General features: G+C 37.9%; 2 protein-coding genes across 3 annotated transcripts in view; both read left to right on the top strand.

Annotated features, from left to right (window-relative positions):
* Positions 1-1,180, top strand: part of LOC143635616 (homeobox protein knotted-1-like 3) — a 4,185-nt gene extending 3,005 nt beyond the window's left edge. Inside the window, exons 5-6 of one of the 2 annotated variants that reach the window (XM_077103402.1) lie at positions 24-160; positions 794-1,180. In XM_077103402.1, coding sequence (XP_076959517.1) covers positions 24-160; positions 794-797 — 141 coding nt within the window. In that variant the 3' untranslated portion in view covers positions 798-1,180. Of the gene's footprint in view, positions 1-23; positions 161-784 lie in introns of both variants that reach the window. The other variant, XM_077103401.1, reaches the window with a different exon arrangement.
* Positions 1,181-39,588: 38,408 nt separating this feature from the next.
* On the top strand, positions 39,589-41,283 carry LOC143635597 (uncharacterized). The gene is made up of 2 exons (XM_077103385.1): positions 39,589-39,697; positions 40,201-41,283. Exon 2 carries the CDS (start codon positions 40,216-40,218, stop codon positions 41,047-41,049), a length of 834 nt encoding a protein of 277 aa, XP_076959500.1. The 5' UTR covers positions 39,589-39,697; positions 40,201-40,215; the 3' UTR covers positions 41,050-41,283.
* Positions 41,284-72,089: the final 30,806 nt, after the last annotated feature.

The following is a 72,089-nucleotide window of genomic DNA, read 5'->3' as shown; positions in this document are numbered from 1 at the left end:
AGCTTATATGTTGACTTCAACAGGAGGAAGACAAAGCAAGATTGGTACAAGAAACAGGTTTACAACTAAAGCAAATTAACAACTGGTTCATCAACCAAAGAAAAAGGAACTGGCATAGTAACCCTTCATCCTCAACCGCGGTTAAAAGCAAACGTAAGAAGTAAGTCACCCCACGTTCCGTGCGCGCACACCTCGCCACCCACACACATGTAGGCTTGTAAACGAACAAGGGGGTATGTTCGTATTCATTCGTTTAACTTTGACTGAACAAACGATCAAACTTAAATAATTAAACAAACCGGGTTTTCTTGTTTGTGTCCGTTAAAAAACATGTTCGTTAAAAATATAACGATTCACGAACTTAAATGAATCAACATAGTTGAACAATCATACCTTAGCGACAATTTGGTTAAAAGTAATGTGAAAAACAATGTTTTGGGCCTAAAAGGTTATTAAAACTATAAAACTGATCAGCTTGTAATGAGACAAAAAAAAATTATTCGATATATTAAGGAACATAAACGAAAGAACTTAACTAACATAAACTAACAAACATAAATGAATGTAAACCAACAAACATAAACAAATGTTCACAAACGTAAATGAAATATGTTGATGTTCATTCATTTAACTAAATGAGCAAACTTTTTGTTTGTGTCCATTAGTTCATTTAATAAACTAACTTCCCGTCGAACCATTCACTTAACCTGTAGTTTGCTTACATGCCTACACACATGTGCACGTGTTTACAATGTAAGAAACCTAATCTTTGTGGTTTTAAAAGCAATGCCAGGTGAGATGATAACCAAACGCTTTGTGTTAATCTGACAAAAGAAAACTTGTCACATGACCATTTCATCTCCACTCAAGAACCGGTTCGTGCTACACGAGAGAAATTGTGTGAAGTGAATTCTATTGCTCATGTGACTTAGTATGCAAGTAAGTGAGGTATGGTTGACCAAATGATTCAAAATTTCAAAGACTTGTTCTTGAAGGTATGAGATACTTAGAACAACTATTGGCACTTGTATTCTATTTTGAAGTTTAGTAATTAAAAAGGTTTTTGGTTGGGTGGCTTAGAATTGTCATAGTTTTTGTATGTATAAAATTAGTAAAACAACAGCATGGTCTTACTTGGATTTACTAACCGGTTGGCCGACATGATGTGTTTGTGTATTGATATATCGACTCTCTTGAACTCACGAAGACCAACTTAAGCGGGTAATTATATCGCTTAAGGATTCCAATAATTACTTATCAACGATACTTTTTTTCTGAAACAACTCCTGGAATCAAATAATAGAACAATTAACTTCACTATATAATACCATAAATATAAATGCAAATTTGTAAATCAATGAATAATGGTTGTAAGTGCTTATAACACACGGAATACATAGATTGAAAAAGTGAGTCAAATATCATCATTGCATTCACTACTTAAATCCTAAAATTCGAAGACCAAAAACTAGCCTCTTTTTAAATTTTGGAACAAGTTAAGATACATCCCAGTGACCACACCCATCCATGCTTCTGATGCTTGCCCCGTTACGGGAAGTGTTATGATAATATAAATGGTTCGACATTTTTTTGTTGTATTTTAAGAGACTGTTAAACAAACATTTAGACCATGCACGTGTTGTGGGCATTAAATCCACCCACACCACCAATCACATAACTGCGCCTTGGGGCGCCAACACGATTATGGATTAACTCGAGAGGGGTGTAGGGTAAGGGGCGGGGAGGGACTGGACGGCATGATGGGATCTCTTTTGATTGTTGGAATGTATGGGGAATCCCCGCCCCCCGTTAAAGTATACGAGGTTCATTTTTTTTCATTAACAAACAAAGAAAGCATTTTTGTTTTCCTATTAAACAAAGACCCTACACTCCGCATTCGAACTCTAAACAGTGTTCTCTTTTCCTCTTGTATTTTTTGTTTGGCCATTATGAATCATAGCCAACATTACAACACATCCATACTTGAAGAGACGAAGGCAAGAGAACTACGCTATGAAATTGCTTGCTATGCAAACAGGGCATCTGAGCCTAGATGATCGTCATATGTTCGAAGAGACAAGAGATGAGGAAATCCATCGCTAGTATTGAAATAGTTACAACACACCCATACTTGAAGAGACGTAAACAAAATAACTTCGATATGAAATTGCTTGCTATGCAGACTGAGCATCTAAGCCTATATGTTCGCCATATGTTCAAAAAGACCAATGAGGAAAGCCACCACTCATACTGAAATAGTTAATTAAGTTGTTTTTTGATTTAAACTTTAGGAATTGTTAATGTTATTTTTTAAGTTGTTTTGTGTATTTTTAATTTAATTCTATAACTGAATTTTCGTTTTTATAATACTGATTGTATTTTAAAATATATTTAACTAGTTGTATCGCGGCGGGGTCAGGTGTTTTCTTTTTCCCGTTGTATACATTTCATGTTTGTTAGATCTAGGCTGCATATAAAGCGCTCGCATATATGTAAAGGATCAGCAAGAAGATTTTGTCAATTGGTTTCCCTTTCACAAACACCAAAGTTTTACTAAATATAAACTGTCACCATACACATGCAATTTCTTTGCCATATATCTTTTAGTTGGTTGACAGCTTTAATCTTTTACAAATTCATCTCAAAGCGTGTTCGACTTTTAAGTTTAAGGATGCCAACTATTATGGTTGATCCCATAAGTCACCTGCTTTATGACTGTATTCTGGGCATTAGAAGGATTGATAGAATTAAGAACGGCTTTGGAATCTTCAAATTTGACCCATTTCAATCTGTGAAAAAAATAGATGCAATAAAAATTTTGTCATCGCCAAACTGCCCCTTTAACAAATTGAAATGCAAGCTGATGTTTTTTGCCTTCTATTTTTACTTGGGTTGACTTTTTAGTCAAAACTGTTTAGATGATAGTGTTTGATTTTGGCGTTGAGAAAATTAATCTGGTAACTATGCTAATGTTCATTAAAGTGGAGCAGGCTTTGCGTTTGTACCTGTTGAAAGGCGTATTTGTTTATTTTTTGAAGCTCCTTTTGGATCTAAGGTGTTCAGGGACAGAGCCTTTGGTTGTGCAGCGTTCTGTTATGCTTCATGGAAACTTTAAAAAAATAATTAAAGTCCTTTTGGATCGAGGTCCGGTACTAGGGGTGTTCAAGAAATCCGAAATCCGAAAAAAACCGAAATCCGAACCGAAATCGAAACCCAAATAAACCGATCCGAATTCTTATTCGGATATTCGGATCGGATCAATCCGAATATCCGAATAACTAATTCGGATTCGGATCGGATTCGGATATAGAAATTTAAAAAATTCGGATTGTTCGGGTTATTCGGATATCCGTTTAATCCGAATAAAAAACATGATTTTAGTGCTATTTTCCGGTTTGGTATATTTATTAGACTATTATTTGAAGTTTAAACTTAAAATTTGTGTTAAGAGTAATTCGTATTTTCCGGTTTATAGGTTTATCGTGATTCTAAACTATTAAATGTTAGGAACGAAAAAATAGGAAAATTTTTTAGGTTTATTTCGGATTATTCGGATAATTTCGGATTATTCGGATATATCCGAATCCGATCCGAATTGAATTCGGATAGATTTGGATCGGATAGGAATATTCCTAATTCGGATCGGATCGGATTTCGGATAGGGTCCAAAAATTTTCAAATCCGAATAACCCGAACCGAATAACCCGAATAATCCGTTATCCGATCCGATGAACACCCCTATCCGGTACCGAGCTCATCCATAAATTAAAGTCCTACTTATTATACAAAAAACTTTAAAAATATAATAATAAATGTTTATATATTACCTCTGGAGTCATCCATCAATAAGTTCCGGTTTCAGCTGCTAGCTAATCCAGTTAATCAAAACAGACCAACAAAAATGCGACGACATGTAAGGATATGAGTATGTAATTACAGTGTGTTCTTCAAAAACCAACGTCAGATGTTAATCCCACAACTGCAGTAGATCAACTTAATTTCTAAAAATAAAATAATGAATGAAATTTACTTACAATCCAAAAAACTATATCAACCGCGAGAGGATTTCTTCACGGTTTGGTCTTTGCTCTGGTGGTGCCTAACATTCTGAAACAAAACATTTGACAACCTTAAAAAATTAGATCCAAATATTTTAAATTTTAATATGAATTGCATACTCGCTATTGAATTTCCCTAGGGACTTTCCGAAATTTCAAGTCGGGTTCCATCATGACCAATTGCACGAACCACCTGTAACAAAAATCATTATTCACAATTAAAAAAGTATATATATTATAATCAGACGTGAAACACAAATCCAAACACACTTACTTATGTCTTATGCAGCCCCTTTGTCAGCACCTTGTAGATGATTAGCCCCTTATTAAACTGCTTGTGGAGCTGTAGCTATGAGAAAGTCAATTTACATATATGAACAACACACATATTCTCCAAATACATGTAATTACAAAATATGAATCCATATTAACCATAATACTATAATTACAAAAGACTCACGAAAATCGAACTGTATGTGCGTGTTGATGAGAGAGAGAGAGAGAGCGCAGCGAACCAACCTCAAAGCCGTCTTCTTCGTAATGCATCGACTTTGCCTATGAATAATCACCTATATTCGGATAGTTTATATGCATCGATAAGAAATCCACACAAAACAAAAGCATTAAATTGACACTACATAAGACATACCATAGATGACGAAGCTCCCAACTACCTTGTTCCAGAACAAACAGAGCACAACACCAACAACAATCGAAGGCTGTACAAAACCATAGTAATCATTAAAAAACAAACAAAATAGACCAGAAATGCAGCTCAAAAAACAACAGACAATTGGTCAAGTAAATAAATAAAAAAAGCAATACGCATTTGCTATGAACATAGTTTGACTCCGAATAATACCAAACCACAGAGACCTCATGTATACTAAATATATAAATTTTACAAACTATTTATTTTCATTTGTGAGTCAGATTGAAAAATACTTCAGTGGCCATCAAAACTTAAACAACCACTTATGTCTATGTGTTATATAGAATAGATAAATACCATAAGTGTATACTATTTGTAGCTTTATGCAATACTGAAACCGCAAAAAAAATGTACAATACAAAAATTTAATAGTGATTTCCTGAACGAATTAACTGACAAAAAAAAATCCTTCCAAGCATTTCATCAAACAATTAACATGCATAACAAACTGTTGGTCACTATTAGGTTCATGCAAAGCACAAAATTGAAAAACAATTAAAAAAAATCAAACATCAATTAAACAGAAAGCGACACTAAACATTGCGTCATACATCTAATATTAGTATATTAAACATCAATTAAGCAGAAAAAAAAAAACTTAAAAAAAGAAAAGTTAGGGCTCAAACCAACAGAAAGAAGCCGGCAACGATGACGAAAGACAGTGATCGATCACTCCATAGCCACACCAGCGATCAACGACCTACATCCATAGACAACGCTAAGCAAAGTAGTAAATCAAAAAGGAATAGGCTACCGATTTTTGACATTAGAGAAGGAATAAGCTACCGAATTCAGTGCTGGGAGCGGCGTCTTTTGTTGATGAAGGAAAAACGCTTTTGAAGCCGTGGAGGAAGGTTTGTGGATTCCAATTAGAAGCTGGTATAGTTTATGTTTCAGATTTAATGGATTGATAGTTGATACTCTTAACATAAATCAGACTGCATGTGGATAACGGGTAAACGAGCAACAAGCTGCGCCGCTATCCTTTTTTGAATCGCAAAGCCTATTCTACAAAATATAAATCTTTGGTTTCTCGGGTTCTGCGAGTCACTGTGGACCACCTTCTGCACCCGCTCCAAGAAGCGAACCGCCTCGGGAGCTAGTGATCCAAAAGTGTCGAAGGCAAATGGAATGAACACGTGCTGATTCTCTAAACACGATGTCTCATGCTTAGCAACCTTCCTAGACTTCGCTCCCCTAGTGAGGTCAACACACGCATGCTTACCCCTTGCACAGCCAAACACAAGAACATCCGCAGGACGCAGGGTAGATCTTTCCTCACGCGGATCAGTTAAAAAGTTAACATGTACCTCTTTCTTGGCTGAGATCCCGGCACGTCTAAGCACATCCCATAAGACATCTCTAACCCAGTCATGACGATACTTGAATCCCGGCAATCCCTTATAGTGGAAGGCATGCTCACCAAATCTATCCAAACAAGCTTTTTTACAAATGAGGCATAATTCATCTGGAGGGAAAAGGGGAATCATAAGCCGGTATTTAAGGATGACTCTGTATTCAACTGCCGACATCCGTTGCCCAAGACCTTCAATGGGCACAACAGTCAAAAAATCCTGGGCATGAGCCTCCTTGAAACAAGCTAAAACTGTCTTTTGTCTCGGGGTCATATCGAATCGCTCCTCCAAATCATGTACGTGTTTACCATAAATAGCACTCGCCAAGGTTTGTTGAGGTTTCTTGGGGGGCGGTCTCCTTATCAGTAAAACCGCATATATCAAGGTCCGGGAGAGTTGTTCCAATATTACCAAGTGCAAAAGAGTAGTCAGGATCTACCCCCGTAACACCAGCGTTCGCAGGACGTGGTCCTGCAATTTCCACGACTGAGACCTGGAAGCCACAAATGCATATGCGGAGACATCCTCAGCCGAGAAAATTCATAAGCCTCTGCAACGCATAGGGAAGGAAGCCAGCCTCCACTGTAGGTCCCCAAAATGCGGTCCTCCACACACAACAATATCTTCAATTGCCCCCCGCAGGCCCGCACCAAAGATGGACACAGCTTCTTTGACATGTTCAGGTTGACAGGTCCGGAGCCCAAACACTAACTTAGCAACCCCCATGCACGAGCGTAACAAAAGGAGCTCACTTTGGGGGTCCCTCAGGTCCGGCAGGCGTTTCATAAGTTCAACCGCTGTAAGTCCCCCCGGGGCGTCGGCGATCGATACGAGATCCGCACGAGGTCTAGGAGTGCGGAATCCTCCTAGACTCGTTTATGGTGTACAGACGAATAACACAAACACGTACACGATCAAATACACAAACAAATACTAGAACGGGATAAACAAATCTGCAGATTCATATATAAAATAATCACGTTACATACCGTAACAAAAACAGAAAACACGACTGACCCGAGGTGAGCTCTACATCGGGTCGTCTCACACGACTCTAGTCTCTTACTCTCTCTCAATAAACAAGCTGCTCAAACACACACTGATTTCTAGATTAATCTAAAACTAAACATGACACAACAATATATAGACCAAACATTCTCGGGCCTGGGCTTCAGTAGGCGAAGTTGTGCAAACTTCGCCTAAGGCGAAGTTGTGATAACTTCGCCTAAGGCAGAAGTTGTTACAACTTCGCCGTTGGCGAAGTTGTTCTAACTTCGCCTAAGGCGAAGTTGTGCTAACTTCGCCTGTGGCGTTCCGCTGGTCAGAATTGCATAGCGACGGTCACAAAATGCACCAACAGTCTCCCCTTTGACCGTTGCTCTCAATTCTAACAAAACACGAAAGATCATCTGTTACAAAACATGCACCAACAGACTCCCTCTTAACTGATGATCTTCTGTTTGCAGTCAACCAGCCGTGTCTGAAACTGTCCTGTAGCTTCACAAATCTACCAATCACCCAGCGTCTTCCATATCAGATCTCCCCTTCAGTGTAAGCTTCTCCGACTATAACGATTGAGGTCTTTGTAATGCATGCATCCCCGTGCCAATAGATCATCTCAACCAATCACGTGAGTCCATCTGACTTCACCAACACGTGAAGTTGGGCTTCCTCCACAACTTCACTAACTCGTCGGCATATGATAAGGTTTTAATCTTCAACTACTCAACATCAAGTGATCAATTTCATCACAAAACCATCCTGACAGAATCTAACACACGACCATTAAAAAATCTGAAGCATCTTCAATCACCAGGGATAACGATCAGGAACATAAACACTTTAATTCCCGGTTAAATCCAACTTGTTCCAGAATCTTCACTCTAATAAATAAGCATCACGTTTCAGGATCCAATTCTCGAACGCCTTGAAGATAACATAAATAATATGCTCTGACCGCAATCCAGTAATGACGAAAAACCTTCAGTTCAATTTGACTTTCTTCGGTTGGTCACCACGAACAACAACAATTTCATTGCCAACAAACACCAGAATATGTGTCAATATCCAGTTACAAACAATAACCCATTCACAACCTCAACTCCAAATCAGAGTTGACACGTATTTGTTCACACGTAAAACCAAAAGATAACAAGATCACTCGTTGACGGAACAACATCTTCGGTCTCACAATAATCGTGTACACCCGGCCATACAGACGAAAACTCCAATTTTTTTTTTTTTTTTTTTTTTTTTTTAACTTCACCTGGCTGCTAACTTCGCCTGGCCATAACTTCGCCTGACCATAACTTCGCCTGGCCATAACTTCGCCTGACCATAACTTCGCCGAGAAGTCAACTTCGCCTAAAGTCAACTTCGCCTGTTCATAACTTCGCCTGACCTTATATCTTCGCTGAAACCCTACGAACAGTGACGGCAACTTCGCCTGATGAACAATAACTTCGCCTGAAGAACTGTTCGGCCAGAAACGCACAGAAACGTGCCAAAAACACCAAAACGCATATCTCGAACCATAGCGTAAGAGCCTAAGGCTCTTATACCACTTGTAAGTCCCCCCGGGGCGTCGGCGATCGATACGAGATCCGCACGAGGTCTAGGAGTGCGGAATCCTCCTAGACTCGTTTATGGTGTACAGACGAATAACACAAACACGTACACGATCAAATACACAAACAAATACTAGAACGGGATAAACAAATCTGCAGATTCATATATAAAATAATCACGTTACATACCGTAACAAAAACAGAAAACACGACTGACCCGAGGTGAGCTCTACCTCGGGTCGTCTCACACGACTCTAGTCTCTTACTCTCTCTCAATAAACAAGCTGCTCAAACACACACTGATTTCTAGATTAATCTAAAACTAAACATGACACAACAATATATAGACCAAACATTCTCGGGCCTGGGCTTCAGTAGGCGAAGTTGTTACAACTTCGCCGTTGGCGAAGTTGTTCTAACTTCGCCTAAGGCGAAGTTGTGCTAACTTCGCCTGTGGCGTTCCGCTGGTCAGAATTGCATAGCGACGGTCACAAAATGCACCAACAACCGCCCTCAAAGCTCTTTTAGTTGCCAAAGGCCGAATAAACCCTGCATCCCGACTAACCGCTCCCCCCAGGAGTTTAACTCCCATCGCAGGCCTGCTAATCTCTCCAGGGAATAAACCCGACACTTTCTTCGAATCATCACATGACGCCCAAAAAATCTCTGTTTTTCGAATATTAAGCCTAAGCCCTAGAGACGTCCCCTCTAAGAGAATAATGTCCAACGCTCTAGCGACCTCCTCAGCCTTAACAATAATAGTGCCATCGTCTAAATACCAAGCATGGAAGGGCAAAGAACAGGTCCCCTGCACCTTAAGGATGAGCGGATGAAGGACCAACGCAAAAAGAAGAGGGCCAAGGGGGTCCACTTGCTGCACCCCAGTAAAAGCCCCAATATGAGTATCCCCCACATATAAACGGGCGGGGCGGGCATATAAAAACTGGACCCATGGGAAGATGGATGGACATATGCAGCTAACTTCCCTGAGAAGGATCGTCCGATCCACCTCGTTGAATGCGTTAGAAAAATCAACAGTGAGCATAGCCAGGGACCCGTCAGAATGAAACGCGCTCAAAAATCTGTTAGCACTATGTAATACCGCTTCTGCCCCATTAGGGATCCCAACCCCGAATTGGAAATCCCCTAGATAAGCAGCCACCTTTTTCCCTATTTTACGCATAGCGACTTTCGACACCAATCTTCTCCAAATGGCCCCCACTGCGATGGGTCTAATTCCATTGTCCGGCTTCAACAGGGGGGTCAACGGTGCTGAAGCAATGAACTCCGCTAGAACTTTTGGACAAAGCCCCCAAGCCACAAGTTGACAACATCAGTGATGGCCTTTAAGAGCCCGGAGGCGGTCGGAGACCCCTGGGCACAGCAAGCGTCTAAAATATGTTGGGCCCGCAAACCATCCCTCCCACAAGATGTACCTTTCGGGAAGGTTTTAATACATTCCAACACTCAATCACCGTCCAATCGGCGGAAGGTTAATCAGGCATCATGTGGTGGCGCTGATAGTCGAAAGACAAGGGTACACGCACCAATCGGCTGATGTCTCGGTGGTTGAGTGTTATGTGCCTTATGTCCAAGGCTTGATGCAAAACTACTATCGAGCCGGGGGTCTCACCGGAAGCAGCCTCTCTATTCCTTCGGGGTAGAGGTAAGGCTGTCTACATCTTACCCTCCTCAAACCCTACCATAGCTTTGCTATCGGTGGGATTTACTGAGTACGATGATGATGATGATGATGATGATGATGATGATGATGAATCACCGTCCACCTGCAAGGCTGGTTCCGATGGCACGACGGAGGGCATGGTCGGGGGGTCCACCACAGGATGTTTATCAATCAATACTCTCAAAATATCCCCCCCCCCGGATGAACACAGGACTTTGATCGCCGCTGTGTAATGGCCGTCCGCTACCTTCCGGAGGCACTGCTTGATATTGCCCCCTCCCTCTTCTTTATGTTGGCAATCCCACATCACTGGAAGTTCAAGGAGCGGTAGCACCAACTCTTCTAAACCTGCCCCATCTTTCCAAACAGCCAAAGCCCGCATAATGGAGCTACATTGAAGCGATTTCCTGTTACCGGACCTTCGTTCTTGCCTAGTAGCCGGTTTGACAACACGTAACGTGCAGCGAGGCAACAACAAAAGTTTAACCCAAGCCTCAATAGACCTCGGGGCATCCACCACTTTACGGAGCCCCCCTGACAAAGCCTGGGCAAAAGCCATGCGACACACGGGTGGGATACTCTTGACAGTGGCAATAGGAATGGCGAGGACGCGCTCAAGGAGAGCGACATCTACCACAAACGTATCAGACTGACCACTCCCAAGTTCCACATGCGAATCGTGGGGTTGAGGGATCCCCACAATAAAATCAAAGTCGCCTCCTGCACGTGGGGTGCATTTAACAACTTCTTTTCCGTGCAGACAAGGCCTATTCAAGGCATGCAGGGCCATGCACTCCCCGCATAACCAGTTCTTAAGCAAGCACAAGGTTTCGACAACGTCATTGTAGAGTTCAAAGTCCGAAGCAAGACGCTCCTTTAACTGATCTCTCCTTTCCTTTACATTGAAGTGATCCCGCTGAAAATGCATGAGTAACCTAGAGTACCCCTTGTATCCCGGGTACCATCTTTGCAAACATGAAAATTTTTAAAGGGGCAACGCCAAATCCCCGTGCCCGAACTAGGACCGGGCTCTCCACCACAGGCCCTCATAAATCACTTAAGAAATTAAAACTTTTTTCGTTTTTGGAAACAAAGGAAATTAAAATAAAATTTGGTGTTGGCATTTAATCAAACACCTGGCGGGCATTACTAGCGAAACCTCCAAACTAATGCCAATCAAAACAAACCGCCCAGAAAATGAAATGCTAGAAGACTAAATAAGCAAAAACCGAGAATGGGTGATGACGGTGGCAAAATAAGGGTGGAGCAGTGAGGTGGAGATGGGGGGTAACGGCAGTGGCGGTGGTGGGTGAGAGGCGGAGACGGAAAGGGAGGGTTATGGTGGAGCTGTGAGGCGGAGATGGAGGTGGTGGGTAATGGAGGTGGTGGCAGGAAGTTCGGTTGGGAGGTGAATTAGTATTATCATTATTATTATTATTAGAACAAAGTATAAGTTTTTGCATCATTGTTTGTAAATCTGTTTACTTGTAATAAAAAAAATATTGATTATGATTTGAAAGTAACACGAAATTTGCGGGTTTGGGTTTAGTGTAAAGGCGAGTTGAACCCGCTAACACGTTTAACTAAATCTGTTTCAGATTGTACAATTGCTAATGCAGATCGTAAAGGATAACTCTAGTTGCAGAATGTACAACCTAAAGATGCACAATTTAGTTAAAATTGTATACTTATATATATTAATTTGCAACATGGTTACTCTATTGTACCTTATGCTTTCTTAATGTTTTGTTTTGCACATGTCCGGTATATCACAGTTGTCTAACATTTCCATACTTCTCACCTTCAAGACAACAATATTCCAATATTCTCTACCCCCACGTGTTTATTTACCATTATATTAAACTGCTGATTCACCCATCTATCTCTCATTGCCCTCCACGTCACCTCATCAGCAATCACCAGTCACCACCCTAAAACCTACATATGTTTTGGTCTTTAAAATCCACGGTGAAGTCCGGTTGTGATGAGCGACTTCAATTTAAGTGGTAATGCAAACGGTAAGGAAAACATAACAAAAATTGAATTTCCATTTTATGGTTGGGTATGGATCTGAGAGTTTAGAGATGGACATACCGCCGCCAATGGTGGTGGCAGTGGCTATAGAAGATAAAGAGGCTCGGGGAGAGAGAGAGAGAGAGGATTACGTGTAGCGCAACGGAAGAGCCTCCATTTTAATTTTTGAAATAAGTATTAGAAAAACAAGAGTTCAAGGGGAACAAAATGTCGTTGAAGGATTTGAGGAACTTCCATGAAAATTATGTTGGGGAAATACGTTCGAATAATGTAAAATTACAAATTGTTTGATTTTGACTCATCCGTTTCATAGTAACCTAGATGATAACCTATTAAAATTATAAAGAATAACAATATTATTCAGTTTTTTTCTAAGCTTTTGAGTTGTAACTTTTATTAATAAATACCATAAACATGTTGGATAGACTCATATAATATAATATAACACTCTTTTGTCTAAAACCGTTAAACTTGGAAATCGTTACACGCAAAGCCAGATAAGTGATTTAGGATATGAAACCTGGCCCTAAAGTCTAACATACTATATAACACTCTTTTGTCTAAAATAGTAAAATATTGTAGAACTGCCTAAAATAATATAGTCTGAAATACTATTTTGTCTAAAATACTATAGAACTGCCTACACAACCACCCACGCTAATATACTATACTATACAACGACCAACATAATACTATACTATACTAGGGATAAGCAACCCCGAAAATACAAATCCCTAATTCTTGGTACCGGCGAAAATCCAAATCCCTAATTCTTGGTACCGATCCCGGTATCGAAATATTCGGTTCGGTACCGGTACCAGGACGGTTATTTCGGTATGGTACCGGTACCGGGATTATACCGGTACCGGAGGTAAAAAATCGGGAAATACCGGTACCGGTACTTTTCCGTAAAAATCGGGAAATACCGGTACCGGTACTTTTCCGATCCCGAAACTTAAAACTTCGGTACCGATTTCGGTACCGGTACCGATTTGGGTACCATACCGGTACCGGTACTGTACCGATCCCGAAACTTAACTTCGGTACCGACGGTACCGATTTCGGTGCCGGTACCGATTTCGGTGCCGATCCCGTTTTTGCTCATCCCTATACTATACAACTACACAACGACCCGAGCGTTATTCAAGATGTAAATTTTATTTTTGGGACCATAATGCAGTTACTTGAAGTAATAACTTGGTTTCTTACAAACATTGTTAGGTGTTTTTGAAACTTTGAATGATGTTTGGAGCAAATGATTGTTAGGTGTTTTTGTAACTTAAGAATGAAGTTGGAGCAAATGAATTAGTATTGTTTGGATTACAGGGGACGTCCAGCTATTACATTGACTAGAAAGAATGAAGCCATGGTTACAAATACCATAACGACTATAGCTTTGTTTGTGTAAAGATTTTTCCATATTTCGTTCATAAATAAATTATAGTCTTCATATATAAGCTGCACCACGCACTGGTCATATTACTAAACCAAAATCGAGAAGATTCGATAAATATCGATCACCAAGATCTAAGCTTCAGCCACTGTTTACAACCCCCCCCCCCCCCAAGCTTTGGCGTTGCGGGGGGTCTAAACACTAGTTTATTTATAAATTACAAATTAAAAACCTAAACAAATAAATTAATAAAAAATTAAAAATTGGTAAAGCCCCTTCCGAGACCGACCACTACACAACACTACACCCCTTTGGTGATTTTGTGGTGTCAAGGGAAGAAAAATAAGCGTGACTTTGCGTCACGTGTTCATGGGCGGATCAAAGTGGGGGCTAGGAGGAGTTATGGCCTCCCTTGGCTTTGGGTTTGGAATAGGGTTGTAAACGAACTGAATGAAAACGAACAAGCTGGCCTTGTTCTTGTTCATTCATTAAGGAAATAAGTTGTTCATGGACGGTTCACGAACACTTACTGAACGAGATTTTATGTTAATGTTCGTTTATTCAGGAAATGCATGTGTTCAAAAACAGTTCACTAACACAAACAAAATTGGCAAAGCCTAGAAATTGAGACCGATATATTCATCAACGTGAATAATGAAAACATGCAAATAAATCGAACGAACATGAACAAGGGTATGCTAGTGTTCGTGATTTTGTGGTGTCAAGGGAAGAAAAATAAGCGTGACTTTGCGTCACGTGTTCATGGGCGGATCAAAGTGGGGGCTAGGAGGAGTTATGGCCTCCCTTGGCTTTGGGTTTGGAATAGGGTTGTAAACGAACTGAATGAAAACGAACAAGCTGGCCTTGTTGTTGTTCATTCATTAAGGAAATAAGTTGTTCATGGACGGTTCACGAACACTTATTGAACGAGATTTTATGTTAATGTTCGTTTATTCAGGAAATGCATGTGTTCAAAAACAGTTCACTAACACAAACAAAATTGGCAAAGCCTAGAAATTGAGACCGATATATTCATCAACGTGAATAATGAAAACATGCAAATAAATCGAACGAACATGAACAAGGGTATGCTAGTGTTCGTTCATTTAACTTTAAACGAACATGAATGCTTAATCGAACAAATATTTAAGTTTTTGTTTGTTTATTTAAAAAATGAACACATGTGTTCCTTTATATTCGTTTAACATAATTGAACAAAGATAAATGAACATAAATGAAAAATGCAAATTGACACAAACAAACATAAATGAACATAAATTAACAAATACAAAACTCTTTAAGTAGATAACTTATCCAAAAAAGTATTTAATTATTTTCTATTAACAAACATAAACGAACGTTCATGAACATAAATGAGCGAACGAAACATGTGTTCATGTTCATTCGTTTAATTAAACGAACACAAATTTTTTGTTCGTGTTCGCTCGTTTATTAAATAAACGGACATAAACGAACTTTGCGTTGAACGTTTCGCGAACAGTTCACCGAACGTTCGGTTCATTTACAGGCATAGTTCGGAAGTAAGGTATTAGGTATATGACCCCTTTTATCCAAAAGCCCATATTTTAAAGCCATATTGTATATGTAAAAACATGTTATTATTTTTGCATGATCTTTGTTTGATAAAAAAAGTTTGGTTGCTTTCTCTGTATAAACTTATGATTAATAAAATTTTTCGACCCCTCTTTATAATTGTTTAAGTTCCGTCATTTCATGTGTCTATACATTTTTCTTGTTAAAGTCGCCTCCTACTAAACCTATGGCACATAAACTTAGTGTGAATCTCCAGGCATTTGTTTTCCAAAAAGGAAGAGTTTGAAAGACATTTCTTTTATTATACTCGAATTCGAATCACGTCTCACTTTCATCCATGGGCGAAACTTATTGAGGGCCAGGGGTGCCCCTGTTTTTTGCGCAGTATTGTAAATTAACCCGTTTTCCGCCTAAAATTTGATTCCGGCCCCTCTTGTTATGAAAATCCCCACACAATTTGAGTCCGCCTCCACCCACCCGACGTTTCCGTCCAAACTTCGCCACTACTTTCATCTTCAACGTTCTCTAATATCTTTAGTTAATCCAACAAATTATATATATGACAATATTAATGTTTTCATATCACAAATCATGCATTAGTATTCTGAAATCTTAGTGATGACTTTATATATTTATTCTTTTAGTAACTTTCACTTTTATTAATGAATTTTAGATTTACACAATTTGAAATATATTCATTTAATTATGTGATAAAATTAATAAAAGTGAGAGTAGACTAAAGCAATTATTGGAGGAAGTTTCGTGTTTGATTGGATCCCGAGCATAAAGATGAAACCGAGTGAGGCATGATGTGATGATAAAAAGTTATAAGCGACAATTTCCTTCTCTTTTTCTCTTTTTTCAGACGACTCAGCAATGTGTTGCCAGCTGAACCTTATAAAAGTAATAAACTAAATGCTAACTGACATTACATTATTACTCCTGCTAAGTGCTAACCTCACAATAACTTCAACTTTAATTGGACTTAAGATAACAATTTCAGAGTTAGTGCAGTTTTGGGTAGCCCACTATGCAGTTTATGTAGGCCCACTATAAACAGTGTGGCTAGTGCAATTATGCAAACTAGAGATGTTAAAAAAACCGGTTCCCCGGAATAAATGATTTGATAAAAAAACCTGTTTCAACCAAGCCGGGTTCCAAGCCGACCCAGCCTGCCGGTTCTATCATCGGTTTCCTTTCTGAACTACCAAACGGGTTTTAAAACCAGATCAGTTTGAGAAAAACTGGTTTTAAACCAAACTAAATCTATTTGACCATTTCGACCTTTCATGCTCCTAAACCGGTTTCTAAACCGAACCGGGTTGTGTCAAAAGGTTTTGACCATGATTTGATTAAACTAGTTCGGTCCGATTCGCTTGGAAAAAAAAATGGTGTTTGTACACCTATAATGCAAACCTATATGCAATGTAAACTAACCACATGCATTCTAGATTAGTGGTAGCCTTGTTGAATTCTCTATAATTAGTCGGTTGAAATCTGGCCTGTAGCAGGTGTACTCGGAAAAAAACGCAAGTAAAAAAAATATTCAAAGTTAAATGCATTGTTATTTTGATTATGATAACTACCTATTATAATAAAGTAAAACAATTATGACATGTGTTAGTTTATGATTAATCTTCACAACTTTTTTCCTACAAAACTAATATCTTAATTGACCCTAATACATGTTCATATTCACTTTCCTTTTACATTTTATTTATACTATATTTATACATTTTTATAAAATTAAATTTTAACATGTTATTTTACTATATATTTCAAAATAATTGGTGAAAATCAAAAATTAACAACAAACCATGTTTTATAAATATTGAAAAGAATATATAATTTCAAATATTATCATTAAATGTTTTACTATGTATATTGTTGAACATTATAAAGAAAAGCAAAACTCGAATATGCTTTCATTTTACAAAGTAATTTTTTTAATTATTAAATCATAAATCTATTCTTAAAAGTTGATCCATTTATCTATCTATCTATTATTATTATCATTGTAAATTGTCATATGAATTTATAAGTTTTAAATATAAGCTTTATATGATCTATCAATTTATTTTTTCGGTTTATTTAGTAAACTATATATTTTTTGGTTAATTTAGTAAATATATACCAATCTGTCACACCCCACCCAGGATGGGGCATTTATAGTGACCAGTTGGCACATACTTACAGCGGAAACGTAATCTTATATAAAAACTACTAAAATATTTGTTACATGTCTAACTATTACACATACTACAAAACATAACCAAACTCTTCCAATACTTAGCCGCTCACTCTGCGCCCTTATTTATCAACCTGAAAAACATGCTCGGGTAAAAATACGTCAGCACAAAGCTGGTGAGTCACATAAATCGACATATTTAAAAAACTAATACTAAAACAATTTTATTGATCAAGTATAAGCTTATTGCATGTCATGCCAAAATTATAACCCGCCCGCTTCACGTTAAAGCCAGGTCAGCATTATATATTCACACATACAGACTTTACGTACGTCTAATGCTGTATTAAGTGCATGTCCCCTCGGGAAAATATAAAAATATAATGATCATTATAATATATATAACACCTTGGGTGCCACACCATATGTGTCATGCAAATACAAGATCAATCACCGTCCAAACAGTTTTATGAGCATGTATTAGAGTTTTGAAAATAGTTTAAGTAACTCACCTGAACAAGCTTTCTTCAACTACTCTGGCTTATCCCACTTTAACTGAAATCTATAATTTAATAAACTAGGTTACTTATTTATATTTATGAAGTAATATTCTAATAGTCGTAGGCCTTTCACATAACAAGTGTCATTATTGTGCACAACCATTCAAGTCCAGACATAGTATGGTTCAACATTCATACCCAGTCATTTACAATTTTTATTAATAATTCATTATCAAAGTGGTCATACCATACCACAATATGGTTGTGCGCATACTAAGCAGGTTATGTCAAGACCATACGCCCTACTCTAAAGGACATAAAACCCGCAAATCTTCAGTTTAACTAAAATATTAAAGAGGGTATATTTTCTATTCTCCGGGTAAACTCTATTTCCAAACTTAGGCCTAATAAAGATGAAATATTATTCATAAATAAAACTAATTGTAATACTTGAAAAAAAAACCTTACGGCTCTAATTCTTCAGACAAGAGAAAGTTAGATTTTTGTTTGTAAGATTTTAAATTGAGCAGTGTAATATAGAGACGTCGTTTGGCCAACTTATGTGTTGATTGAATCAAATCCTCAAAATGAAAATATTAAGTTATTTACTTACAAACGTGTCATGATTTTAACATGCATACTATGCACTCTTACAATCCAAGTCTTATGTTATTATTTAACTATAGTTTTTGTTATTATATTATTTTAGTAATATAATACACGAGCAGTAAAGCCGTAACACATAATAAAAAAAACTTTCATGTTATTATTATATTACTTTTATTAGTTAATTTAGCTCAAATTTCATATTTCTTTTATAACTTTTAAAATATAACTTTTTATAAAAGTACAAATATATCGTTGAAACATACTTAGTTTTCTCTACATTTCAACCTAAGTTTCATTAAAAACGGAACAAGGTCAAATACAATAAATTTTATACGGTGTCTTATAATACTAATTGCTTGGCCTCAATAACTCATACCTCATGTAATCATTTTACTTATTTATCAATATTTAAAACATACGCTTTATATATTTTATTTCTGACCATCAAGATGTTACAAATATCCCCTACCAAATGAGGGTTTCGTCCTCGATACCATTTATGTAGAGAACAAGTGAGGATAATTCTCTCACATTTCTTTTTCAGATTCCCAAGTTACCTCAGATCCTTTTCTATGTTTCCATTGTACTTTAACTTGGACATTTTCTTTATTTATGAGCTTCTTCATCTTTTGATCTAGGATAGCCACAGGCTCTACTATGTAGTTGAGTTTGTTGTCAACCTCAATGTCATTTAGTGGTACATAGGTGCTTTCATCGGTTAAACACTTTCTCAAATGTGACACATGGAAAGTATTATGGATATTTTGCAATTCCTGAGGTAGGTCTAAACGATAAGAAACCTTTCCACCGCGATCGATGATTTTGAAAGGTCCTATATATCGAGGGCTTAATTTTCCACGTTTTCTAAATCGAATAATTCCTTTCCAAGGAGAAACTTTTAACATGACTAAATATCCGACTTCAAATTCAATTGGGCGCCTTCGCTTATCAGCATATGATATTTTTCGATCCTGTGCAGCTTTTAATCGAGCTCTAATTTGATCAAGTTTCTCGGAAGTAAGTTTTACCACTTCAATACTTCCTAGGTCCTTATGACCTATTGCTCCCCAACATATGGGGGTTCGGCATCTCCTTCCATATAACATTTCATACGGAGACATACCAATGCTAGAGTGATAACTGTTGTTATAAGAAAACTCTACTAATGGTAGATATTTATCCCAACTACCTCCAAAATCCAAGACACATGCGCGTAGCATGTCTTCTAAGATCTGGATAGTCCTTTCACTTTGGCCATCCGTTTGTGAGTGGTATGCAGTACTAAGCAATAAACGAGTGCCCATTTCTTCATGAAACTTCTTCGAAAATAGTGAAGTAAATCGGGTGTCTCTATCCGATACAATACTTACAGGTGTCCCGTGACGGGAAACTATTTCTTTAATGAATATTTCGGCTAGCCTTTCTAAAGTGTAACTTTCTCCTATTGGCAGGAAGTGCGCACTTTTTGTTAACCGGTCTACTCTTACCCAGATCCTATAAAAAATTTTAAGTGTACGAGGTAACTTAGTAATGAAATCCATTATCAAGTGTTCCCACTTCCAAGTAGGAATTTCAAGAGGTTGTAACTTGCCATATGGTTTTTGATGTTCGGCCTTAACTTGTAGACAAGTTAAACACTTTTCTATGTACTTAGTGATGTCGTGTTTCATACCAGGCCACCAATAATCTCTCTTTAAATCATAGTACATTTTAGTAGCTCCGGGGTGAATGGAATATCGAGATTTGTGAGCCTCATCAAGAATTCTTTTCCTTACTTCTCCAATTTTTGGAATCCATATTCGATTATACCTTAACTAGATGCCAATTTCATTTTCAGTTAAATCCTTAACTTGTCCAAATATCCTTTCTTTCTTTATATTTCTTCCTTTAAAGCCTCAGTTTGAGTTGCCTTTATTTTTGTCATTAGCTCAGAGCTCAGGATTAACTTATACAATCTGACCTTAAGAGTTGGATATTTTTCTTTTCTGCTAAGAGCATCAGCGACTACATTTGCCTTCCCTGGATGATATAAGATTTCACAATCATAATATTTTATTAACTCCAACCATCTACGTTGCCTCAGATTCAAATCCTTTAGTTCGAAGAAATACTTTAAACTTTTGAGGTCAGAGTAGATGATGCACTTGGTCCCATATAAGTAATGTCTCCATAACTTCAAAGCAAAGACCACTGCTGCAAGCTCTAGATCGTGAGTCTGGTAGTTAGACTCGCTCGGTTTTAATTTCCTTGAGGCATAAGCTATGACCTTACCTCGTTGCATAAGTACATAACCTAATCCTTGATAAGAAGCATCTGAATATATTACCAGATCTTCAATACCTTCTAGTAGGGTCAGTAGTGGAGCTTGAGTTAGGCGTTTCTTCAATCTTTGAAAGCTTTTTCTTGACTATCACCCCATACAAACTTAATATCCTTTCTAGTTAGTTTTGTAAGGGGTGTTGCTATCCTAGAAAAATCTTGGATGAATCGTTAGTGATACCCAGCCAGTCCTAAGAAACTTCTAACTTCAGTAGGTGTCTTGGGTTGTTCCCATTTGGTTATAGCTTCTATCTTTGTGGGATCTACTTGTATCCCTTTGTCTCACCCCTATCTCGGGCCTAGGCGTGTGATCAATAGTTGGTACCATGTTTGTAAATAAATCAGAGTTGCAGTTATTAGCGAAAGACTTTAAAAAACATAAGGATCGGTATTATAAATATTTACATTACAAAAGAACGAGACGAAAGTCTCGTTTAGTATTTACTTGTTTATATGTTCTACAAAATGATTATATTTTAATATTTAAACAAAATTATCCGAGCCATCGGATTCTTGAGCTTCTTCGTCTTCACAAGCTCTAATCTTGATTACCTGCAAAATGTTATAAAAGTGCGTCAGCAACGAATGCTGGTGAATATGCTGACGCTAAAATATTTTCTTTACTTAACTACCCCTCGAGACCACGTAAGTCTCGGCCCATCTTGGCTTAGGAATAATCAAGTTGAACAATCATTATAAACTCGAGTCTCTACACTAGGTCACCTCAGCAAAACACTGCAGCGTTTCGACGTACTTAGGTACCATAAATATACACAAGGTCATTCTCACTCGAACATACTTTGGTTCGGCCCATCGTGGCTGGAGGTCGTGACCAGGCGTGGTGCGATGTGCCCACCGCATACCACATATGTAAGGATCCAGACAAACGTATACCACAGCCTGAGGGCTAGGTTTATACTCTTATTTACAATGTTTTTAGAGACACGTAGCCTCATGTAAAGTTTTACACATAACACGTTTGTTTGTTTGAAAACAAGTTTGTAAAAGTAGGGCGTATTCACCTTTTCAATGGGATCGGCTTCCAACACCGTCCGTGAGTCTTTCTCTTGCTATCTCGCACCTATAGTACGAGTATAACTTTTGTTAGTCGGATACACGATCCTGCTTAAGACCTTTAGTCTTATTTATCTCGATGAACCTTTAGCTCTAATCTTGATTACTTGCAAAATGTTATAAAAATGCGTCAGCAACGAATGCTGGTGAATATGCTGACGCTAAAATATTTTCTTTACTTAACTACCCCTCGAGACCACGTAAGTCTCGGCCCATCTTGGCTTAGGAATAATCAAGTTGAACAATCATTATAAACTCGAGTCTCTACACTAGGTCACCTCAGCAAAACACTGCAGCGTTTCGACGTACTTAGGTACCATAAATATACACAAGGTCATTCTCACTCGAACATACTTTGGTTCGGCCCATCGTGGCTGGAGGTCGTGACCAGGCGTGGTGCGATGTGCCCACCGCATACCACATATGTAAGGATCCAGACAAACGTATACCACAGCCTGAGGGCTAGGTTTATACTCTTATTTACAATGTTTTTAGAGACACGTAGCCTCATGTAAAGTTTTACACATAACACGTTTGTTTGTTTGAAAACAAGTTTGTAAAAGTAGGGCGTATTCACCTTTTCAAAGGGATCAGCTTCCAACACCGTCCGTGAGTCTTTCTCTTGCTATCTCGCACCTATAGTACGAGTATAACTTTTGTTAGTCGGATACACGATCCGGCTTAAGACCTTTAGTCTTATTTATCTCGATGAACCTTTTGTTCATTATTTCTTTTTTACTTTAAAACCTTTAGCTGAAAAGTAATATTAATAACCTTTAGTTTATTTATAAAACCCGACGTTTCTTCTTTATTAAGAAACGTATTTTTCTTTCTTTATTATTTAAGTATACTCATTACACTTAAATAATATATTTCATAACAAAGAATAATCTTATATACTTATATATATTCATATATATATATATATATACATATTATCTTTCTTTTATTTATTTTCTTTGTTATATCTTTCTTTGTTTATCGAGAATAATATGACTTGGGGTATTAAGCCTTTATAATTTATTATTATTTTGGTCAGGTATTATGCCTACCTTGTTTGGCTTAGAAATACCCTAGACACTTGGGCAGCACTTCGACGCCGCTTGTTTTTCAACACTCACTTTAATCAACACTTTCGCTTCGACACGCTTATCGAGACACCAGCACGTACTTCGAGATAGTCGTCGGGACGTCGGGGCATCACCTCCTTCTTGTTTGGAATGTTGTCGGGGAGTGGCACAATTATCGGGGTAATAGGTACGTGGATCGATATTTATCGTGGCACGTTTTACGAGGAATTTTTAGAGAGAGAGAGAGATTATTGTAGAGAGAGAGATGAGAGTTGTGGTTTTGCTGTGCCAAATGAACAACTCGATGGCCGCTATTTATAGACTCGATTTTGGATCCCATCGCGCTATGGGATGGGCTCCTTGGCTAACCTATCGCGTATCGCGATATAGGTTAGCTGAGTCACTGCGTAGACCTGCCACGTGGAGACACGTGGTAGGGAACGCGCCACGTGGCGGCACACGGTGGCACGTGGCAGACGTGTTGCCATGTGGTGACACGTGGCGGCAGACGTTGCCACCGTGTGCCACTTGGTACACTTTGTCCTATGTGTCAGACAACCCCATCGCGGTACGCGATGGGTGTCTCCTTTGACCCTATCGCGTATAGCGATAAGTCAGAAAAATCAGGATTTACATTTTAGTCCCTGGAGTTTGAAAATTGGCAGAATTGGTCCCTTGACTTTGAAAATTTACATTTTTGACCCAAAATTTACATGATGTTACATCCTCTCCACCTTGAAATAAATCTCGTTCTCGAGATTGTTTACGAGAACAAGTGGGGGTATTTCTTTCTCATCTCGGACTCGAGTTCCCATGTATACTCGGGTCCTCGTCGGGAATCCCATTTCACCTTCACAATTTTCAATGTTCGTCTTTTAAGTTTCTTTGTTTTCGAATCTTCTATTTGTATTGGTCTTTCAATGAATTTTAAATTTTAGTTAATTTCTACATCCTTTAGGGGCATTGAAAGAGATACATCGGCTAGACATTTTCGTAGATTCGAGACGTGAAATACATTGTGTATTCCTTGTATTTCCTCGGGTAGTCGCAAACGATATGCGACGGTACCAATTCGTTCGAGTACCTCGAAGGGTCCAACGAATCGAGGACTTAGTTTGCCTTTCTTGCCGAAACAGAGAGACTTTTAAAAGAACTTTATCACCAACATTAAACTCTAACGGCTTACGACGGATATCGGCGTAACTTTTTTGGCGATCACGTGCCGTCTTAAGTTGTTCGCGGATTTGAAGAACTTTGTCGGTGGTTTCTTGGACTATCTCGGGTCTAGACAATTGATTATCTCCAGTTTCAGACCAGCACACGGGCGTTCTACATTTTCGACCATATAACGCCTCAAATGGTGCGGCTTGAATACTAGTGTGATAACTATTGTTATACGAGAATTCCATTAGGGGTAAGTGGTCGTCCCAACTTCCACCTAAGTCTATCACACAAGCGCGGAGCATATCTTCCAACGTTTGAATTTTCCTTTCGCTTTGCCCATCAGTTTGTGGATGATAGGCGGTGCTAAGATTTAGCATTGTACCGAGTGCTTGTTGGAAGCTTTTCCAAAAGTGAGACGTAAAGCGACTGTCTCGATCAGAAATTATAGATAGCGGTACTCCATGCAAAGCATCGATGTTGTTCACATAAATACGTGCTAATCTATTCATTGAGTATGACTCATTTATAGGAATGAAGTGTGCGGATTTTGTTAAACGATCCACAATCACCTATATAGCATTGTGTTGTCGAGTCGTCTTCGGGAGTTTGGTTAAGAAATCCATGGTTATTAACTCCCACTTCCATACGGGAAGTTCTGGTCGCTTAAGCAATCCCGAAGGCTTTTGGTGTTCAGCCTTGACTTTCAAACAAGTTAGACATTTCGCAACGTGCGAAGCGATATCCTTTTTCATTCCATTCCACCAGTAGTTCGACTTAAGGTTTTGATACATTTTGTCGCTACCCGGGGTGCATCATGTACTTAGTTTTATGAGCTTCGTTCATGATTTTCTCACGTAAGTCTCCAATGATCGGTACGCAAATTCGGTTTCCCATTCTAAGGATACCATCGTCACCTTTGACTAACGAGTCAATGGTGCCGTTACGCTTTTCATCGGAGATCTTGTTTTCGTGGATAGATTGAGCTTGAGTAGATTTTATTTGGTCGATAAGATCGATTTGAAGTTCTAGCCTTAACGCTCAGACTCTTTTTGGCTTTTCGTGTTCTTTACGACTTAAGGCGTCGGACACAACATTGGCTTTACCTTCGTGATAAACGATCACACAATCGTAGTTGTTAAGAGTTTCCATCCAGCGTCGTTGGCGCATATTAAGCTATTTTTGCTCAAAGATGTGTTTCAAGCATTTGTGATCAGTGTACACGATAAATCTTACTCCATAGAGATAGTGTCTCCATATCTTTAGTGCAAAGATTATAGTGCTTAACTCTAGATCATGAGTCGTGTAGTTCTTTTTGTGCACCTTTAGTTGACGAGAGGCATAAGCGATTACTTTCTTTCGTTGCATTAGCACACATCCCATACCGGAATGAGATGCGTCACTAAAGACAACAAAGTCTTCGGTACCTTCTGGCAAGGCCAGTATAGGAGCTTGGGTAAGCTTTTGTTTGAGTATATAAAATGCCTCTTGTTGTTTCGTTCCCCATTCATACTTTATATTCTTGCGAGTTAACGAAGTTAGGGGAACAACAATTCGGGAAAAGTTCTCGATGAACCTACGGTAATAGCCGGCCAATCGCAAGAAACTTCGGATCTTGGTTGGCGACTTTGGGATCTCCCACTTTGAGATAGCTTCAATCTTAGCGGGGTCCACTTGAATACCGTTAATGTTTATGATATGGCCAAGAAATTGCACCTCGTGCAACCAGAACTCGCATTTTGAGAACTTGGCGTACAACTTCTCGGTCCTAAGGATTTCAAGTAAAGTTCAAAGATGATGTTCATGATCGTCCTTAGACTTAGAATAAATGAGTATGTCGTCGATGAAAACGATAACAAATTTATCCAAGTAAGACTTACAAATTCGGTTCATCATATCCATGAACGCAGCTAGCGCATTAGTAAGTCCGAATGGCATAACGGTGAACTCGTAATGGCCATACCTTGTTCGAAAGGCGGTTTTCGGGATATCTTCGGATTGAACTTTAAGTTGGTGATAGCCGGAGCAAAGATCGATTTTTGAAAAGAAGCTAGCACCTTGAAGTTGATCTAAAAGGTCATCGATTCAGGGAAGTGGATATCGATTCTTGATTGTAACTTTGTTGAGAGCTCGATAGTCGATACACATGCGCATGGATCCATCCTTATTCTTGATGAATAATATCGGCGCTCCCCATGGTGATGAACTTGGTCGTATAAAGCCTTTCTCGAGAAGCTCGTCCAATTGTTTCTTCAATTCCTTCATCTCGGTTGGCGCAAGACGATATGGAGCTTTAGCGATCGGAGCAATACCAGGAATAAGATCGATTCTAAACTCTACTTCACGATCGGGAGGAATGCCGGGAAGTTCATCGGGAAATACATTGGCATAATCTGAAACAACAGGAACGTCTTTGATTTCTTTGGGTTTTGATTCTTCGATGACGTAGGCCATGAATGCTAAGCATCCTTGATTTAAACATTTGTTAGCCCTTATCATGGAGATTAGGGTAACTCGGCCAACGTCTTTATCCCCTTCAATTCGAATAGTTCGTTTATCCGGGGCTTGAAGTTCAACGGTCTTGCTGTTGCAAAGGATATGAGAATGGTTGTCGGATAACCAATCCATACCCAATACAAAATCAAAACCAGCAATAGTCATGGGTAGCAATTGAATAGGCAAAACATAACTGGCTAATAAGATTTTTCCGTTTTCTAAAGCTTCGGAGATTTTAATTGTTTCGCCACTAGCGGTCTCGACGCTTAGAGTTTTATTGAGTTTGATTAAAGGTTCGTTTAATAGACTACAAAAGTTATAATCTATAAAACTTAAGTTGGCTCCTGAATCAAACAAGACTCTAGCATAAGCGTTGTTAACAAGGAACGTACCGGTGATAGTTTTCGGCGTGTCGGCCGCTTTCTTCGTATCATGGACGAAGACTCTTGCATTGCCCTTTTTGGGCTCGTTCTTTTGACCGCTACCACCCGCACCACTAGTCGCGGGCTTATTCTTGGGGCATTCAAAGCTGAGATATCCCATCTCTTTACAATTATAGCAGGTCATCTTCTTCTTCCAGCAATCGGCCGCAACGTGGCCGGGTTTGTGACATGATTCAAAAAGTCGTGGAGTTAGAAGGCATCTACCCCGATGATACTTTTTACAGATCTTGCATTGTGGAATGCCGGGGCTGAAGCCTAACCTTCGTTGGTCAACTCCCTTACCCTTAAAACGGGTATTCCCTTCTTTCTTGGAGTCTTGTGTCGTCACAACCTTCTTATCTTCTTCTTTATTGCGGATCATTGCGACCATCAGATATCCAGCCAACTCCATCACGGAGTCAGCGGTTTGTGGCAAGTGTGACCTCACCATGTCACAAATTTCTCGTGGTAGTACCCATATATAACGAGTGACTTTGCTGGATTCGGGGGTGACCAGCTGGGAACTAAATGACAATATTAGTGGAATTTCGTATTGTACTCACAAAGGTTCGTTCCAACCACCTTGTGAGTTAAAAACTTGGTTTGAATTTGATCTGTCTCATGCATCGGACAGAACTTCGACATCAACAACTCTTTGAACTCGTTCCAGGTTAAGCTATACATCACATCCCTTCCTCTACTCATCATCAGCGTGTTCCACCACTCTAGTGCCTCGCCTTTGAACATCAGGGCGGAGTATTGGATCTTTTCTTCGTTTGAACACTTGCTTGTAATAACTATCGTCTCCATCTCCTCGAGCCACCTTACGGTTGTTATGGCTCCTTTGTCGCCATGAAATTCTTTTAGCCCATAATACTTAAAGTCTTTAAACGAGCATCCACCAATCTTAAGTTTCTTAAATTCTTTTCTAACGCCCCCATCGGCATTTGACTCATGCTCACTTTCTTCCTCGTGTGAAGGTTGAGTACGGGGTTTAGAGACAGATTTGCGGGAAGGATTTTCAGATTGAGTATGTTTTGTTTGTCTAGATCGGGATCTATTTTCAGATTCTTCCCAAACAGTTTTTCTGATCATTTGTTGGATTTGATTCATATATTTGTCGGGGATTGGTTCCTCTTTATCGAGACCTTTCTCTTTTGCTTCACGTCTCTCGGCTTCCTTTCGGGAAACCTCTCGGCTATCACTTTGTCGAGGCATTCTTTTTATTTTTCAATCTCTTTACTTTTTATCTAAAATTTAACATATTTCTTTTCTTAATATACAAATTTTATTTTTTACACATTCATATACATATCATAAACGATATGTATATTCTTTTACAACATACTTATATATCGTTCAAGCGATATATAAGGTCCTATCCTTATTACATATGATACATATATCACACATAACATACAAACTATCTTACACACATAAACATCATTCTACGCCACCATCATTCTTCTTAATCCCTAATGAACTTCTTCACAACTTTTGTCAATTTGTTGCATTTGCGAAGAAGCTTGTCTCCTATCTTCTTCTTTTTCTTCTCACCCACAACAATCTTCTTCCTAAGGTCATCAGTTTCGTGCAAGGCTCGGTCCAAATGCTCCTCCTGGGACTGAGGCATGTCAGTCGGATACCCGTATCTTGGAGGTGGGTCGCGGTAACCCATCATCACAATGTCATAGTGGTTCTTGGGATCAGGGTATGGAGTTGCAGTCTCATTGGAGGAATTATTGAAGAATGCATCGGCTGCTTCATTTTGTTCACGGATCTCATTGGCCTGTTCTTCAATGGATGGAATCTTACCTTGATATGGTGGGAAACTTGATGACGCATTTCCCTTGAGTTCATGGAGAAATTGCATATACGGATCAACTGATCCATAACTTGGAGCTGAGTGTTGTTCTTCCTCCGGTGTGGTTACTTCATTTGGATTGTCAGGATATTCTTCCTCGGGGTCGGTTTCCTCCTCCGGTTCCTCTTCGGTCATTGCCTGCATGTGGATCTTCTCGTATGGCATCGTCACTCTCATCTTGGGCTTGTGAGATTGCCCTTCCTTGTTGATGCGGGAATCAGCGGAATCCATAGTTGAAGTGCCGGTATGCCACCTTCGTTAATCGGAGTGGCATTGCATCGGATGAAGGAGATTTGGGTTCCTCCTTGATTGGTATATTGGAGAGGAAAGCATACGAAGGATGAGGATTTGGTGGTAAGTGTGTTTGACATCCGGATGGGTAATATGGTGGAATTTCGGTTGGTTGATAAGTCGGGATTTCGGTTGGATGATATGTCGGGACCTCGGACGGTTGATACATTGGTAAACTTGTTGGATGATAGCTGGAATGCCTTGGTGCTTGGTACACTTGATGTGGGGTATTATCTAGGTGGTAGATTGGACTTGGATTGGGGTTTTGGTTATGTTCTTCGTTGGAGTTGAAGAATGATCGAAGTAATCTTTGCTCATGATGCCTCGTGGAAATTTGTAATACTTCCTTGCTCTTCTTGCTTCATTATCATAGTATTCCATTAACTTCTCATAAGACATATTGATAGGTAGTTTAGATTGAGGAGAGGGAAAGAAAAGATTACCAACCAATCTTATCCCTATTCCAATAAACCAATAAATATTTTCTATACGTGGATCGAAGCTTGGGTATTGTTTTATGATACCCAATTCGCTAAGATCGATGGCTCTGATACCAACCTGTCACACCCCTATTTCGGACCTAGGCGTGTGATCAATAGTTGGTACCATGTTTGTAAATAAATCAGAGATTCAGTTATTAGTGGAAGACTTTATAAAACATAAGGATCGATATTATAAATACTTACATTACAAAAGAACGAGACGAAAGTCTCGTTTAGTATTTACTTGTTTATATGTTCTACCAAAAGATTATATTTTAATATTTAAACAAAATTATCCGAGCCATCGGATTCTTGAGCTTCTTCGTCTTCACAAGCTCTAATCTTAATTACCTGCAAAATGTCATAAAAATACGTCAGCAACGAATGCTGGTGAATATGCTGACGCTAAAATATTTTCTTTACTTAACTACCCCTCGAGACCACGTAAGTCTCGGCCCATCTTGGCTTAGGAATAATCAAGTTGAACAATCATTATAAACTCGAGTCTCTACACTAGGTCACCTTAGCAAAACACTGCAGCGTTTCGACGTACTTAGGTACCATAAATATACACAAGGTCATTCTCAATCGAACATACTTTGGTTCGGCCCATCGTGGCTGGAGGTCGTGACCAGGCGTGGTGCGATGTGCCCACCGCATACCACATATGTAAGGATCCAGACAAACGTATACCAAAGCCTGAGGGCTAGGTTTATACTCTTATTTACAATGTTTTTAGAGACACGTAGCCTCATGTAAAGTTTTACACATAACACGTTTGTTTGTTTGAAAACAAGTTTGTAAAAGTAGGGCGTATTCACCTTTTCAATGGGATCGGCTTCCAACACCGTCCGTGAGTCTTTCTCTTGCTATCTCGCACCTATAGTACGAGTATAACTTTTGTTAGTCGGATACACGATCCGGCTTAAGACCTTTAGTCTTATTTATCTCGATGAACCTTTACTTCATTATTTCTTTTTTACTTTAAAACCTTTAGTTGAAAAGTAATATTAATAAACCTTTAGTTTATTTATAAAACCCGACGTTTATTCTTTATTAAGAAATGTATTTTTCTTTCTTTATTATTTAAGTATACTCATTACACTTAAATAATATATTTCATAACAAAGAATAATCTTATATACTTATATATATTCATATATATATATATATATATTATCTTTCTTTTCTTTGTTTTATCTTTCTTTGTTTATCGAGAATAATATTGACTTGGGGTATTAAGCCTTTATAATATTTTATTATTATTTTGGTCGGGCATTATGTCTACCTTGTTTGGCTTAGAAATACCCTAGACACTTGGGCAGCACTTCGACGCTGCTTATTTTTCAACATTCACTTTAATCAACACTTTCCCTTCGACACGCTTATCGAGACACCAACACGTACTTCGAGATAGTCGTCGGGACGTCGGGGCAGCACCTCCCTCTTGTTTGGAATGTTGTCGAGGAGTGGCACAATTATCGGGGTAATAGGTACGGGGATCGATATTTATCGTGGCACGTTTTACGAGGAATTTTTAAAGAGAGAGAGAGTATTGTATAGAGAGAGATGAGAGCTGTAGTGTTTCTGTGCCAAATGAACAACCCCATGGCCGCTATTTATTGACTCAATTTTGGATCCCATCGCGCTACGCGATGGGCTCCTTGGCTAACCTATCGCGTATCGCGATATAGGTTAGCTGAGTCACTGCGTAGACCTGCCACGTGGCAGGAACCGCGCCACGTGGCACACGTGTCCCATGTGTCAGACAACCCCATCGCGGTACGCGATGTGTGTCTCCTCTAACCCTATCGTGTATCGCGATAAGTCAGAAAAATCATAATTTACATTTTAGTCCCTAGAATTTGGAAATTGGCAGAATTGGTCCCTTGACTTTGGAAATTTACATTTTTGGCCCGAATTTACGTGATGTTACACCCTTGATCATTTATTACATGCCCTAGGAACTGCACCTCGTGTAACCAAAATTCACATTTTGAAAATTTGGCATACAACTTATTCTTCCTTAAGGTTTCCAGGACTTCACGTAAGTGATGTGCATGTTCATCTTGAGTTTTGGAGTAAACCAGAATATCAACAATGAAAACGATAACATATTTATCTAACATTGGTTTACATACCCGATTCATCATGTCCATAAAAGTAGATGGTACATTTATTAGCCCAAAGGACATGACTAAGAACTCATAATGTCCATATCTAGCACGGAATGCAATCTTTGGAATGTCTTCATTCTTAATCCTCAATTGATGGTATACTGACCTTAGGTCAATTTTAGAGAACCGACATGCTCCTTGTAACTGATCAAATAAATCATCGATCCTAGGCAAAGGATACTTGTTCTTGATAGTTAACTTATTTCACTCACGATAATCTATACACATTCTAAGACTACCGTCTTTCTTCTTTACAAACAGTATCGACGCGCCCCATGGTGAGATACTTGGTCGAATAAATCCTTTATCAAGTAATTCTTGTATTTGAATCATTAGTTCCTTCATTTCTGAAGGTGTTAGCCGGTAAGGGGATTTAGCTACGGGTTTTGCTCCTGGTACTAGGTCTATTTTAAATTCCACCTCTCGATCTGGTGGAATTCCTGGTAATTCATTTGGTAATACATCGGGAAATTCACATACTATAGAAACTTCTTCCACTTTCTTGGTTTCCTTACGAGTATCGATTGCATATGCTAGAAAAGCAAAACATCCATGGTGAATCATCTTAGTATCTTTCATTATTGAAATTATCTTAATTGGTTGTTTCTCCCGATCTCCGCAAATAGTAACAATACTCCCATCTGGTGCTTGAAGTTTGATGGATTTGGTGACACAGTTAATTTGAGCTTTATAAGCGGCTAACCAGTCCATTCCTATAACTAGGTCAAATTCACCTAATGTCGTAACCATTGTTCTTATAGGAAAACTTTGTCCTTCTAGGTTAAGGAAACAATCATCTATAGCCTCTGTAATTTCTATTTTTTTTTCCATTGGCTATTTCCAATGTAAAGGATTGTTCTAGTTTTCTTAAAAGATTGCTTAGTGCGTGACAAAACTTATATGAAATGAAACTCTTAATTGCACCAAAATCAAATAGCATGGTTGCTGGTAACTTATTAAGGAGAAACGTACCAGTAATCACGCCATCTACTTGCTTAGCTTCTTCTGCAGTCATATGGAACGCTCTTCCCTTAGGCTTATTCTCCGTTGGTTTATTCTTTAGGTTAAGACATGTATTTCGTAGGTGGTCAGTTGGCCCACATTCATAGCAAGCTCTCGGTGGTTCACGGCATTCTGAGATAACATGCCCAGGCTTACGACAACGATAACATACATTTCCTAAAGCACATACTCCAAAATGTCGTTTTCCACATTTTAAACATTGCTTAGGTTCTCGTTTAAAGTTTCCCTTCTGAGGAATTAATCTTTGAGTCTTGTTTTGGTTTTCCGGCTTCTTATACTCTTCCCTTTTTTCTCTTAATGTTCTCTACCTTTTCCCTATCCAGCTCTGCTGATATACCATAGCCAACTTCAATTGCCTCATAAAAAGTCTGAGGGTTGGTAGACTTGATGAAAGTACGGTATTCCATCGCAATCCCCAGATAAATCGATGGATTCTATTATCTTCAGGTGTTACCAAGTGAGGCACAAAGCGATCCATTTCATTAAATTTCGTGACATATTCCCGATATGCCATGTTACCCAGTTCCAATCTCAAAAACTCTGCTTCAATCCTTCTCTTTTCACTTATTGGGCAAAACTGTTGAGTAAACATTTCCAAGAGCCTTTCCTAAGGAATTTGATTTGTAGCTTCTCTTCCCTAGGCCTGAATGATTGATTCCCACCAATGCAGCGCTTCCCTCTTAAAAGTATGTGTAGCCAATTTAACTTTTTCTTGGGAATCACATTCAGATATTGTCAACAATGCCTCCATTTGACTAACCCATTCATGGGCATTGATGGCATCTTGTGTTCCCGTGAACTCGGGTGGTTTGGAAGACTTGAAGATTTTATAGCTACTCTCTTTCTTTTTAATCCCATTTCCATGAGATTCATTGGTGGCTTCCCGATTGGCAAGCATTTGTGCAACTTGTTCAGCTACCATCCGATCTAGTTCAACTTTTATTATGCGGATTTCTCCTCCATCATTTCCAGGATTTTCCCGATCATTAGTTTCATTATGACTTCCACCCTCCATCTACATATTTAAAATTTCTTGTCTTAAGTTTATATTGATAAATAGTCAATATTTAAAATTTTTATTTATCATACAAAAGTATAAAACAAGGCTTATAACAACTGGCATACGCTTAAGTTATTAAACATATTATATACTATGCTACATCCTAACTTATTTTCTTCTAAAAACTACTTTTTTTTCGTCTTCCAAGACTAATAGGTTAAAACCTAAGTACTCCAAATAATACCTAGTTCGCTAAAACCTTGGGCTCTGATACCAACTTGTCACACCCCACCCAGGAAGGGGCATTTATAGTGACTAGTTGGCACATACTTACAACGGAAACGTAATCTTATATAGAAACTACTAAAATATTTGTTACATGTCTAACTATTACACATACTACAAAACGTAACGGTAATAGAGTAAAACGTCTAAATTCTTCCAACACTTAGCGCTAACTCCGCGCTCTTATTCTTCCGTCTAAATTCTTCCAGCACATAGCTGGTGAGTCACATAAACCGACATATTTAATAAACTGATAATAAAACAATTTTATTGATCAAGTATGAGCTCATTGCATGCCATGTCATAATTATAACCCACCCGCTTCACGTTAAAGCCATGTCAACATTATATATTCACACATACAAACTTTACGTACGTCTACTGCTGTATTAAGTGCATGTCCCCTCGGGAAAATATAATGATCATTATAATATATATAACACCTTTTGGGCCACACCATATGTGTCATGCAAATACAAGATCAATCACAGTCCAAACAGTTTTATGAGCATGTATCAGAGTTTTGAAAATAGTTTAAGTAACTCACCTGAACAAGCTTTCTTCAACTACTCTGGCTTATCTCACTTTAACTGAAATCTATAATTTAATAAACTAGGTTACTTATTTATATTTATGAAGTAATATTCTAATAGTCGTAGGTCTTTCACATAACAAGTGTCATTATTGTGCACAACCATTCAAGTCCAGACATAGTATGGTTCAACAATCATACCTGGTCATTTACAATTTATATTAATAATTCATGATCAAAGTGGTCATACCATACCACAATGTGATTGTGCGCATATTAAGCAGGTTATGTCAAGACCATACGCCCTACTCTGAAGGACAACTACCCGCAAATCTTCAGTTTAACTAAAATATTAAAGGGGGTATATTTTCTATTCTCCGGGTAAACTCTATTTCCAAACTTAGGCCTAATAAAGATTAAATATTATTCATAAATAAAACTAATTGTAGTACTTGAAAAAAAAATTACCTTACGGCTCTAATTCTTAAGACAAGAGAAAGTTAGATTTTTGTTTGTTAGATTTTAAAATGAGTGGTAATATAGAGACGTCGTTTGGCCGACTTATGTGTTGATTGAATCAAATCCTCAAAATGAAGATATTAAGTTATTTACTTACAAACGTGTCATGATTTTAACATGCATACTATGCACTCTTGCTATCCAACTCTTATGTAATTATTTAACTATAGTTTTTGTTATCATATTATTTTAGTAATATAATACACGAGCAGTAAAGCAGTAACACATAATAAAAAAACATCATGTTATTATTATTATTACTATTATTATTTAATTTTGCTCAAATTTTATATTTCTTTTTATAACTTTTAAAATATAACTTTTTATAAAAGTACAAATATATCGTTGAAATATACTTATTTTTCTCTACATTTCGACCTAAGTTTCATTAAAAACGGACACGATCAAATACAATAAATTTTATACGGTGTCTTATAATACTAATTGATTGGCCTCAATATCTCATACATCATGTACTCATTTTACTCATTTATCAATATTTAAAACGTACGCTTTATATATTTTATTTCTGACCATAAAACAAGATGTTACACAATCACTTTTATATATAACAAAGTTTATCATATTATATTTCTTGGTTTTTTTATTAATGATTGCTTCAGATTTTGTGGAACTTAAATTTCGTTTTTACAGTAAAAAATTGGTAAACAGATTGTTTGGTATAAGTACATTTGGGTCAAAATTTATTATGGGTTAAAAATGAGAATTCTGAGTTTTTTTAAAAGTTTGAGAATGCAAATAGATTTGTCTTCAAATGTATTACGAGTTCAAAGTGTTACTTGAAATGTCAAACGGATGGAAGTATAATTTTAAACATGATTTGGGTTTCAAATTTATTTTCAACATTTTTGGAAAAAATCAAAAGATTCGGGATTTGATAAATTGATTAATTTTCCCTCGACTATTAAAATTTAAGAATAGATTGTGAACACTTATGACATGTCGCCCCCATGCCTAATAATGCTTCTAACTTGTATCAAATTTGAAGCATTTGTGTCAACATTAACTTTTCCTTCAATGATGATCTAAACGTTGTATGGGAAACATGTCATGCAAAACTATGCTCAAATGAAGCAAAATATTCACAAAATTAAATGGGTTAAGTTAACATGTGATTTTTTATGTTGTCAAACTTATCAAAACATTTTTCATAGTTTATCTCAGAAAAACATAGTTCTTGAAAAACATCCGTCGTCATAATTTAATGTTTTTCTTTCCTTATATGAGTTGTAAAATCATCAATATATCAATAAAAATAACGTTTCTTCAGTATTCAGGCTGAGTGGTCTGAACTACTATTGTATGACTATTGTATGAGAAGTCTTCTTCCTGAATTCTTTCAATTATACATATATGATACTGACAATGAAAATTTCAATAAAAGGAGCGTTCTCGTATACGTTTTTGCACGTGCATTTCTTATTAAGTTTATTTAAAAAAACATTTTATGATATAAATAAAATCAATTTATATACACATAGTATAGACACAAACATAGATGTAATACATTTTTTCATATATGCTATGCAATTATTTTCTTTATTTGTAATATTATAATTTAGATAATCTCGTGTACTACACGGGATCTAAAACTAGTTCATTAATGATGCTAATCAATATTGGTATTATGAATGGCGACACTTCTAGATTTTTTTTGTTTTTTTTCATATCGAAAGGAAATTATACTATTAACTGTCTCTAATTATAATGCTTTAAATTCTACTCTTAGTGAACATTTAACTCATTTTTATCTTTAACTAGAATGCTTTAAATTATTTTGAAATGACGCAAATGAAAATTAGAGCAAAGTTACTTTTCTATTCGAGTTGGATTATAGTTAGCAACTTACATTCAGGTTAGGAGTGCCATTATCACATAATCAATATTGATTTATCGAGTGGTGGATCATAGTTTGAATTATTAATATATGAATATTAATAAATTATACTAAGAAACTAAGTTTACAATCCAAAGTCAACATTAGACGACTAACTAAAGGAAAAAACGGACAAAGATGTACAAAAGGAGGACACGTGACTCAATAAATGTACTTCACTAAAATTAAGGAACAACTGAGATAACGCAGGGTGCTTGAATCCATCATGCATCGAATATAGTGATGCCTAACCCAATAATTGAACTAAAACCAACTGAAATCGAAATAAGTTATTAACCGGTATGGTAGAAACGGTTTGTGACTGGATTTAACCACAGCTTAGTGACTGCTTAGAAATTTTCATATAGGAACCGGTTAATCGAACACATGTTAGGCTGAGGGGTGTGGGGCTTTAACGGGGGCGCGAGAGCCCCTCCGCTCGCGCCCCCAGGCGCGAGCACCACACCACCGGGGCGCGAGAGGGGCGCGAGCACGAAAAACAAAGCAGGCGCAAGGTGGTTCGCGGGACCAGTATGGCGTAAAGGTGCATGGGATTGTGTGAAAGAGCCGTTGGACATTTAAAATGAGCCGTTGGGCTCTTATTTAATAAAAAAAAAAAAAAAAATTTCTTCCTATATATAACCCATTTCACATAAAACAATTACCACAACTTCAAAAAAAACCCAAAATCAACCCATCTTTCAAACTTTTTTTAAAAACATGGCTGGAAATTGGTACCCAAACCTAGATTCAGATTATATTGACGACGATTTATGGTCGTCACCGCACCAACCGATGTTTTATTCGGAGCCGCAACAATCATCCGGCTTTCAACCATCCAACATACAACCGTCTCCTAACTTTGTTGTTCCGGAGACACAAGAATCACACGGTGAAGCTACGGGACAAAGAAGACGCGCCCACCGGAAAAAACAAGTTGCAACGGACGGGTCGGAACCGGCTTCGACTCCGAGGACGAAACGGAAAACCACTCCGTGGTCATTGGATGAGAAGGAAGCCTTGTGTCGGGCTTGGATAGTCATTTCTGAGGATCGGCGTTGCGGTAATTGTTTTAACGTTTTTTAAAAATGATTTTTAATAAAAAAGTTAAATAAAAAAGTTAAATGACTTACAAATTTATTTATTCATTTTGCAGCCGACTACCAAAAGAGCAAGATTTTTTGGACAAAGGTTAGGGAGACGTTCTATACGCTCGCTGGGAGTACAGAGCGGAACCCCGATATGATTTCGGGTCGGTGGTCCGAAATCAGAAAATTTGTCGGCTTGTTTACTAATCTTTTCAACAGGAACAGCGGTCGTATGAGACCAAGTGGCAGTGATGATTTGGCGGTTTACAATTTCACTGTCGAAGAGTGGAAGCAGGAGTGTTTGCGGAGGTATGGGACGGTGAAGACGTGGGACGATGTAAAGTTGTGGGAGAGGTTGAAAAGGTGTTCCAAGTGGGTTGAGCTGGTGGCGCCGGACGTTGATGCGGAAGTACGGCCGAAACGGACTAAAACAAGTTCGTCCGGAGCGTATAGCACTTCAATCGGGTCGGATTGCCGCGTTGGATTCGACCTAAACATTGCGGGGGAGGAAACGTCTTCACCGCCGAGGAGGCGGCCATTGGGACGGGACGCCAAGGGGAAAAAACCGGCTGAGGGGGAAGCCGTAAACATCGCCAATCTTGTTGAACCCCTCAATAAATTCAACAAAACCATGGAGGTGGTCTCTAACAAAAAGGAAAAAAGTCGAATGAGAGATTTGGACTTCCTTACTAGAGACTTCAGTAACCTAAATCCGGTCGATCAAATGCTAATGGAAAAGCAAAAGGAACGTATCCGAAAGAGGTTGATCGAAGAAGACCAAGCCGAAGAATAAGAATAATGTTTTTTTTAGTACTTTTATTTTTATTTTATTTTTAGATATTAATGTGTTTTTTCATTAATGTGTGTTTTTTTAAATAATTTATGAGTTTTTTTAATAATACGTTTTTTGAATATATTTATAAAAAAATAAAAAAAAAATCCGCTGGAGCCCCTGCTGGAGCCCCTCCACACCAGGGCCAGGGGCTCCACCGGGGGCTCCAACACCCCCCTTATCCAGTTTCTCTCTCTGCCACACGTCATAATATTATTGGCTGGAGCCCCCACTCGCACCCCCATTAGAGCCCCCCACACCCCTCAGCCTTAAAGGTTAGTTTCAATAGGTTATTATTGATCAACCGGTTAAAAACAGAAGCGGTTACATAGGTTAGGGATATTTTAATGATTTAAACTAGCCCGTGTGACAAAAAAAGGCCCAATATTTGGGAATGAAAAAGAGAGAAGCATCAAGGGTCGTAACTGTAATTACGTGAAATCAATCGGAAAACCTCCAGTCGTATCTCCGGCCATTACCGTCACCGGCTCATCCGATTGCTTTTTTAAAGGTAAACTTGGAAACCAGCCTGTCAATTAGTGTTTATAATTAGTAATTCACTCTCTTATCCCAATTTCTGTCTATGCTCTACATTTAATTCTTCTTCTTATTATTATTATTGATATAATCAAGTCAACTAGTCAAGTAAGTAATTATTCAGATTTCCTGAAAACGTTTACTTATAAATTTTATTACTGCCTATGCTTTTTTGAGAAATCAGTGGATAAGGCTTCAAACATTAGTTATTAAACCTTATTACTGTTAAACTTAAAATATATAAACAGCTTTCAGATAAGATTATTGGAGTATGCAGGGACATATGAAATAATTTTTTAGATAATATATGTATTGCCAAATTACACCAAGGTGTTACCTTGGCTTTCTTAGTTATTCATGGTTTAGTCAATAATAATATAGATCCCCTTGTATTTCTACATACTTAAATACAGATCTTTACATCAAATGCTATCCAGAACCACTGATTATTTTATGAATCTTTTCTTTTATAACCAGGTTTAGAAACATAAAATGGTGCCGGCCAGCCTTCCAAGAACTGGTGGATTACGCCTGCTTTCATACTGCAATCAAACCTACAATTGCATTCTTGCTTTTCGGCCGCTACTTTCCATCCCCTCAAATTATTATTCTTCACCAAAACGAAAGAATAATAATGTAAACGTTCGGTCTCTTTCACTTTCCGTATCTTCATTCACCCCAAAACAGAAATCATACGCGCCATCAAAATCACTCAAAACATTTTGCACATCACCAAACGTAGCCGCAGATCCTGCTACTCCGACAACAGCTTCCGCAGATGAAGACGTTGTTGATATGATGAAAATAAAGGATATGGCAAATACACTTGACTTAAGGGTCGGGAAGATATTGAAAGCATGGAGACACGAAGAGGCGGATTCGCTTTACGTGGAGGAAATTGATGTTGGTGAACCCGAGCCGAGAATAATATGTAGTGGGCTTGTGAAATACATCCCGCTTGAAGAATTACAAGACAAGAGTGTTGTGGTTTTGGCCAACTTAAAGGCTAGAAACATGCGTGGTGTGAAGTCAAATGGAATGATTATGGCTGCTTCTGATGCTTCACATGAGAATGTTGAGTTGCTTGAGCCACCTGTGGGGTCCGTCCCGGGTGACAGGGTATGGTTTGGGACTGAAGATGAGAAGGAGAAGCTTCCGGAAGTGGCTACGCCAAACCAGATTGCAAAGAAGAAGATATGGGAGCAGGTGCAGCCTCATTTGGTGACCACGGGTTCTTGTGTTGCTACTTTAGGAGGTACACATTTGATGATAAGTTCTGCTGGTTCGGTGGTGAGTAAAAGTTTGGTGAATGCGAATATAGCATGATTGTCAAGAGATGAAACCTTATTGGTTTGTTATTCATAGTTGGTGTCTGATGGCTCAAGTTTTCTTGTTGGATTGCTTGACTCTTTTAAGTAACTGTGAGTGAAATTAAAATTATGTTGTTATTTTATGGTTTTTAAGCATAGCTGGAATGCATGATACTGGAACAAATTTTAAAGGTTTATCAAAGGACTTGTTAATGGATATTAGTGCAATTCTTGGAGATATATGTTGTATTTATATAACATGTTCCAAGTGCAATCTGGCTCGACATCGTTTGTTCTTTTCGGTATTATTAGTTATTTTTTTCTTTAATTTTTAAATATGCCAGTTAGATTTATTAGACCCCTGAAATACCCGTAGTCTTATATTTGAAGTTCAAATGAACCCACTTTCGAGTGTTTGGGTTGAAATCGCCCGGTGGAATTTGCAGGGTTGAAAAATAAATCATATATACTAAAAATTTGGACCACTCCTTTTTTGTTCAGTCTTAAAAAAAAAACAAAAATTAAATCAAAAGAGTACAATTGTGAACATTAAAAGGCTATAACTAAAAGGATCTTTGATTTGTCAAATCTGTGTACAAGCTGGACAAAAAGCTTTCAAATGCTTCTACTGATATGCTCAAACAGAAAATCAGTCCCCTCCTTGATGACCATGTGTTGACGGCCGTCGATTATCTGCAGATGATAATTTCAATTTTGTGGGCTAGTGTGTCCATCGCTGATCTGTCGGTAATTATCAATGGGCAACGTCATCAGCAAGAGTCGTTGATGATGCCCATTTTTCTTGTAATTATATTTATTTATTTAAAATTATATTTAAACATAACTTATATGGTCTCTGTTGTAATAAACTTGGCATATGCTTTTGCATGCCATTATGCCCTCACCTAACAACACAACACCCCTGTTACACTATGCAAGTCCAAACCAAACCAAACAAAACCAAAAAGAATGGTAGACAAAAACAAGGAAATAGCTCATGTTTTGACTACTATATTGTTTGGATGGTTTGAGCACCAAGTGCATACATGACACAAAATGATGTTATCGATCGGCTTCCATCTGAAACAGTGAAACCTAAAGAATTTCATGGTTGACAGATGGACGCATATGTGCTTTCAACAAGTCGAATTTTAATGCAGTTCTTCTGGTGCTGCAAAGCAATTTTTCGTGTATGGACCAGCATAGGTACACGTGTTATCATTTATCAGTAGTTTTTAAGTTTGATTTGACACTGCATCTTATGCTTCTCCATGTACATGTAACATAAATTATAATCAACAGAATTGTTGGACCTGTATATATGCAGAATCTTATAATCTATATCATTTATAAAAATTAATAATTGTTATGCCACGCCAGGTTTAATGCAATATGAGCGGTCCATTAAGATAACTCGTTTGTTACTAACACTAGCGAGTCAGAGTAGATAATGTTGGTTGTTGGATTGTTTGTTTTGAACCTTCGAAGAATGAACCTTTGGTTGGAGAAGGTAGAAGGATGAAGGAAAAAACTAGTACAAAGAAGCTGGTACTTACTCAACTTTAATGTTGAAACTTGAAACTACAACACTGGATAATTAGATGTTACTGACTAATTTTCTACTTTATAAATGAAAGATACTAGCCTGATATTGTATTAGCTAAACATTCAAGAAATCGTTCCAACACTTTAATGACTCGAGCAAGTTTCATTCGGTTCGGGTTGACCAACCCAGAGCAGATTAGCAAATAATTCTGCTCCGGTTCTTAGCTCACAAACTGACAGCATTAGAGAATTTCCAGTTTCTCCTTCTGATGCTGAAGAAGCCGCGAGAGGAGACAGACAAAACCTGGAAGCTCTAATGGATGAGCACTTATTCTCTGAGTTTATGTTTGTAAATGAAACTTTCTTGTGCTTAGAGGTATGACAGGCATCAAAGGATCTGTTGTTTAAGTTGTGCATTTTACAAGTGCAGTTCCAATGGTAGCGTCTTAGCTCAATTTCCGTATCGCATAAGGACATGCTTCCACTGATGGCACACCGCAACACCATGCCAGTGCACATCGTAATCCTTGTATTATGCTTACTTCTTTTTATATGAATGGTGATTCAGTATGATGCTTTATGGACAGGAATATATATACCAAGTAATTAACTTGGCCGGAGTGGAAAGTCCTCAAGAAAGTGGTCTTCTTCTTGTGGAATCTATGAGGAACACTTAGTTGTCTGTTTCTCTGTCTCCTTCGCATGTATTTTAGTGAGGAGTCCTCATTTTGATTTGTTTTGTCTGAGTTAATGCCTTCTCATGCTTTGGTCATGAGTTTACTGTCGCTTGTAAATTTTCTGTCTTAGTAAATTTGTAATTTTGTGAATATTCCTATGAGGATCGCTCATGCCAAACCAATTCCTCGTCCATTACAAATGTTCTTCAAATCCCCATGATTTTTTTGGACGTGTCCTTTATGAAGTAAAGATAAACGGAAAACAGTAAACTATTAACATATTCCCTTTAAGTATTTTTTACTTAATGTTATATATCTACTTGGCCCGTCCCCAAGAATGATAAAAAATATTTAGGCCTCGTACGAGATAAAATTCGGGCCTCCTTCTTAGGTTAATACCCACCCCATTAGGGTATCGGGCGGGTTTGGGATTACCTTTTAATTTTTCACGGATTTGGGACGGGTATGTGATTAGTAATATACCGATTATCCGAATCGATTAGATAGCCCCATTTACCAAATGGGTATACCCAATTGTAACCCACCATAATAATTTTTTAATCTATTTTATATATGTTAATATACAAACTACGGTATACATTTTTATATTCAATATCTATCTATAATCTATAATATATATAAACGAAAACATAAAAATCCTATGTGTCGCGATGTCGTCGCTCCCCCTTTTTTTAAAATCACCAGATTTGCTTGATTTTTAAATGGAGGCTTTTCATGCATTTGACCCGAATTCATGGGTATGGGTCTTACCAAACCCATATATTCCTTAAACGTGTTATAACATCTCATTAAATAAAAAAATTCTTTGGGCCCCTTTTGATCTTTGGGCCTTGTGCCATTGCACGGATGGCACTGCCCCAAAACCGGGCCTAACCTCTACCTATTCTCAGAGTCGTCTCGTGGGTAAGCTAAATGAGACAATGGCTTTAGGCCTCCATCTTAAATTAGAGTTATGTATTATGAGATTTTGAAAGTAGATTTGTTTTAGAATTAGTAACTCAATGATGAACCACAAGCTAAAGATGATTGCTTCATATTCATTATCACGACATATCATCCATATTCTATAATTCTTGTATACTCTCTAGAGCTATACGGATAAAGAAAAGAAAATAAAAAGGCCTCAACATTTTAGTTAGTTTTAGGTCTCCGAGGACGTTGAGACGGGCCCACATATATTATAATAAAAGAAAATAATTATGAACATGTGCCACTTTGTGGATAAATCTCACAATTCCCCCCTCCTAAACTAATAACCATGCCATAAATATAATAATTATTCACTTTACTTTTATAGTTCATTTATATTATATCTATAACATGATTAAATTATTCCATTTCTTTTAAATTCTATCTATATTATATTTAGAAATTTTTATAAAATAAATATTTACATAATATACTACTATACGTTGTTAGAATATATTCCAAAATATACTAGGTGAAATTCGAAAATCAACAACAAACTGTGTTTGTTAAAGATTGAAAATAATATAATTTCAAATGTTATTATTAACATATTATACTGTGTATATTGTCGAAGATTGTAAATAATAAAAAAATCAAAAATGCTTTCATTTTATGAAAGAATTTTTTTAATCATTAAATTAAAAATATATGCTTAATAGTTATTTATCTATTGATTTATTATTATTATTATTATTATTATTGTATTAATTTTCATATAAACTTATAAATTATAAATACACGCTTTAGTAACTATATATATATGTTAAAATGTAAGGATAGTATATACTGTCACACCCCGACCAAACGCGACGGAACATGCTGGGCGCGACTATGATTATTTCAATGCACACGACACTATTAAAGTGACAATATTTAATCAACTCGTTCATTTCATTTAACATCAAACACAACACAACTGGTTCAGTACAAATAAACAAAGTACAGGCTAATAAATAATTCATTTCACTAATAACCTAACAATCTAAAATAAAAATAACGTCTTCGAATTTTCAATCAACCAATAATCAAACCTGTAACGTTGCATAAAATATATTTTTTCAACAAGAATGTTGGTGAGCAATTCCATGATTTTTATATATATATAATATGAGGCAAAATCCACAACTCTTATGTGAAACCATAAATAATAACGACAACAGCGATATATAAATCATAAATAAATGAGGCTCATTTTAATAGGTAAAAACTACCAAATTACAAGGAGGAGCATATCATCATACTTATTGAAGATGAGGCCAACCAACAAAAGCAATAAACATTTAGCAATTAATCATATGAGGCATATAACACACAATCAAGAAATTATTCTAAGTAACACTTAAACTAGAGTTTGCGGGTTGAGGATCCAAGTCTTAAATCATTTTGTTTGAGTAAGTATGCAAGTTATCCCCAAAGTATAAAAGCGAAAATGTGGATGAAATTACTCACTTGGAATAAGTGTCATCGATGAAGAAAACTTAGAATAAAATCCTCAAGAAAGCGAGCCCAACGGTTTAACGTGCGTTTCCTAGATTGAAAGATATTGAATTAATTGAGTCTTGAAAACGGAATATAAATGGTATAATAATTCATAAAAACAAGGCTTGGGTTTTCAGGAGTTTAAGTTATATTTTACGAAATGCGGTTAAATAAAGTATGTATAAAAGAAAATGAGTTTTACATGAAACCGGGCCTTTGATGTTTAGTTTTACTCAACCTTTATTAAGTTTTACATATGGGAGTTGGTTTAGGGCTAGTGTGTACGATCCCGCTAATGTAAGCATCAAGATCTGACTTTTAACGGATTGTTCGGTTTAGTCGGTTCGAGACTTGCTAAAGTACCAAATCCTAATCCAACTTACTAAACAATTTAAATATATGAATTACTTCAATATAATAAGTAGCTTAAACAAATTTGAGAATTTCTATTAATTAAAGTCCCAAACTCGGGTTTATGTAGTGTTAGTCGGTCCGGTCTTAGTATAATACCAAGTTTGGTTCTGACATACCATAATCTTAAGATATAATTAATTTAAAGTAAAACATAAGTTAAAAAGTCTAAAAAAGATTTTTTGTGTTTTGAATGATGACTAGCTCGTTAAGACGAGTAGTTCGACTTTTACTCGTTTTTACCCTAAACTTGATTTAAGTCAACATTTGTTCCGACACTTCCAAAATCTTAAGTAATATGAGAAATATAAAGTAGAACATAACTAAAAAGATATGTTGGACTTTTGGCGATTTGAACATTGACTAACTTGTTAAACAAGTGTTCGGGTTTACTAGGTTTTTACCTGAAACTTGGATTCAAGCCAAGATTTTTTATATACTTCCATATCAACCATATAATAACCAAAATATAAAGAAATTCATATGTAAAGTGTTTGATGCAACATGGTTGCTTAAAGTTAATTTAAGTGCTTAAACGAGTGTTCGGTTTGGTTCGGTCCTTGACTCGAATGCAACCGAGGATGGTTACCACATGTCCAATACCATAGAACTAAAATATAAAGGAAAACTTAGATCTAGAATGTTTCATGCAACATGGTTTCTCAAAAGTTAATTAAAGTGTTTAAACGAGTGTTCGGTTTTGGTTCGGTCCTTGACTCGATGTGAGACCAAGGATGGTTACCACAAGTCCAAACACATAGAACTAAAATAAAGTATATTCCCATATCTAAACTCAAACAAGAAACTTAAGCGAGTAAACTTCCTAAAAACGACTAAACGGGCCTAAAATGCATAAATATGTGTTTGAATGTCCAAAAACCTTAAATAAAGATGAAAACGGTTTTCTTAACTTAAACTCGGATCTAGAATGTTTCATGCAACATGGTTGCTCAAAAGTTAATTAAAGTGTTTAAACGAGTGTTCGATTTTGGTTTGGTCCTTGACTTGGTATGAGACCGAGGATGGTTACCACATGTCCAATACCATAGAACTAAAATAAAGAAAATTTCCATATCTAAACTCAAACAAGAAACTTAAGCGAGTAAACTTTCTAAAAACGACAAAACGGGTCTAAAATGCATAAATATGTGTTTGAATGTCCAAAAACCTTATATAAAGATGAAAATGGTTTTCTTAACTTAAAATAACTTAGAACAACTGAAAATATCAAAAACATATTTCCGAAAAGGATTGAAATGCAAAATTCGGTTTCGCTGACTTTTATAGTCAAACTTTAAGCAAAACTAGCTAAAACAACATGCAATATTAAACAAATTGAGAGAAGAATGTGAAGATGAGCAGGTAAAATGGCTGAGATTGAGGGGATATTTATGGGGAAAGATTATGGTTTGAAGGATTTGATAAAAGCTTTGTCTGGTGGATAAACCGATACACTTTGATGCTTTTTTTTTAAAATGAGTTTTGATTTAAATAAATTATGAATAGGGATAAAAACATGTTGGGAGGGTTCTAGAATAATTATGGGTTGAGTCTTGGTTGGTTTGAATGGTTACAACAAGAGTTCGGGTCTTAAATGAACTAAAAAACTTTCGCACCACGCAGTGGGCTGAGGTAAGCCCTACGCACCACATGAGGTGGGGGTTCTCGGCCAAACTTTGCTTTCTAGAAATTGTAGTCCCTGTAGTTCGTTTTAGGTCGCTTTGAGCACAAAATAAGTATTTTAAACACCGTTAAAGGCTTTGGAACTGAATGACAAGTGTGACACATGATTGCAACATAAAATTCATTAACTTATTATTATCCAAATATCCAAAAAACAAAACGGGTCAGGTTTACAATATGAAAACAAATACAAATCGAACCGAAAATGATAAATGTCACATATACCAATCACTTTCGTATATAATAATGTTTATCATGTTTAGTTTCTTGGATTTTTTATCAGTGATTTTTTGGATTTTTTAGTGGAACTTAAATTTGATTTTTACTAGTCAAAAGTTGGTAAATAAATTGTTTGATACAAATTAACTATATCTGGCTCAAATTTGTTACGAGTCAAAGATGGGTAATATGAGTATTTTTAAAAGTTTGAGAATGCTAATTGATTTATCATCAAATTTGTTACAAGTTCAAAGTTTTGACTTGAAAATATCAAATAAATGAAAGTTAGAATTTTAAAAATGATTTGGGTTTCGAATTTATTTTCAAGTACATTTTTGGAAATAACGATAAGATTCGGGATTCGGAAAATTGATTATATTCCCCCCCACAACTACTAAAATTTAAGAAAAGACGGTGACCACTTCCGACATGCCACCTTCAGCCTATCAATTCTTCGAACTCTAATCAAATTTAAGACATTTGTATCAACATTAACTTTTCCTTAATGTTGATCATAATGTTGTATGTGAAACATGTCATACAAAATCACGCTAAAGTGACGCAAAATATTCACAAAATTTAATGGGTTAACGTGTTATTATTATGTGTTGTCATGTCAAAGTCGAGAAAACCCCTTAAACTTATCAAAATTGTTTTCATGGTGTAGCTCAGAACTATTATTGTATGAGAAGTCTTCTACGAAATTGGCTCATAAACAATTTTTTTTCAAGTATACGTATATGATACCGAGAATGAAATTTTCAATATATGAAGGGTTCTTGGGTATGTTTTTACCCTTGCGTTATTATTATTTTTTTATTAAGTTTATTTTTTTAAAAGATCGTTTTGATATAAACAAAATCAATTCATATACATGCATAGTTTTAATACATTTTTTCATATACATTATTTACTTTTTGTTTTATTTGTAATTTTATTATTTGGATCATCCCGTGTGTTACACGGACTCTAAAGCTAGTGTGTGTGTGTGTATATATATATAAAAGATTGTTCATTTCAGAAGTGTTTTTCTGGTGAGAAGTGCGAGAAGAGATTCTAACCAATCATAAGTTTTCATTTTAATTTTGGATTATTTAATTGTAGAAGTATATTAGCAAAAGTTTAGGAGTTTCTTCTGGTAATTAATAATAATTAATGTTAACTTGCAAAATATTATACATTTATTTTTATTTTTTTAATTTGATTTAATCTTCAAAAAATACATAAAACATGTAAGGCCCCGATCCCGGTGCCCTACTTTGCCGTTGGATTTACTCATAAACACAGTTCTAAATATCAGAGTTAATTAAAACTTTCGCGGAATATTAAAACTTTGTTACGAAACATTCAAACTTGTCTTTAACACATAACATAAAATAGTTTATTGAAACATCATGACAAATCTGCACTGGATGCCAGTCCCTTCAAATCATGCCATATGTCTGCCACTCAAGCCAACTGCTTCAATCTATTCACCTGCGTGCATACTAAAAGTTAGCTATGCTGAGTGAGTTTCAGTTAAAGCAGGCAACATACAATACATTCACATACTTACTTATACGTATCCGAAGATACATATTACTTACTTAACATGTTCATCCCTTCTTCCGTACATACATAAGTATATACCTTCATTCTTACTTTCATTCTTTCTTTCTTTCATACTTTCATAATTTATCTTACTTTATATACATACTTAAACGTTTTAAAGAGCCTTTCGCCCTATAACATCACAGATATTATTATGGTCTGCCACCCTTAAAGAGCCTTTCACCCTTTAAACCTCACAGATATTATTAGGGTCTGTCACCCTCTTTCACAGATATTATTAGGGTCTGCCACCCTCATTCACAGATATTATTAGGGTCTGCCACCCCCATTCACATATATTATTAGGGCCTGCTACCCTCTTACCAATAATTCATACATACCTTCCTTTTCTTTTATATTTATATACTTTCATACATACTCTTAATCTTTTCTACATCATTCACATATCATACATACATCATTCATAGACATTCATATATCATGCATACATTATTCATAAACATTCACATAGCATACAGTTACCACTTAAGGTAAGTGTATTAACTAATCACATCGAGTATTCACACAACCCCGAAAACATAACAAGGAAATGGGGCTAGAAAATCACTTGAGCTCGGTTCCTTTCCGAGTTAATGGTAACTCCTCTCTTTAACTGAGCGCGACTAAATGTATAACAATTACACGTATCAATTAACGAACGGGGGTCCGGGGGCAACGCCCTTGGAAGCGGGGTCTAGGGGTGGCATCCCCTAGCAGGGTCCAAGAAGTAGAGCTCCTGGCTGGGATCGAACTTCCATTAAAGGTCCTTTACTAAACCTTCATCAAAAACCAATTCTCATTAAATATTTAAGTAATAATTTATTCTGGGTAAGCACCATTCGCTATCCCATTCGTTATGACGAATGATTCCATGCGTTATAACAAATGGATTAATCTGAGTCTTAACGAGACGAATGAGTGCATAACGAATGACTAAGGCCATTCGTGCTTTCTTTAAGATGAATGAAAGGTTCATTCGTTACAAGAGCACACGAATGTATCTATAATGAATGTTTCCATTCGCCGTCTCCTCATGGAATGAATGGATAACGGATGAATAAGGTCATTTGTAACTTCTATAGGACTAATGGGAGGCTCATTCGTTACAATAGCATACGAATGTATCTTATTCGCTATGACTGCTTAACGAATGATCAACCATTCATTTATCATAACGAATGGATATCAGATATTTTCCAATCTTTGACTCCAGTTGCCAAAGTCAAAATCAATATGAACAATAACAGTCAACAGACACCAGATTTTCAATTAATCTTCAAATGATGAAACAACACAAATTTGGTATCAATAGGTTCGTATACATAGCGCCTACAAACTCTAATCATCCAAACATTGTGTTTAAATGGTACGTTTGATCTATATATACATACGGCTTAAGATTTGATTAATTATGTTAACTAATTTCAACGAGAATCTTTGTGTTAGATTCGTCTTTATCATTTGTTCAGATCTATGGGTACTAAGCGAGCCGTGCATAAGTTTTCGTTATAGAACATACCTTTAACGAATCGGTTTCGCGAACACGATCTAATCATGGTCGGGGTGGGGGGGGGGGTAGTAGTACCTTATACATATCCCCATCATGAATTATCGTGGGCAGTATGCAAGAGCTTATATGATAGGCAGATGTTCCGTTTATTGTTATGAGTAGTTGTTCTTTTTATGGAGATGATAATGTGTTGTTAAGGACAAGAAAGTACGAGCATGAACACAATAAAAGAATAAAAGCATATAGTGTGTTTAGGGCACGTGTTGTTGTGTTGTATGGTCTAGTTATAGATACAAGGTGTTGATTAATTGAATAATATATGTGAAATATGGTCCAGTTATGGATACTAGTAGAATAGATAGCGTATGTGAACGCTGTGCATGCTCCAGTTTTCGTGAAGAAGGCAACAGTAAGAATGTGTATGGATAGTACACATTGTTCCTTCTATGGATAGTACACGATATTCTTTCTATGGATAGTATATAGTGTTCCTTTTATGGATACTGCACGTTGTTTAACATCTCAGATTTTCTGGACTTATTGTTTTTCGCTTCGATATATCCGAACATTGGCGAAATATGAAAATAATATATCGAGTATATACATTTATATTATTGTTCATGTGAAATTACATGTCAAATGATTATGTGCTTAGTTCGTAGCATGTTTAATTAAATTTCTATCGTTTGCGTGTAATATGTTCGTTTTTGGCTTTCACAAGAATAATATTTATGAAACAACAACGAGGATTTATTTTATAAACTTTACTAAGTATTTTAGTCATAATGATTCGTTATAATTCGGTTTGGTATTATGAAGTTCGTTTAAGCCCGAAGCTCATTCTTAAGAGGCCATTCATGTAAATATGATTATTATTATATTAAATAAAATATCCCAACCCATAAACCGATCGTTGTTGCCTCCTCTCACTCTCATCGATTTCCACACACGCACCCTTCAATTTAATCTTGATTATTGCAATTGGTGTTGTCTCTGAGTGATTCTAACCATTTCTAAGGCTAATTGGTAATTTGTATGTATCAATTTCATATTTTGATGAGTTCTTGAGAAACCCTATATGTCCAGTTAAGTCTTTGAATGTTGTTATGTGTTTAGAGTAATGATTGTACGCTAGTTTGATCATTCTAGTAAGTGCTAAATGTTTGATTGTTGTTTCATGCAAAGCCTATTGTTCTTGATGAAACCCTAGGCCCAAAGTTATGTAATATTGAAGATAAAACATTATTATGATGTTAATTGATTGTATTTATGATGTGCTAAAAGTAGTCAAACAAAAACATGCTAATCTAGACACTAAGTAATACTCTAGACTCTTAAACTACTAACCAGCAAGTGTACTGGTCGACTCTAGTACAACTAATTAAGTCCGAATATCAAACCCTTGAGACTCTTTAAATTACGTAAATAGCTAATTAAACTCGACTAAATGACACACTATTTAAATATTATTATTAAGGGGGGGGGGGGTTAAACTAATTAATATTAAACTAAAACTTAAACCTAAATTATTAAATAATAATAAACTTTAATGATTACTTAAACCCTGATTAATTATTTTATTAATAAACCCTTAAAGCCCTAATTTAATTAAAAGATTAATAAACTAGTAAATTACTGTAGATTAATTCAGATAAGTAACTACCTAGGCTAGAATCCCCTAAGTTATGGCTATCAATTAACTAGGAAAATTAAGTTATGGAACCGGGATCGTAAGATAAACCAGTGAAAGATAACCCGAAAGGACCTTTGACTCTTCTCAAGAAGACACCTATGAGTTTCTAACAAGTTTTAAGACACACCGGTTTTATCTATCAAACTCCCTTACGGTTATTTGATTGTTTATGTTTAAGTATCTTTATAACGAAATCCTACCTTATAATGCGGAAATCAAAGACAGCTAAGTAAACTCAATTGACTTAGTAGACTAAGTTGACAATCAAACCTAGACGGACTCCTTACGAAGAACTAAATCTAACAATACTGACCAAGAAAGATCTATCAATAACCTATCACCTTATAGCTTTCTAGGCTAGCAACTCACTTTTATTTATTTGATTAGTTTGATTGTTTCTATGATTTTAATGCTACCAATCACAAACAAGTCAAGAACACATAATAAATGTCCTAACAAAACCCTACCATATGAAACAATCAACAAGGGTAACGTGAAACAATAAACCTAAGCGAGTAAAACAAAGTAATTATACGCATCAATTAATCAAACTCGGAAATTTACTTAAAACATAAAATCCGTAACGAACATAATCCCAATTAAAATCCAACCAAACAAAGGTTCATCATGACCTAGGTAGTATATAGAGTTTAGCCTAGAATCATGTAATTAAAATCAAACAAAGTAATAAAAATGGAAAACATGGTAAAATAATAAAGAATGGAAAATCAAATGTGATAAAACCCGTAGTCTTCACTCTCAAATGTCTAACTCTTCACCGGATGCTCTCTTACCTTCAAAACCGCCAAGAATCTCGAAATATAGCTCAAATAACCTCCAAATTTGTCTGGTGGTTGTAGGTTATTTTTCAGGTTAAGGTTAGGGATGTTTATATACTGAAACAGGGCCCAACACTGAACAAAAAACAAAAACTATCTGGAATATTTAGGTCTATTTGTGATTGGGGTTTTTCATTCATAACTAGATACCCGCTCCCCAACAACAAAGCCGCTTCCTGGGGCGCGGCCATGGCAGACCCCCATGGCCGCGTGACGCAAAATATGGGGGGGGGGGGGGTTCTGACCGGCTTGGTATGACCGGTTCTCTTTCCAGTTTCTTCCTAACGTGTTCGGACTTCTCGTTTTGGTTCGTTTTAACTCGCTTTTCCCCCTTTTTGATCATGATCAACTTTCGGAATCTACAAAACATAATAATGTTAGTAGTATACAAATCTTAACTAAAAACGAACAAAAACTAACTAAATATTAAATAAAATATACAAGGGAAACATATATATTTAGCATTATATCAAATATCTCCACACTTATTCTTTTTTCATCCCTGAAAAAGTCTAATGCAGTGGAATCAGAATCGGAAAATACAGTCTTTAAAACATATAGATAAATTTAAATTTCAGAAAAAGCAAAACCTCGATCACCGATATTGTTGTCCGCTTAAACCCATGCCTTAATCTTTAATGGGACAAATAAGATCCGGCAGTTATATTACTCAGTGGTTTACACAATTAAGACTTGCTTATTTTCAGCTTTTACCAGACCAAACCACCCCAACTTGACTTAAACCTCAAAATTAGCAGATTTAAAATTTTTGTTTCTCACTTTTATTTTTCATGAATAGTTAACATGATGTAACATCCTGAATATTATAATGATAAATAAAGAAAGTTACGTTTAGTGATTTTGCGTTATTAAGTAAGTAATACCGAGTAAAGAACGGATCATGGACTTAGATTAATTAATATGGATTAAGGGTAATGGGCCTTAGGTCCATGGGCTTTAAGGGATATAAATATCCCCTTAAACCATCCTAAAACCCTAACTATCATTTCCATCTTTCATAAATCTCTACACACTCAAAAACACACACATACACTACACCTCATACGGCCGAGAGAGAGAGAGAGAGAGAGAGAGAGAGAGGGCGGATTCGAGTCCAAAAATCAAGCCGACCATTATTAGATCTTCAATATACGAGATAACCAAGCAAACCGCGACCACACCGAACGTATAAAAGGTATGTTTTGATCCTAAAGATTTCGTTTTTATAAACGTTTAGTCTTGAAACTTAGAACAAGAGTAGATCGGGTATAAACGAAACATAAAGTTGTAAACTTGATGATAAATACGAGTGTAATGAACCCGAAAATGGAAACGGCTCGATTAATGAACCCTTAACATTAGTATTGAACGTTTTACCATAAAGGTCCAAACTTTACGTCATTCCAGGCTAAGTTTTACCCAAACAAGGCCATGGGAATGAACGCGGAGTTAGTTAATGTAATATCCAAGAAATTCTCGATGAAATAAGGGTGATTTTGGTGATTAAGATTGAACAGAGACGGCAGCTGGGCAACTTCGCCTACAAGCCATAACTTCGCCTTCATGCAAGTTCGCTTGCAAGCAAGTTCGCCTAACTGGTAACTTCGCCTAAGGCCAAGTTCGCCTAACTGATAACTTCGCCTGGTGACAAGTTCGCCTAACTGGTAACTTCGCCTAAGGCCAAGTTCGCCTAACTGATAACTTCGCCTGGTGACAAGTTCGCCTAACTGGTAACTTCGCCTGGCATATGTTCGCCTAGGGTTAACTTCGCCGAACACTAATTTCGCCTATGCTTAAGTTCGCTTAATGTTAAGTTCGCTTAATGTTAAGTTCGCTTATTGTTAAGCTCGACCCCAGCCAGGGGCTCTGCCCCTTGGACCCTGCTAGGGGCTGCCGCCCCTAGACCCCGCTGCCATGGGCGCTGCCCCCGCACCCACCGTTCGTTGTGGGTTATATAAAGATAGAAATACAACATGAGTTGTAGTAGTTAATTGATACATGTAAATATTATACAGTTTACCGTGCACAACTCAGGAAGGGAATAACGATTAACGGAGAGCGTAACAGGATTCAGGTGGGTTTCTAGCCCCATTTATGTGTTATGTTTTCGGGGCTGTGTGCATACTCAATATGTTTGTTAATACGCTTATCCTAAGAGATAAGTGTATGCCTTATGTGAACGATGTGATATGTATGAATGATGGCTTGATGGTACGTGAACGATCTTCGGATATTGCACGTACTGTCAGGTTGTAACGCTATATATAAGGTAAGTATGATATGTATGCTTATGTGTATGAATGTGATAAAGTTAATAAAAGAAGGAAAGGATGGTTGTATGGTTGTATGGTTACGAAGAGGGTACCAGGCCCTAATAATACTCGAGGTATGATGTATGGTTGTATGGTAACAAAGAGGGAATCGAACCCTACTAATATTCGAGAACTAGGGAACCGAATCCTACTAATATTCGAGGAAAGAGGGTACCGAGCCCTAATAATACTCGAGGAAAGAGGGTACCGAGCCCTAATAATACTCGAGGAAGGAGGGTACCGAGCCCTAACAATACTCGAGGAAGGAGGGTACCGAGCCCTAATAATACTCGAGGAATGTAGGGCGTAATGCTCTTTATAACGTAAGATATGAAAGTAAGTTAATACAAAAGAAAGTATGAAAGTATGAAAGTATGAATGAAAGAATATAAGTTTGTGTATATGGTATAATGTATGATTAACTAGAACTCACTCAGCGTAGCTGACTTTTAGTATGCACGCAGGTGAGTAGGATGAGGCAGCTCGCTTGAGGAGACACGTGGCACTGAATAAGAGGCTGGCATCGGAAGACTCAAGACGTTTAACTTTAATGATTCGGTTATTTTGAAAGACAAGATGATGTTTTAAGACAAGATGTGTTTTGTTATGAAATGTTTTATGAAAGCTTTTATATTCCGCGAATGTTTTAATTAACTCTGATATTTAGAACTGCGTTTATGAGTAAATCCAACACGAAAGTATGGCTACCGGTAATGGGGCCTTACACATGATCAAGGGTATTGTTTATCCACCTAAGCTTAAGCATCAAAGTCTACCAAGCAGCCATTAGATACAATTAAGGTATAATTAATTAATTAATTAGCTAGTGTTCCCCACAACATGACATACCCCCTTTATCAAGCAATACCCCAAACCCATCACCATAATTGAGTGTGCACGATCTCATCTGTAGGGTTTACATGTGGTGTGTCCCTTGTGGTCCGTTTCTTAATGGTAATAAGACGCGAGCAAGGGGACCCCATATGACTAACAGTGTGGTTGATCAAGTCGGTAGTGTATTTGTATTTCAAGTACGTAGTGATCATACCTTAGGGCTTAGACTTAACTTATTTAGTCCACATACCATAATGGTATTTCCCTTGCATATATTATTATTATTATTATTATTATTATTAGCTTTTATATAGCTGTTAAACTGTGATCTTATTATTAATATTATATAATAATATTAATATTAATATTATTATAATTAGTAGTAGTTTTTTTATAACTGTTAAAATTTGATTTCCTTTATTTTGCTTTATTTTCCTTTATTTTGCTTCATACGCATGTTCTTAGAGCCGAGGGTCTCTCTGGAAGCCACCTCTTTATTCCTTTGGATAGAGGTACGGTGTGCCTACATCCCACCCTCCCCAGACCCTACTTATAGCTTTGCTGTCGGTGGGATTTTACTGGGCATGATTGATTGATTGGATTGATTGAAGTACGTAGTGATCATGTTTAATGACTTATGTGGCAGATAACTGTGGGTTTGCTCTTTTTTAGCTTTATTTAAATATTCACAACCCCACTTAGGAACTGTGAATAACTAGATGAATAAACTGCATACAGACCCATAGTCTCCGGACCCGGGCATCCCATCAATACAAGATTTAAGGTTATAAAATCATACGCCAACGAAATGTAAAACACTAAAGCTAGACAGTTTAAGATTTATATCACCGGCTACTTGGCATACTCTGATGTTAAACCTACCCAAGTATCATATGATAACTTATTTAAATTTATAATACTTTTCACATTTCATAACAAATATTGAGGCTTGAGTATGGCCCAACCTTTCTTTACTTATTTTCCACGGACGAAACGCTTTACCCACAAGAGATCTCCGTTTACCCATTTTATCAAATTGCCCTTTCATTCTCAAGGCTGAGCATACCGACACATCCCAAGTTAAGTGTGTTTTCTTCTATATTTTCTCATATTATTAGTAGTTTGAAAAACCAATTTCCGATAAGTATCATCATCTCCCACTTACACGTTGAAAACTATATTCAAATGACATTTTTAAAACATTTTTTTTCAATTTTTTTAAATCAAACTAAGGTTAGTTAAACACTTGTGTCCGATCCCCACACTTAAATCTTGAATTATCCCTAATGCAGGCACAGAAACACGACTCAATAAAATTAAAACCAAATACCTAAAAATATAAAAGTAAATGCAAAATGTAGGTTCCCAGCCGGATCTACATGAGATATCGCGTTCTACGTAGGTGCGGAATCCCTACGTATGACGTTACGAGCGTAGAAGACAAAACGATTAAACACGTTACAATAAACACAAACACGTTATATTGCAACCGTAAACACGTGATACAAAGATCACCAAATACAGACTCTCTCTGACTCGTTCTCTGACTAATGAACTCGTTCTATTATCTATTCTAAGCCGTAACCTAGTTTATATAATCACGACAACTTCGCCTGGCATGTTCAGGCGAAGTTGTCCCTAACTTCGCTTGTCTAACAAGTTCGCCCATATCAGCGAACTTGTTAGCAACTTTGCTTACATACAAACTCAAATCCAAACGAATCGATTACAGACACTAGACACTGAACTACTGACATCATGTACCAACAGACTCCCCCTTGGCAGTAGCTTCATCTCTTTATCTTCAAGCACGTGTCTTGTAATCTTCAACGACCTTGCATCTTCATCTTCAAGCATGAACTCCTTCGCGTACACAAACTGATACAATTCTTTGATATTTCTTCCCTTCGTCTTTCCAAGCAGGAATATAAAAGATTATCTTCTCATTCAGCACCTGCAGATCAGCTTGCGACAAGTTCACTAGATGCATCGGATCATAAACTCTTAGCAGCTCTTGTTCATCTTCGTCTTCCATCACTGCTTCAGCTGTTTCACAATCAACATACCACCACTTTAGATCTTTGAGCACATCCTTGGGCATCTGTTTCATCGGCACTTCTTTCAAACACCGGATCGGCTTATACTTCATAATCATCCAAGGTTTACCATCAGCTCTCAATCCACGATCTTTGTCTTCAATAAGTTTTCCCTTTTGTGGTTTCAACAGCTCAAACTTCTTCTCTTTTATACTTTCCTTCCAAACAATCTTCCCAATAAATCTAGCCATATTATCATCACTTCGGTTTATCAATCCCAATCTGGCTAAGTCTTTCACTTCACATTCTGGCAGTGTATTCAACAATCTTAAAAGTCTTTTGAAGTACTGAACACCATCATACCTCTTAATAACAAAGAGCCTCAACTGCTCATCGTATATCCAGCAAATAATCCCTTTTCTCGCTTCAGCATAGCCTCTAATGTTGTAACTCTTCTTGAACATTGTAGGGACCGCTGGTTTCTTCGTTTTGACGAACCACTGAGCATAGCCTTCTTTCCATCTGGGCTGCTCTTCCCATTCAGTCTCATCATTCCCAATCTCTTGACTCATATCTACGTTCTCGACTTGCGGTATCTCATGCTCCACATTCTCCTCTACTATCTCTCCCTCTTCAATATCATTATCAATCACTATCTCTGCACCAATCTTCTCTATCTCATCACTCGGTAGTACATCATCATCACCTATATAGTCATCATCCATCTCCTCAACCTCCACTACCACCACATCATCACCACCAGCTGCAGTTGTCGACTCCCCCTGAGTTGTGGAAGTCCCAAGAGCTTGTATAGTTCTTGGCAACTCACCACCTGCACCTTTCGATGCATTGGGATCATCGTCTCTATCATTGCGCTTCTTCGTCCTCAACTCATCGCCTTTGCAGCTCGTCTCCCCCTGAGATGCCAAGAACTCCTTCAGAGCATCTATGATTTTTCCATGTTCTACCAGCAGGGACGACTGCATCTGATTCTCTGCAACAAGGCGTTGAATAGCCTGGGTCTGGATAAGATTAATCCTTGACTGCTCTGCCACGACCCGTTCAAGTGCTGCTATTCGTGCTGAGTCTGATAAGGTTGCATCGAAATCAAACCTCAGATGTGATATATCTTGAGTGTACTGAGGAGGGATTTCCGATGTAACCGGGACCTCAGAAGTAGGCAAAGATGTAACCGCAGGTGGTATCGTCACCGATAACCCTGCAGTGGCCACAACAGTCGACTCAATAAAGTGTGCCACGACCTCCGTTGGAGTAACAGTCGGCGGCGGCAACGAAACAATCTCCGGAGTCGATAGTTGGAATGAAGTTGGTGGGAGGCCAAAGGCAGATGAGGTAGCCACCACGGGAACGTCCGTGGCGCTTGGCCTTGTAACCTGTAATGATGAGGGAACCATTGTCATACCGGATAGTGCGGGTGGAGTGAAACGTACCACCCTCGAGCTCTCACCAGCTCCAGAACCTGCACCTATCCGTTCCCTTCTTGATCTGCGTATTAACTGTTGTACCTCTTCCTCGTAATCTGACTCGCTATCATCATCAGTTCTCTTTCTTTTCCCATGAGTCCGTTCATGTGTTACCATAATCCTTCTTGCCTCATCAGAACCAGCCACCGTAGCAGCTGTCCTAGTAACATTCACAGTCGACACCCTCTCAACCGAGATTTGCACATACTCCTCTAGATCAACCCTCTCCATGTCAAAAAATCCTTGACCGCCAAACTCTGCGTCAAGGTCAACGTTCTCCTCCGGTGACATAACAGGTGCAGCAGGTATAACTTGAGGTGCTCCTGCCTGTTGTGGTGCCAGGTCCCGAAACTCGTCCCCTCGAGCAGGCACATACCCTGGGTTGATTAAGTACCCAAACAGTGGAGTATGGCGAGGACGGAGCTCAGGTTTGCTCCTCGCACTGGAGGATCTACATTGGGCGAAGATCCGTTTATTCACACTTTCAACGTATATTATTGGGCGGCGCTGAGGTAGCGTTGGAGCAACATGATTCAAGATCATCTGTAGGAATCTTGGATACATGATGAATCTCTCACGCGCCATCGCCCTTCTCTGACGATCAATCTCATAGAAGACCATCAGACTAAAGTTGTATCGCTTGTTGTAAGTCAGAGCAGTCATCGCTGACTGCATGGTCGCGCCCATGCCATCAGTGCCCGCCTTTCTCCCTGACATGCATACAATCATGACATGCATGAGAAAGCGCCACTGGTCAAGTAAAAACCCTTTCCTTCTCTGCGTATCCCCCAAGGGACCAGAGTATCCCATCCTCAAAAACGCTCCATCACGGAAAGGAGCCACAAACTCTGTCGGGTCATCCCTCGTCTCATTTCCAAACCGTAAAGCCACCCGGATCTGTTCAGAAGAGAACTGAACAATCTGATTGTTGACTGTTGCGCGCATCACCGGGGGCTCGACTCTACAGTCATATTCCACGGTCTGCCAAAAATCCTCAATGTTGGGCAAGGATATCGGCAGTGTTGTAGTGATCGCGTGGAATATACGCGAGCGTAGTAAGAATGTGATGATTTCGCGGAAATCATCAATTCCGCTCGCCTCCGGGTCTAATGTTATATACATGTCGTGACCCGGGAAGAACTGTCTCTGGTTATCACCACTGTCATCTCCGCATGCACCACCTACAGCAGCCATATCTGCATCAAACAGACTAAGTTAGATACACGTCAACACAAATCACAAGTTCGCCTGTTACCATGAGCGAAGTTGTGATTTATTCTGTATAGGCGAAGTTAGAGGTGGGGCAAAGTTGGGAACAACTTCGCCTCAACTTGAACTTCGTCTGTCAACTATTAAGTAAAAAAGGTCCAGGCGAAGTTAATGATAACTTCGCCTAACCACAACATCGCCTCATAAACTGTTTCAAAATCTATAATCAGGCGAAGTTAAACCTCAGGCGTAGTTACGGATACTTCGCCTAAACTGTAACTTCGCCGAATTCGAATCGGTAACAGTTAGGTTTATCGAACGACGTGTAGATGATGAAATTGGAGATCGAGGACTCCGTAACACATGATTTTATGAAGTTTTAGACGTTCAGGTATATTACGAACACGTAATAACAAGCTTGAAATCGGGTGTTTAAGGTTTCGAAAGACGAGGTCGATAATCGAGTCGAAACGACCGATGATCAACCTCAAAAACAATGAGTATATGAAACTATAAACCCTACACATCTTTAATCGACTTTGAACAGAGAAAGAATGAACACAGAAGATTGAGATCGATAATACGATAAGTTCGCTTAGGTTTCGGAGGATAAGTTCGCTTAGGTTTTTGAAATAATGATACTGTTTGACCTTAAAACTTCTTTATATAGGGTCAAAATTTGACAGGCGAAGTTATGGATAACTTCGCCTATTGCAGGCGAAGTTATGGATAAGTTCGCCTATATATGAAAATTTTCAAAACAAACCCCTATAATTTGAACAATTTGCAATTAAGTTTTAAAACAACCTGTAAAGCGTTAAATGATACGATCAAGACCAAGTAACCAGGTATAAAATCAAACAACTACATAAGCAGAAAAATTTTTAAAAATAAAATACACGGGATCAAATTTCAGTCTTGATAGGGACTACCATGTTTTAGAAAAGATCCGAACAGGAATCATACTAACTACGTGACTGTCACACAGATCCGTGTTTAGCTGTATTATGACATAAAGAAACAGGTTGTAAGCAGGTAAATAACTTAGAATGGTTTTCATCGTTTCTGTGATACGGGTTAGGTTCAATTAAGCTCAAAATTTTAAATGGGCAACAACTCAGAGATTATGATACCTCCTATCTATTCTCAAAGCGTATTTGGCTTTCCCCAAGTCACCCCGAGTTGACCTCGACCCATAGTGTCTGATTAAATAGTAGTAACTCTTCGATCCTTGGACACTTAATCCCGTTCTCTATCTTGCACCTTGATTGAGAAGTATAAATATTACGAACTCTAGAATGTCTCAAATTTTTCCTTTTTTTTATGTATTTACACAACTTCAGATAAACTACTGCAAGTCCCGAATCTGGATCACTGCAGTTTCTTGACACGCTATCTTCACGGGAATCAGAACACTCACGGGCTCGTGTATGACTGGGTAATCGCTTTTCTGCCTATCATTCGGAAAGATATATATGGAGACATGCACAACTCATAAGAAGTTTCAACATAAAATCGAGTAGATTTAGTTAGTATCACTTCTACTTTTACGCACCATAAAAAGCTACCATGACATACAATGACTATTCTAAAGTCTTTTAGGCCTAATAACTTCACTAGTTAAGAACACAGAATCAGTATCTATCACTTTCCATGGTTGGATCAATTTTCTGTTAAACATAGCAAAGGTACTTCTTACGAAGTAGTAGACTTGAAAAATAATTTCATCTCCCTTAGAAAAAAAATTTTTTTAACTTCAATCGCCCCGATCAAATTGAAGTTTTCAGGTAAACGGCTGTCCCGAAGATCCAATGGATCAGCTGGACCGACCACATACAAGTATGTGTCCTTCTAACTAAGTATGATCGACTAATTTTCAGCGAAAGAATGAAAACACATTATAAACCGCCCCGGTCACTTTCAGTCTTCTGGTTAATGGTTATCCTCATATTCTACAAGTAGAAATGAGGACCAAACATATCCGAAGATATGTCCTTCAAAACTGAGGCGACCGACATAATTCTAAGCGATAGTGACGTTTTTTTTTTTAAAAAACAATAAACATAAAGCATGGTTACTCGGGATTGATCATCCCATTCAGCTCAACAAGGTTTTGAAATCTAGTTTTGTCAAACTCTTTCGTAAACAAGTCAGCGAAATTATCTAGCGTATCAACCTTTTCGAGCTCAATCAGTTTCTTCTCAGCACAATCCCGTATAAAATGATGACGTATGTCAATGTGTTTAGTTTTACTGTGCTTAACGGGATTGTTAGTTACTAAGATAGCAGCAGTGTTATCAATGAAATAGGAGTAAGAGTAAAATTCAGACCATAATCGCGCAACTATTGTTGAATCCAAAGAACCTGGGAGCAGCAGTTGGATGCTGCCATGTATTCTGCTTCACAGGTTGAAATTGCGACTGAGGTCTGCTTCTTGCATTGCCAGGACACTAGTCTGCCACCAAGAAACTGACATCCACCAGTTGTAGACTTCCGACTCTGATTGCACCCTCCATAATCAGAATCTGTGTAGGCGACCAACTCCAAGTCTCCTCTTCTCGTGTACCACAACCCCAGCTTAGGCTTGCCTTTGAGATACCGTAGAATCCTCTTCGCACCCTTCAAGTGAGATTCCTTTGGGTTTGCCTGAAAGCGAGCACATAGACAAACAAAAAACATTATATCAGGCCTAGAAGCAGTTAAGTACATTAAAGAACCTATTATAGCCCGATATTGGGTTGGGTCCACGTCTGCATCGTTGTCTGACTCAGCACCCAATTTGTGGTTGACGCAGACTGGAGTACCGTATGGAGTGCTGTCCTCCATCTTGAAACGTTTGAGAACATCATGGACATACTTCGTCTGATGAATGAACATACCATCTTTCTTCTGATCAACCTGCAGTCCTAAAAAGAAAGTTAGTTCACCCATAGCACTCATTTCAAATCTCTTCTTCATGACGGCCTCAAACTCCTGACACATGGCGACCTTTGATGCAGCAAAGATAATGTCGTCCACGTAGACTTGCACCAGTAGAAAGTCGTTCCCTTTTCTCTTGAAGAACAATGTGCTATCAATCTTACCTCTTTCAAACTCATTCTCAAGCAAGTAGTCGGATAACGTTGAGTACCAGGCTCGAGGTGCCTGATGTAGTCCATACAGCGCTTTACTTAGCTTGTACACGTGATCGGGAAAGTCAGGGTCAGGAAAACCCGGAGGTTGCTCAACGTACACAACCTCATCGACTTTACCATTTAGGAACGCACTCTTCACATCTAACTGAAAAACCTTCATCTCCTTATGAGCAGCAAATGCCAAAAACAAACGAATGGCTTCCAATCTTGCCACAGGAGCAAACACCTCATTGTAATCAATCCCCTCTTGCTGATTAAAGCCTTTAACAACCAGCCTCGCCTTGTTCCTGATAACAATCCCTTTCTCATCTCTCTTGCATTTGAAGACCCATTTTGTGCCAATCGCATGCACATTCCTTGGTTTTGCAACCAGGTTTCATACCTCCATCTTCTTAAACTGGGCTAATTCTTCTTGCATGGCTTCGACCCACGAGCTGTCCTTGAGAGCCATTTGATAGTTCTTTGGTTCAATCTGGCTGATAAAGCAGGTGTACAAGCATTCGTTGATTATGCCTGATTCTTTAATGCTTGTGTAAACACAGGTGTGCTCATTCAAGCTTTGTCTTGTTTGTACACCATCGGACAGATCACCTATCACATTTTCCAGAGGATGATTTTTGTGAATTCTCGTAGTCGGAACCGAACTGACATTCAGATTATCTTCCAAGTTCGAAGATAGCTCATCAATGTGTGATTGATGTTGAGAGTGAAATGGATTGATGAATTCCTCTTCAGTAGAGGCAGCAGGGGTATTGACAGCATTTGACGAGGAAGGCTGACATTCATCATACTGTGGTCGTTGCACCAAAGTGTCTTCCTCATCGCATATCATCTTCCTAGCCATTCTTTCCTCAACTTCTGCAAAATCCAAATAAGGCATGTTAAAAGATTTAAAAAGTCTATCATAGTCGAAAACCGCGGCGGGTCCGGTGCTTGGTTTTGGTGATTTGTAACTTGTGATATCAGTGTTACACACCACCTCAACCTTGCTGGTCGATGTAATAAAGACCCGTCTGTTGGGAGTTCCAACAACGTATCCGACTAAGATTCCTTCGTCGGCTACTTCACCAAATTTAGAATTGGTCTTTAATATCGAACATGGTGACCCGAATGGTTCAAGACCACTCAAGTTGGGCTTTCTCCCATGCATAAGTTCATAACAGGTTTTATTTAATCTTTTAACAGTTAACACTCTATTAAGGATATAACAGGCTGTTGCAACTGCTTCAGTCCAGAACACCACGGGAAGTTTCGAATCAGCCAGCATGGTTCTGGCTCCTTCAATTAAAGTTCTGTTCTTCCTCTCAGCCACTCCATTTTGTTGCGGTGTATACGGAGCGCTGTACTGGTGTTCAATCCCCTTCTGTAAGCAGAAGATCTCCATCTCATAGTTCTCGAACTCAGTCCCATTGTCACTTCTGATGTACTTAACCCTTTTTCCCATGATATTCTCAACCTTGGTAATCAAATTCTTTACCATCTGAACAGTTTCATCCTTTGACTTCTAGAAATATACCCAGGAATATCTAGAGAAATCATCAGTGATCACCAAGCAGTAAGATGTTCCTCCTTGACTTTTTACATTCACTGGACCGAAGAGATCCATGTGAAGTAGTTCTAGGGAGCTGACTATAGAATTAATCTTCTTGGTGTGATGGGATTTCTTGTGTTGCTTTCCCTTCTTGCATGATAAGCATTGGTCTTCGAAGTTGAAATTCTTCAAGGGAACACCCAACACCAACCCATTCTTGACAATGTAGTTCATCTTCCGAAGATGAATATGCCCCATTCACCTATGCCATAATTCGGACTCCGATTCAGTCACTTTCGACAAAAGACACGATTCTTCTGTGGCCATTTTAGTCGACCTCATGTCCATGATATACGTATTCTTCTCTCTTGGAGCCCTCATAATAATCCAATCCTCGGGTATCTTAAAACCATGATGCAACACAATCGCCTCATTCTTGGTAAAATGCATGGTGTAATCCTTGTCACAGATCTGCGAAACACTCAGCAGATTGTGCTTCAATTCTTCAACAAAGTTCACTTTCTCTAAAGTCATCTTTCCATTCGTCACAGTCCTAATTCCTGTGATCCTTCCACCGCTCTCTCCAGCGAAACTCACTCTTCCTCCTTGAACAGGTTTCAATTCGTGTAACAAATTCTTGTTACCCGTCATGTGCCGGGAACAGCCGCTATCCACAACCCATAGATTTTTTGCAACCCTGTTCAACTGTTCCTGCACGATTAAAGCAGAGGGTTAAAATCTGGGGACCCAAGACCTCTTGGTCTTCGGTCGATACATCCCGTACCTTGGCTGTCCAAAGTTAGCATCAGAATAATTTCTGTAAGTCCTGAGCGGATACCTTCTTGGAGATTGACTATGAGGCCATCCAAACCATCGTGAATTAAATGAATTATTACTTATGGTTTGGTTGTTAGCAGTGAAAAACTGAGATCTATTTCTTTGAAAACCTGAATTAGACCAATTTCTAAATTTTGATGGGTTTTCATTTTCTCCATTATATTGATTACTGTTTCTTTTCTCAGATTTTGAAGGCCTCACACCTCTGAATTTCTGCTTCAGAGGGCAATCAGCAATTAGGTGTCCTAATCGATTACATCTGAAAAAACTCCTGTGTTCAGTTTTCTTTTCCATAGTTGTTTTAGATGTTGAGGCTGTATTACTGCCCGTTTGTCTCACATAAGGTGGGACATACGGGTTTAGTGGAGATTTCTTTTCAGTTGTTTTATGTTTCTCCCCACTTTTTGGTAACACTGCCTCTTGTTTTGTCTCACTCGAGTCGGAAGACTTGTCCTGGTTAGATGAGACAGGACTAGGCATAGAAATTTTCACATTAGACACAGGCTTACTCGTTTCGCCTTTACTAACTTCTGGATCTTTAATAGTTACCTTAACCGGAACTGTCTGACTATAATCAACATCAACAGATTTCTGATTACTAGGATCATAAGTGTAATTATGATTGTAAGGTGGTGGAACTTCATGACAACCAATTCCTCCCCTTTTAACTGGGGAACCTTGATCACTAACGAGGTGATCAAGTATAGTGGTGGAATTTCTGAATTTCTCAAGTTTCCTGTTTAGTTCCACCACTCTCACCTGATGATCAGCTATCTGTTTATCCCTTTTAGCTATTAGTTTGGTTTTTTCTTCTAACACTTCATAGCTCAGATCAATTACTTTAATTTTTCAGCTAGATTTGCTTTTAGACTTCTAATATCTTTTTCACTAGCTTTTATTTTTACTTTATAACTATTTTCTCTAGCTTTAGTGAAATGATGTTCTTCTTTTAAGGTTTTAAATTGAGCATCCAAACTAACATACTGATCAGTTATAGTTGTCAATTGTTCAGACAGATTTTCACACTTAGTGCAAGGGAGTTTAGTACTTACCTCGGTGAGCTGATCTTTCACATCTGCCATACAAGCTTCATTTTGAGCCTCTGCCATGTAAGCTTCACTTTCACCAGTCACTCCCTCAGTATCTGCAGTTTCGATATTTGCCACATTTGCCTGTTCAAACACTTCTTCAACGTGCAGATTCCAGTTATATTCCCCATTCTGTCTGGAAATCATGGCTCTATTATCGTTACCACCCCCATTCTGGTGTGTCGACCTGTTCTGACTACGTTCAACTCTCTCATTCGTGCACTCCTTCGCAAAGTGGCCATTCTGCTGACAGTTGTAACAGCGCACCTTTGACTTGTCAAAACCTGGTCTCTCACCAACAAACTTCCTTCCTGTCTTCTTCGTAAACCTCTTCACCCTTCTCACAATCATCGCCATCTGCCACTGCAGATCCATCTCTTCCAGATCATCAGCATCGATCTGATCATAATCTTCATCCAAAGTCGCAGGATCAACAATCTTACCCTGAATGTAATTTTCATACGAAGCAATGAAGGATGCATAGAGAGCAAACTGCTGTTCAGCAGATTTAACACTCATGGGCATCCTTGAGTAGTTGTTGTTCGAAACACCTGGGGAAAAACTACTCTTGGTTGCTTGAGGGTTAGAAGCATTTGATCCTCCAGCTACAAAGCATACATCTCCATTCATGTTGAGAGATACATGACCTTCATGTGTTGAGTTAGCGCCCGACTCTCCCTTTGAGTAGTAAGCAGACGAATCAGACTTCGAACTTGCACTTGTATTAACCTTGGCACCATACATTCCTGGATCTTGAACCTGATCAGTAGGTGTCTCTTTTCGAACCATGTTTAGTTCAAAAGTTCGTAGCTTGTTTACTGCCGTTTCCAAATCATAGTCGGCAAAGTCTTTGTCTTCTCTCATCAACACGGTGTACATCTCCCATTTCGGTGGGAGAGCATCAAGAAGCTTTTCAACAATCTCATCTTCTTTGTAAGTAATCGAATAATTGCTGAGTTCTGTCATCAGATGATAATATCTAGTGATGATATCATCAAGTGATTCATTCTTCAGATACTTGAAGACTGAGAACTGGGTTTTAAGTAGTTTAATCTTTGAAGCACGGATTCCCACGTTACCCTCAAAACGGTTTTCAAGCGCTTCCCAAAGCTCTCTGGCAGTTTTGTACTTTCTGAAAGTGTGCAGAATTTCTTGTGGAAAAGCCATTGTAATTGCTGCATGAGCTTTGCTTTCGGCCTCATACATTTTCTTCTCTTCTTCTTCCATCTCTTTGTATTTCTTTATCTGATCACGACCCTCATACTCAGCAGTAGGTGGAATGTAACCATCTTGTATGCATACCCACATCTTAGCATCTTGGTACTTGACATATTGTTCAAAACGATCTTTCCACGCTACATAATCGGTTTTCTTAAGCATCTTCGGTGCCTTTGTAGCCGAACCCACTTCCACTTCCATCTTAACTAGTTCCGTAATGTTGATTGAAGACATCTTTCACGAAACACACAGAAACCCGAAAAATAAAAAATTTTTTTTTAACAGTACTGTAGGCGAAGTTGTGGATAACTTCGCTTAAGTCTGAACTTCGCTGATTCTGAACTTCGCTTCCTTTTTAAATTCGCCTGATTCGGCGAAGTTATGTATAACTTCGCTTAAGGTAAGCGAACTTGTGAAGTAGGCGAAGTTGTGGGTAACTTCGCTTGAGATAAGCGAACTTGAGAAGGTAGGCGAAGTTGTGGGTAACTTCGCTTGAGATAAGCGAACTTGAGAAGGTAGGCGAAGTTGTGGATAACTTCGCTTAACCTTATATCTTCGCTGAAACCCTACGAACAGTGACGGCAACTTCGCCTGATGAACACGATGAATATGCAGGTTTGATTTCTGGACTTTACGAGGTTTGTGAAGGTGTTATGGGTTGTTTAAGATTGTAGGAAGTGAGTAGGACACAAAAACTCAGAAAACTCGTCCCGCGAATAATCGAACGGAACGATTTCTACACCCGCGTGATAATCCCGAACCACACAATCGAGCAAAAGCTCTGATACCAATTGTAGGTTCCCAGCCGGATCTACACGAGATATCGCGTTCTACGTAGGTGCGGAATCCCTACGTAAGACGTTACGAGCGTAGAAGACAAAACGATTAAACACGTTACAATAAACACAAACACGTTATATTGCAACCGTAAACACGTGATACAAAGATCACCAAATACAGACTCTCTCTGACTCGTTCTCTGACTAATGAACTCGTTCTATTATCTATTCTAAGCCGTAACCTAGTTTATATAATCACGAAAACTTCGCCTGGCATGTTCAGGCGAAGTTGTCCCCAACTTCGCATGTCTAACAAGTTCGCCCATATCAGCGAACTTGTTAGCAACTTCGCTTACATACAAACTCAAATCCAAACGACTCGATTACAGACACTAGTGTAACACCCCGACCAAAGGCGGATTATACATCGGGGCGCCACATATTGCTTCATTACTCGCGACACTATTGGTGTCAATATTTATTAATACACATTTTATCGCGCACGCGCAGCGGGGAAAATAAAGAACATAAATCAAACATAAATCAATATATTATAAATTATAACATTCAAACAACATTAACTTGTCTTGATACATTTTAATTCTAGGTCCAAAAGTAAAAACGTCCTACGTGTCCACAAGCTCCAAAACAGCTACTGCAAACCTGAACATGTGTTAAAATAAACGTCAAACACTTGCGTGTTGGTGAGAAATCAAGTTTAGTACAATACATAGATAACAATAAATCTGCGCGCAACATGTGTATGTCTGGTTTTCAACAAGGGTGTAATCTGATCGGGACCAACTCTAAGAGACAAGACTGCCAGTGCTCACAATTGAGCTCACAAACAAGACTAACTGTGCAAGTGTAACAAAAGAGAAAATCATAAACGATAGTTCTCCCGTGTTCATCTAATGGTACCATGAAAACTGCGGAATAGACCGTCCATACGGTTAATGATCCACACATACAAATAAACAGCCAAGTCTACGTCCTCAACACATGGGATACTGCGCGACTAAAGTTCATAAACAAGTTTAAGACTCTAAGTTGTATGAACACATGAACATCCCAAAACATTAAAAGCAAAAAGGGATTAGATACGAGATAACTCACATGAAAAACGATGCGGTGAAAGATATGCAAGAATCAACTCTTAAACAAGCAAAGTTAACCTATAATTAAGATTATTGTTTTAACGATCTGTTTTAAGTCTTGATAATAAGTTAGCATAATTAATAAGTAAATTATTATATAATATATATATATTACCGGAAAAGCAGGGCAGAACAGGGAGGAAGACGGAGGCAGAGAGGAAGACGGCAGAGAGAGCAAGGAGCAAGAGAACAGGAGAGATTAAGTGTTTGTGTGTGATGTGTTATGAAAATATTATTATTATATATAGGAAGACCCTAGGAGACACAAACCCTAGAAAAAGGGGAAAAGATCTCAAAAAGCAAAAGATTCCAAAAGCAAAAGATATCAAAAGATATGGCAGCTGCAGGGGCAAGATAAAGCTGACAGCGAACAGTAAAAAGCATGGGCGGATCAGATAAAGGTACTGGTCAAGCATGGCAAAAGCAGATCTCAAAAGATTATGTCAGTCACTTTATCTGTCAACCAATGGGGTTGGTGCGCATGCTGCGCCAAAAGTGGCTTTTCAGACATTAGATGGGTTAGGTCAACGGCTCAAAAGATAAGACAACACAAAAGCAAACGGCTAGATTTAAACAGAAGATACAAGGGTTAAGCGCGGGAAGGCTGAGTGCGCGAGCGCGAAGGCTGGCACAACAACCCTTAGCGCACTGCGGGAAGAATCGCATCCTTAGCGTGCTGCGTGAACTAGAATTCTAAGCGCATCGCGGGAAGAACATACATTCTTAGCGCATTGCGGGAAGAACATGCATTCTTAGCGCGCTGCGAGAAGAGTTCTCTTCACGCATCGCAGGAACAAGATG

Source organism: Bidens hawaiensis, unplaced genomic scaffold (genome assembly GCF_021521415.1).
Source record: "Bidens hawaiensis isolate Kalapana, Puna unplaced genomic scaffold, B.hawaiensis_p1.1 tig00007614_1, whole genome shotgun sequence".
NCBI lineage: Eukaryota > Viridiplantae > Streptophyta > Magnoliopsida > Asterales > Asteraceae > Bidens > Bidens hawaiensis.
Note: the sequence above shows the minus strand (reverse complement) of the source record. Positions and strands in the feature narration are given on the sequence as shown.

Excerpts from the sequence above, each read along its gene's own strand:
- LOC143635597 (XM_077103385.1), top strand. The coding sequence starts at position 40,216 with ATGGTGCCGGCCAGCCTTCCAAGAACTGGTGGATTACGCCTGCTTTCA.